Below are 72,089 nucleotides of genomic sequence, written 5' to 3'. Positions count from 1 at the left end.
TTACGCGCTATTTCACACTGAATTTTATTCGGTTGTAGTCTGATTAATTTTTTAAACGCGTTTAATTCTTCATCAAGAGATCTGTGATCATCAGTTATTTCCGAGTAATAATCTACAAAATGCTTTAGCCAATGATGTGGAGATGGGCCAACAAACGGAGGTGGTTGACCTTGATCGCCGCCCATTGTCACAGCTGTGTTTTTCAATAACAGCCAATCGAGAAACATTTTTAATATATCTAGCGACACTGTGCAGATCTTGTCCCAGATGATGATACCAGGAATATATTTCTCTCCCATTTGATCAGGAGTCCATGTACCACCGCTGTATTTGAAAAAGCTGTGATAAGTACAAGAATTGACTCCTCGTTGTTTCATTTCTCGTGCAAGTCTATGTGTTGATGTTAGCACAATCATGTCATCGCAATTCTGTCGAAATAATTCGATCACTCGAGTTGTCTTACCAGAACCTCCGGATCCGCTTAAATAAACCGTGATGTGTCTGGATAATGGATCACACACGGACGGTGCCCTCGACATTTCTGATATCTGATCGCTGCGATAACTATCTTTAATCGTAACATCCGCGAATGGATCATAATCACGTAACGTTTCTTCTTTTATTCTCCACGAACCGAATGACGTATCAGTGTTTGTAAAACGAGCCAGTAATTCTGAATATTTTTTATCGATATAAAATGAAACCGTTGCAACTCTGACCTCTGATCTATTTATCATCGATAATAAATTTATAGAAACATAAGCAAAAATTGAAGATCTTAAATGTGTATATCGCGGTGATTCTCCATCAATGTAATTAACAATTGTGCCCAACTTTTTTCCGTTGGATAAATAAGTGTTTTCTCGACTACAATATATACTTCTCGCAGCAGCATCAGCGATTATAAAATCTAACTCAGCATCATCTATAATTAATAGTGCGTGATGCCGTTTATGATCATATGCTCCACCTTGAGTAAATTTGCCAATTATTTTTCTACCGAGATTCTTTGCAATGCTTTCTTCGGTGGTATTTTTCGCGAAAATGTCTAATCGCGCATCAAAGTCGTCAGCGTCATGATAAGGAATTAGTTGAGGTGTGGGTAACCAAACTTTGGTTTGTTTTCGATATGATATAATTGCTTTATTGACAACCAACGATATCGATATTTTACTGTCAAGCATATATCGTAATAATACTATTGGCGCCCAAACCAAACAACAGCAGGGATGAAGATCTTTAGCGAATTCAAACAACACTACACGAGCAAATCCAGTTAGATCAAAATCGGGTAACGATCCGTTTATGGCAACTCTTGTCATCTAGTTCACGGATGTCCAAACCGCGTCAAATACTTATGACATTCTCCGTAACCAAGAAAACTCCCCGGATAACACGCAACCATGTCAACGGATATCATACCGTTACGATCATACTTGGTATTCCACAAACCGCCATGCCCGTATTCGACACAACTAGCTTGAACAGCCTCGAAAAATTGAACACGTGTTGGTTTCCACGAATTTTTCTCTCTGGCAAAATGAGCCGCGACTGATGGAACTGTAAAACAGTTGCTGAGCAACTCGTTAATCTTTTCTGTTGAATATTTTTCCGCGAGTTTTCTCATTGTTTCATGAAGAGATTCTCGACGATATAAATCGCCGTTAGGTCTTACAAATTGATCATATTCTTCTTCAGAACTTTTAAATAACCATACTGACACGGGATCGTTTTTACTTAACGCGTGAATAAAATTAAACATATTTTCTGAGGGGTAAAATCTTACAGTACGATTCCGTGGAAATATTGTTACTGCGTTGGTCCAGGCGTGCGTATTATGATCAACGATATTTATCGGAGCTCCATTCGATTTATATTTCGATTCGTACAATACTTCCCCTGTTATTGTTGCTACGGTTATTGGGAATTTTAATATTCTTTCTAACTCAGCGACATCGTTTATTGACGCTCCGATATCCTGAACCGATTCAGCCCACTGCGCTATTTTTTCACGTCGTAGATCCGTCAGACCGTTTCCACGCTTCGCATTTTTAAAATGTTCCATTACTCGTTCGGCTACATAATTCAATTTTGAAAATCTCATTGGTGCAAGATCATTAATGTTGAGTTTATCATTTAGCTGATAAAAATCCATAAATAACCGCGGTCACAGGATATGCTCGAGCGTAATATGGTCTGTCAATACCACTCATTGTTCCTGGCTTGGAATTTTTACTTAACAAAACGGTTTTTCCACCAGCAAGGACAGCGTCATGTTTGTCACTGATAATCCATATATCAGAATCCTCTGCTAGCACAATAAACTTTATTCTGAAAAAAATATTTCTGATTATTAAGGTAATCGATAATCGTTTTCGCTCGTGTATCGTTCATTGTAGCATCAATGACATCGTCGTCGATGACTTTGTCCTTGACAGAGTCATCGCGTATAATTTTAAATGTTGACCACACGTGAGATGCTCCATCATCACGAAATGCTTTTTTGGCATCTCTGATAATATTAATCAGATCAGTCAGAACTTGCCTCCGCAAGTCAGGGGTTAGTCTGTCAAGATCGAATCTAGATGCTTTCCAAGGCTTGATTGCAGATAATCTCTTTTTTCATACAAGTATTTAAATAAAAATATTATATATAATGAATCAGTACAAATGGCTCATGATAGGATCTGCAACTCCATGTGGCAAATCATGTGTAAAGGAATTCTGCGGACATCATTCACAATGTTTTCGTAATGATAGTTTAGGTCAAAAGCCTTGCCTACGGTGTGGTGTCGGAGTGCGAGGACAAACACAGCTATGTGTGCAGTGCGGTGGTAAAAGGTATAGAGAACTGAAGCGTTATTATGATAAAAAAAATGATGACAGTGACAGATCTATAAAGTATGTAGAAGATTATCTAACTAAGTTTTCAGTTATCATTAAGAATTATGAAGCGTCTCGTGATGGTGTAGTTAGACACTGTCAGCGGAAAAAACCAGTTGGTGTTGTTAATAATACTGGTTATCGAAGGTTCCGCGCTGGGAATAAAATGTGTTTTTTGTCATCGTTTCGTATTCGAATGTTTCTTTTGGGGTGATCAAAGACAATTTTGTGATCGATCATATTGACGGAAAACCTCGGAACAGTTCCCTAAACAACCTTCAAGCTGTTACACAGAGTGATAATTATGCACGAGGAGGGACTGGTCGGTCTAACAGCATTGGAAAGAGATCGATAAAATCTTTTAATACAAAGACTGACGAAGAGATGATATTTCAGTCAATATGCGCGGCTGGTAAGTATTTCGGTATTCACCCGAATTCAGTACAAAAAGTCGCAGATAAAAAATATAAGTCATCGTTTTCATACTTGCATGATGCCTGGATTTTCTTTTCCTATGTCCAGTTGGTGTTAGATACAGATAACGGAGATAACTGCAGCGATTGTGTAAAAGCCAATGAAAACATTCCCTCCCTTGAGATTGCGCAACACACGTCATAGGTAATATATCATCCAGGAAATAAATAAATTTCAAGTAGACCTAAATTCAGGTTCTATTATTTTTTGCAATCTGTTCTGAAATAAGGTTTTTGCGGCGAACCGTCTATTTTACACACTCTTGTACAGGTACATAATTCTCCGTCCTACCTGTACGGATTAACACGGAAGTAAATACTACGGTTTATCTCCGTTTACCTCCCGTAGATTTTATCAAGGACGGTCAACAAGGGCGGGTGTAATCGTTTATTTATCGTAAATAATATTTTGTTTCTCACAGACAATATACTTCTTTTGCTGAATTCGTTTGGTTTTCTGGTTTATCTATATTTTTTGGCGATTATTTTTAAGAAAAGAAATACAAAAACAGCAAAAAAGCAACGCCCATCGCGTGAGCTATTCTTGAATTTCCAAGTATCAGTCAGTTTATATACTATAGGGTCCGTATTATTAACTGGGGTTTTCGAAACTCAACAGAAAAAACACCTTCCGCCATATCACCACGTGGCGGTGATATTTTTCACCTCACGGGATTGATTTGGGGGAGGGTGTGCAAATCTGTTGAGCGTAGAAAATAACCCCGTATCTGTCTGTGCTGTCCTTAGTATAAGTTATAGTTAAAAAATACATGTTGTATTGTCCTTAGGATAAGTTAGAATTAAGATTATATGTTGTGCTGTCCTTAGGATAAGTTATATGTGCCTGCTGATCCTGCTTGAATGTTATAAGACAACCTAGGAGACCACATAAGGTTGTACTGTGCTTAGGATAAGTTAGAATTAAGATCATATGTTGTGCTGTCCTTAGGATAAGTTATATGTGCCTGCTGATCCTGTTAGAATGTTATAAGACAATCTAGGGGACCACATAAGGTTGTACTGTGCTTAAGATAAGTTAGAATTAAGATTATATGTTGTGCTGTCCTTAGGATAAGTTATATGTGCCTGTTGATCCTGCTAGAATGTTATAAGACAATCTAGGTCATCACATAAGGTTGTACTGTCCTTATATGTATTCCTCTGAACCCGCTAGCACATCATTTGGTAAGCTAGAGGTTCATATGGGGAATGTTTCGTCTTTCGCAAACACGCCTTCCTGGATCTTCTAGACTGTTGTTTGACAGGTTAGGGGTTCACATGGGGGGTTGTGTTTCCGTGCTCCTGAGTCTGGTAGGATGTCATAAGACACCCTAGAGGCTCATATGGAGATGTGTCGTCTTTAGTGTAGAAAAAACACCATTCTGGATTTGCTAGGATGTTATATGGCAACCTAGAAATTCATATAAAGGTGTAAAAATATTTCTTTTAAATATATAAAATTTGGTATATATATATATAATGAATTATTAAAATATCAATGATGTAATTTCTGTTATTAAAAAATTAGAACACGACGGTATAAATATATCCGATGAACTAAATCCTGAAAAAATTATTTCTGATTTTGAAACAATGCAGGAGTCTAAGGACGAGGGAAGATATATTTTACCATCTCAATATAGATTTATAAAGAAGATTCAGACGGCTATGTGTCAATCACTAGCAACAGTAGAAGAAACGCGGATGAAAGAATTTGTCAGTCTCTCTCGTGCAATCGAAAAAAGTTAGGTCAGAATTATCTTGTGAATAGGAAGCAAAGAGGATCATTAATACTCGTGTGAGGCAACTAAGAAAAATTATGTCAGGTCGTCAAACGATCGAAAACGAAAGTTAGACTCGTTGATTTCCATCAAGGATAATGAAATCATGTATGTGGAAATGAAAGTGAAAGTATGTCCATGACTATTAGGAGAATTTTTTTCCTTCACCACTGACAGATTTCTGTAAAATATTACAATTTTTTTCTCACTGAAATGTTAGATTTGCAAGATTTTTGCTAGTAAACACCCTATCAGAATTAGCAAATCGAGTGATTTCTATGATTTTTACTAGTACACACCCCATCAGAATTAGCAAATCGAATGATTTCCATGATTTTTACTAGTAAACACCCTATCAAAATTAGCAAATCAGTCGATGTGCACAAAATATATATAAATAAAATATTTTTACTGTTTCCCGTGCACAAAAATAAAATTATTATACTTTTTTGTGAAATCAGTCGATTTACACGATTTTGATTACCTAAATACCCGTCAGAATTGTGAAATTTGTCGATTTACACGATTTTGACTACCTAAATACCCGTCAGAATTAACAAATCAGTCGATTTACATGATTTTGACTTCCTATTACCCCTTCAGAATTAACAAATCATTCGATTTACACGATTTTGGCTACCTTATTACTTTTCTAATGAACAATTTGACAGATTTTTCAGTAAAAAATAAATTTCTTGTGAAATCTGATTGACAGCTTGGGTCTAGTCAGTTAGTAAAAAAAATATCCACCTTGACTATCAGGAGAATTTTTTTTGTTGGTACTGTTTTCTTGATAACACGCTTAGAATCCCTGAAATCGTTGATTTTTAGGATTTTACAAGTAAATTAATATTTGCCATCTAATTTCATAAATCCAGTAAGTTGCCAGATTGGTCAGTTGGTTTGAAATTTATTCTTGATAACAGACGATTATGACATCGTAGATAGACTAGATTGATCGGTTCTTGTACAATCAAAAATCCGGGTGGTTCTTTTGAGGTGAATGAATAAAGAATAAATCCTTGCTGCGCTTGATTTGACATTGTTGTGTCCGTGCTGTAACTTCCATCAATTACATCACACACAAGACTGACTGCGACCACCGGGGTTATATTCACGATTTTCGGGGATACATATCGTCCTTGCCCTTGTGGATCATTGTTGTGCTGGAGAATGGTTGCCGGTGGTAGTGTTTTTCTCCATTCTGCGTGTATATCAGGAAAGCAATCATCGATTACATCATTGACTTATTTTTTTATTTTGTCGATTACGTCATACCCGGGAAATTTAAATCTCGGTAGATCAGCTTTTGTTATCTTGTACTTGTTAAGAAATTGTTGATTAAGTTTATCTTCTGAATTAATTACCGCTTGTAAGCAACTTTGATTAAAGTATTCGATATCGGCAATAATTTGATTAAACGTCTCAATCAGTTTAATGATATTATCCTTGTTATTCGATATGGTATCGGCGAGGTATTCTGTAAAATACTGACGTAAATCCCTTAGTAAAGTTTTGTAAAATTCAGTAGAAATTGAAATAAAAAAGTTTATTTCTTCAACAGTTATTGGTACATTTCGAGGTTGATAGATCCAAGCCAACTCATTGCTGGAAGGAATAAAGGTAGCAGTTTGATTTTTACCCGCTATGACAAGCATTTGCCCATGACCAAATGATTGATAGGGGCTATCACCACGATCCATATGTTTCGAGTATGATTGTTTGTCCCTTGTATAATCAGACTTTTTTGGTTCATGTGGCGGCGGAGGCGTCAGTGGTGGAATTTCAGGCCATCCTAATAATGTTCTGAGCGATGATTGATATATATCCACGGCGTAGTCCGGAGAGTTTATCTCGATTTCAGAAGACAGCGTTGGTTCATGAGCTGTTGTTGCTATTTTGGATTCTTTTCCTGTGATATTTTTTATTCGATGTTGTAATTCCTCATTGATTTCTTCGATTTGATAGCATCCGGTTGGTATTCCAACAACGTTCCAGTCGGGTGTACTATCGGGTCGGTTTTTATTTGCAAACACAAACGAATTATTCGCTGGTAATGCACCAAATGATATTTGGCCAACTGTCGTATATCGCAAGAGTGCTAGCGCGATCTCGCATACCGGAATCGCAGTTGGAAAATTAATACTAAACTCAGGCTTGGTTGAGCTTACTGTTATCATTGAGTTGTATTTGTGGCTATCTGCTGAAGTAGTTCTGTCATTATTTATTTCTTCTTTTTCAAATTGTGGTTTCTGTACTAGGAAAGAACTCATCAATGGTATCGTCGACGGATTTTCTTAGTTTGTCTGCTTTATACCCGGAAAGTTTAAAATTTGATAGGTCAGCGTCTGTTATCGAATACGCGTCCAAAAATCGTTGTTTGTGGGAGATATTTTTAGTATTAATTATTGCCTGAATTCCTCGCTGGTTGATATATTCCATGTCGGATACGAGTTGATTTAATATTTCAATTTGTTTACTGATTTCGCTGAGATCAGATTTGTGAAAACACTGCCATAGTCGTTGTAGTGCGTTTTTATGTTCGTGGTTAATTTCCATAAAGTAACCAGTAAATTCACCTGGGTAAGTAACAACAAAATAATTTTTATTAGATCGTTTATAAACAAAATACCAAATAATACGGTTACGGCCATGGAATTCAAAATCACTATCCAACTTTGCATTTTTTATATAAGTAAGTCGTTGTCGGTAATATGGGTAAACATCGTGGTATGATTGATTGTTCGTGATGAAATCTTCCCTTTTAGGTTCCGGCGTTTCAGACCCCCTCTCCACGTGGTCGGAGGAGTCTATCTTGATGACCAAAGTTGGAAATTCAGGATTGTTGAGACTTATTGATATTGTTGTTCTTGAGGGTGTTAGTTCTGTCATTGGTTATTTTTTCTTCTTTTAAATGGTGGTTTATTACTTCATCGTATGTCTTTGTCATTAACGCGAATTCGGAATCTATTTTTTCGTCGCTGAGACTTGATGATAACAACGACGATAATTTCGAATATGCATCCGTGGCTGTTTTTCATTTTACAGCTGCGTCGTTGAGTTTTGTGCTCGGGTACGTGGATATTGTTTTCGCGATAATATTAAAAACACCTGCGACTGCAGCCGATGATGAAATGCATACTGTTACTGCTATTGCAGTTGTTACTGGTGTTAACGCTGATAATACTACCCCGGTGGACGCAACTACCGCGTACTGAATAAACTATAGCATCCAGCACGATTACACGTCGCCGGTATTTTTGTTTATTTTTTAACGTATACTCGTCAATGATGGTTTTTAAATCTGACTGCCATTCACGTACTTGATCGTATCTATATTGTTGTGCATTTAATGTTGTTGTAACGCTGTCAGGGCCATTTATTATTTTACGCAGTAACCAATTGAGGCGTTTCAGCTACAAATTCCAAACACCACCAGTAAGATGTTGAGGTTAATTTCTTGTCAGCTGCTTCCGTATAAATGTTTCTTCGGTTTCTTTATTTAATAAGATAGACACAACCCTGGAAAACTTATCGGATTGCGTTGTGAAAATCTCAAAGTTTGCAGCACTGAACACAGACAGCCTGTACACACCAGTGACTGTTGCGGTATGTCTTATAGTATTGTTCAGCGCTGACCATATTGCGAATCCAGATGATACCGTGTATACGATGTTGGTAATATGCCCGGGAATTAATTCGGGTGGGATTTTAATCAGACTAATTTTGTTGACAATCCCAGGAATTCCACTTACGATGTCTTCTTGTGTTTTCTTGATCGTGTTAATGTTAGTTTTGATATCAGAGAGTTTTGCGTCAACGATGAGCGGAGTACCAAAGAATTCCTCTGTGGTTTCATTAATTTTTCTAAAGTTTCTACGGAGATTTGTAAATGCGTTTACATGAACATCATACTCGGCCCGCAACGTGGATAATTTATTATCTACGGTGCTGTAGTTAACGTCCACATATATTTTCGTTGCGGCATCTTCGTCGGATGTTGGATCCGCTAACACCACTATTTTATTTCCGTTCATGTTGAGTTCACCTGTCATTGTGTCACCGGTATTTTTTAAGCGATTAGCGACACCTTTTGCAATTTCATCTCTAATGGTTGTAAACGATATACTTGAGTCTCTGATTTTTCCGCTGTCAGTGAACACAGGGATGTTATCCGTGACCGCACCGAGTACTCGTCGAACTATGTCATTCCATTTGATATTGCTGGTTTTTAGCTTGCCATGTCGGTCCTGAAAAATAACACCCTCATCTGGGTCTATCCCGGACAACGTTAAAATATTGTCGACGTCATCTTTGGTCGCATATTTTGATAAATCTACATCGTCGTGTTTTGTTACTTTTACTCGTGCTGAGAGATCTTCCATAAATATCTACCATTATTATTCTAGGGATTGTTTAAAATGTTAAATTTATCCGCGGTATACTGGTGCATGACTTTGTGAGGTGGTTTGGTTGATTTCGATAACGCGTCAAGTACATTAATTACTTCACGGCCGCATATTGGTGGATCGGTTAATGTTTGTGTTGGTAGCGTTGAGTACCAAACTGGAATTGTCGTGGGGGTACTTTGTACGTATTATAGAAATTCAACTGGCGGTGTTAACCCATACGAATCGAGATAAACAATTCCACGTGGATGTATCGCGTAAGCAACCTAATGAGTTCCTGGACCATCGCTGTTATCGTTTTTTGATTGTAATTGTTTCGCCTGACCAGGAGTCAGAGTGACATTAAGGTGACTGTATGACATATTTATAATTAACGCGGTTGGTCTAATTGTCTACATGCTTTTCACTGGGGCATCAATGACTCTCATTCGTCCACCAACACCTTGAAGTAACATTGATATGTCGCTGAGTTTAACAGCAACCGCTCTATAAGGACCATATTCAATTGGTGGACCAACTGCAGTAACAGTTGGTCCACCAATTGAATATGGTCCTTACAGGTAATACACCCACACGAGCTCAAAAATGTATATCAACGAGAGATTGCTTAACTAAATCAAGATATTCCAGCGAAAAGTAATAAATCGGGTACAACGTTGTAAAATCTAACTGTGATATTTGCAAACCAGTATCAATATTTTGATCACGTCCCATAAATGTCATCAAACGATGATATACACATGCTACATTATTATCGAAATTCAATAATATATCTTCAGATGGTTCTTGATGTCCGTTTATTCTTAAAGATACTTCAGTGACATCAAGTTTGTTAAATACCATTGGATTTCTTTCTGGATTGTTAAATCGTGCAACATCTTGAAGAGCAACAAAGATATGTCTTGGTGCAGAAAACCCTGCTGTGATGCTATATGCCATGTAAATAAACCCGCGATGGAACTTTGAGCACTATCGGTAGTTGTTGATAGCCACGATAATATCGATTTACCGCCTTGATCCATAAAAGAAAGTAACCGCTATTCTTCAGCGAGTGATGGAGTCATTACCGGCATCCACAACGAAAGTTTAAATAATATTACTTTACCAACAGCAGCGTCATCTTTTCGCCAGATAGCATCATTATCTTCTTTTCGATGAAGAACAATTGTATGTTTGGCTCCAAAAATGACCTTTCTGACATTTCTGCAAAATCCAAAGATATGGGACAGTGGAATTGCACATGAAAATCTTCTACGATTAGTTTTCAGCATTAATTGACGTGTTCTAAATCCTAAATTGTAATCTGGGTTGTTACGAACCACCGGCCATACATCAGCGTCAGCGTTGTTGGCAAAGTTTCTTGGTCGTCTTACAATATCAGGTCTCCCATCGGGATGTTCAGAATTATCTTTGGCGAACATCATAGTCGAACCAGCTGATCAAGTATAATCATTTGAATATCTTGCTAGGCCTATAATCATTGTAGCAACGTCAACATTATCTTGGATTGTCTCAACTTCTTTTCCATCGATCATGTATATAGCACTTTTGAATAACGCCATGATGCCATTATTAACATAGCCAACTCTGACATTAGCTCCGTATTCTGTGTTAGCGACAACGTCTGTTACAAGTTCACCTGTGACTTCAATCAATGCTTCAGCGGGCAAGAAATACCTACTTGTATCCTGAACTCGTAATTCAGTTCGTCCACGTTGATTTGGCAATACTGCTTCATAAGAATAATATTGATAATCACGCATGACTCATCCTTGAGTACTGGTGCATCCATGTCAAACGCTGGGTCAGATGTACGTTTAAACATTTTATTATAATTTGTTATCTTCTAAAACGAAGACCACTTCCTGATATCAGACTTGTATTTATTTGTTCAGCTCCTTGATTTATCAGCGCTGCTAGTTTTTGATTTGCGGCTTGATTTATTACTTTACTGACATTTGCAGGCATCACTTCAGTGCTTGGTAATTTCACTGGTTGGACCGCTTTTGGTGTGCGTATTAATCGTGCTAGTCTGTCCTTGATTGCCAAGAACGCTTTACTGGCAACATTACCAATATCACCAGGAGCTTTATCACGAACAACGTCAATAGCTTTCATTGGTAATTGTTTTGCTATCGGTATTGCTTTGGGGGCTATCCTTCTGAATAAACCCTGAACAACATCACCGAATCCATCTCCGTAAGTTGTTTTATAGGTTGGTAATCGCGAGTTTATCACCCTGACCGCTACGGGTCCACGATGAGCATTATGTATAATCATCTTATTTGTTATTCATTTATCTAATCGCGATAACAAATAGTCACTATGATAGTTATCAACGATTTCATCAATGAGTTCCCGATAAACATTAATGTCCATGATACCACCTTGAAATAATCGTCGACAAATATCAACTGCTTCATTGGTCATTTCCGGAGAATTATTTCCAGCTCGTTTACCCCCAATCAGAAATTCTAGTCGTTGCACGCCATTGAGGATATTGTTAGGACAAGCAATAAGACCACTTCCCAAACCACTACCAGTAGCGCCAGGAGCATCGTAAAATTCCTTTTCTGGAGATTGTATTCGAGTAGTTTGTTGTTACTTCGCTTTGGTTACATCTTGTCTAAATATTAGATACCCTGGATCTTTCATATCAAGACTTAAATTTTTAGAAGCAAAATATAATACACAAAGCCATCTTTTAGGTTTTACTTTTTCAGCAAATCCAGGTTTCAGATAATTTTCCCTATTATAATGATGCGCAGCAATATTAATTAATTAATTTCGGTCAGTTAAAGTATTAAGAGCTTCGTCGGTAAATATTACTGAAGGTAGAGCCGTAGATTTTAATTGTTCTGTTTGTTGCGGGGGGGGGGGAGGAAGTTGATAAGACTCTTGTTCAGGTGGCGAATAGGGAGGTGGTGGCTGTTGAGGTTGTGATCTGTATTCTTTATCAAGTCTTTGTATTTCCCTTACAAAACTCGCAAATTTTGGATCATCATTTCTGGCCTGTTTTTTGTTAAAATATACACGATATATCCATCTGATGAAATTATCTTTATTCACGGTAGCATACTCTGGTTTTAAAATTCTGTCTTTTTGAGTTATACTTGCTAATGTTGCAGTGGGTAAATCTTCTTCTTTTTTTTCTTTAAGTTGCTTAATAACACCTTCCTTAAATTTCGCAATTAGTTCAATATTTTCTTTTACTGGTTTGGGTTTAGGCGCAAGTTCCTTTTTCACGTCGGCGACTTCAGTACGAAGTTTGCTGATACCTTCCCCATATATCTCTTTCAGTAACCGCTGTAATGGGTCTAAATAATTGTTCTGTACCGGTTGCGAATTCAACTTGTGCTTCTTCACGTTCTTGAAGTTTTTGTCTTACAGAATCACGAACAGGAAGAAATTTTTTGATTGCTTCTAGTCGCTCTCGTACTAATTTAGTGGTATATGCTTCACCGAGGTTAGCCATTATTGATATAATAATGATTTAATTTATAGCAGCAGAGAGGGCGAGCTCTCAACTTGACACCGACGCGATCGCGTATTTTCCTGAGATTTTCGCGATCAGTGATAGGCTGGGTAAGTCAAATTGGAGTCTATTAAGTTCGGTGAACAGGGTTGTCTCACGCGGATACTGAGAAAAATCGCGAGTTTTGCGTTTTTCGAGGAAGGCTTAATTTGCAAAACGGAGTGTAAACCAATTAGAGTCTGTTCGCCCTCTCTGCTGCTAAGATAAAACATGCAGATGTGCGGTTGATAGATATTTGGCAGGTTGTTTTATCTGTGGTCTTGCATTAATTAGAGTAAAATTTAGGTATAGAATGGACACGTCGGGCTTTCTAATTTAGAACTGAAGTTGTATGGAAGTCTTTGGAAAGTCGGGGTAAACTTATAACTTCTAGCGAGAATAGCGCCAGGGTTTGACAACCGCTCTGTCAAGTAAATATCCGTGTGCGTGTAACAATATATTTCTATATATATATATATATATATATATATATATATATATATATATATATATATATATATATATATATATATATCATATTTGTCGATTGGAACAATTCCGTGTATCAATCAGGAAGTTGCAGACCACGACTTCGTACACATTCGTCGTGCCAGAATTTGAAAGTAAACTCCCGATTAAGTCGTGCGCAATATGCTGTATTAAACCATGCTATATCAATTCATTCTTTCGATGAATGGCTCTGTATTATGAAACGATAAAAAACATTTACAATTCACGGAGCTCATAATATAAATTGCATACGCTGAACTTGACAAAATACCCTGGACGTGACTTTTAAGGTTATACAGACAGCAACACTAGTGGAGTGATGGTTTATGAGTGCACATGTTTTAGAGAAAAAGAAGTCATATAAATATAAAACTGACTTTCACTAAAGTGTTCCGAGGTCTAGGGCCTGGTGACCCATGCATTTCACTAAAGTGGGTAGTGGTTATCGCTGTGTCAAATATTGATGTAAGGTTACGAGTATCAACACTAATGTAGTGGTGCTGGTTTTTTGTGTAAATATATTTGAAAGAAAGGGGTTTCTTAACCGTTAATGAAAATCCAAATAAATTGGTCCCCAGCTTAACTTAAGTATTAAAGCATACATTTTGTATTCATTCACTTCTATTATGCATATTGTTTAAACATGATTGGTATATGACAATGTAATATTGTACACCCTATGATTGAAGATTTTCATTAACACAAAATAATGGAAATAAAGTTTTTGTGCATTCGATAAAAAAATCAAACTTAAATGTTAATATCTGAATTATTATTGAAATTATCAACATGTCAACATTTAAAATATACACATTCACAAGTCAAACAATGACAAGATGGAAACTACAAGAAAAAGATTTTTCCAAGAAAAATGTATCACGTGTAACTATGAAATAGAAGGCAAGGTAAGGTAAATGAAGGTAAATAGTCAAACAAGTTTAGTGTGTGTGTGTGTGTGTGTGATTTCAATTTTTAACGTAGCTCTAACAATTGTTCTGTCATATCGCTACGATGTCTGCAGTGTGACAGTTTATAGTGATGTCTAGCACTGGGGCATCATGCTGCAGACATGTAGCATGATGTCCTACCCAGTCACATTATCCTGACACCAGACCGACCAGTCCTAACACTAACCTCTTAATGCTGAGCGCCAAGCGAGGCAGCTGTGAGTACCATTTTTGTAAGACTTTGGTATGACACGACAGGGGATTGAACCCACGACCTCCCGCATCCGAGGCGGACGCTCTAACCACTAGGCCACCGGAGCGGTCAACACGTTTAGTGATTTACATAATCTTGCTGTCCATCTTCGAATCTTGAGGCAGTAATTACAGTTTAATTACATATATCTATATTGTGTTCTCTTAAGAAATTAGGAAATAAAATGGGGGCTCCGAGTCGCCGATTGGTCTAAAGCGGTCTCCGTTACGGATCACTGCCATCTCACCTCTGTCTGCGTGGGTTCGTCTAGGATTCGGCCAATGTGGGTATGTGAGAAAGCTTGCTAGTAGGTTCCCGTGGGTCGGTGGTTCTTCCCGGGGTTTTCCCGGGTTCTCCCTCCACCATTAATACTGGCCACCATGCATAGCCTATAGTGTGCTGAAAAATGGCGTTAAACCCCACAAAAACAAAAACAACTAGGAAATAAAATGAATTCTGCATGATGTTATTTTTTATAATTTTCATTTCACTCGTAAAATAATGTAACTTCGCCCTATAACAAAGCATCATCTATATTAACTACAATAACACAATATGTCTTGAATTCAAACAAAGTTAAATAATAAGCTATAAATAGAATAACACAATTCTGATTGCAATAAAAGACAAGAATCGCATGTCACAAACACAATATTTAAAGAATCAGACAAGTGAACAATTCATTTTGTGTTACAGCTTACTGTGCAAAATACGTTATACAAAGGTTGTTACATTTTAAAACCATAAAATTAATATTGCATAGCATATTCTAGTTAAAGCTTGACCAACAAAATAAGCAGCAATGAGGGCGTATCATACAAATTTTATAAGGTTCCAAATGTCGAAATAAGCCCTCCACAAGGAGGGGTTTTTCAAATAGAAATAGCGTCGACTACGTTTCAAGAGGAACTCTCAAAAGATGAGCCTCTTTGGGAGGTCCTCCTGAGTTATTCCAAATGTGGTTTCTGGTTGAAAACCTATTAATGGCGCTTTGATTACAAAAAGTGAACCAACTCGTTGTAGGGTTCGCCCTCCCACTGCTGCTATGAATTAAAAATTTTATCAAGACCCACACGATATTTTTTTTTGGGATTATGTAAATTTATTGTTATAAATCTGTATGGAGTAGCTTTCGCTCGTGAAAAGAAATTTCTAAACTTATTTATATCCATATCACCGTCGCACCAATTCTGATGAATATATCGTAGCGTGTGTACACCAGCTCCATTAAACACAGCAAGAATATTACAATTTTCTCTGATTACTGGCGGTATTTGTGTTAATTTTTGAGCAACATAAATCACATCTGCGTGTTTATGTCTACCTCTGGAAAATATCCTAACTGGATTTGATTGTTTATCCAACATTACATCATCGTACACGACTAAATTGTTAACTGACCCGTCAAGATCATCCACAGAGGGTGATTCATCAATACTACTAATAAATTCAACAACATCATCTCCGCTCTCATTTAACGATTTTGCACTTTCATTAAAATCTTTTAACATTTCATAGCATCGTTGATCATCAACTGAAGGTGCTACCAAATACAACTTGTCCCACTTCATCCACTTCATTATTAAATTAGTTAACAACTGCGTCTTACCGCTTCCAGATGGGCCTATAATAATCATACGAACAGAATTTGGTAGCGCTGCGTGATGCTTAACTGGTTCTCGTTTCCTTGTAGCAGAAAAGTCAGTGATTTCCATATAGAAAATATATAAAATAATATGAATTTATATTGTGTGAAATGCAGGAAGCGTACCCCAATAGGTGATCTAACAACCATTACAACAGAAAATAACAGATCAGCGGTTACGGGTAAGTGTGAACGATGCGGTACAAAAAAAATGTAAATTTATTTCCTAGCGCAATAAGCCAGCGTCGAGTAAAAAAAAAGCAACATGGAGGCGATATTGCAGCAAAATTAGGAAAATTACCTGGAACTCCGTGAGCTAAATATCCAGGAGAAAAACATCTTCCAGGATATAATTAATGCGGCCCTGGAACCAGACTTGATATCAGACTTGACAACCCAGACCAACCAAAACCAGGCGAGGAACCAATAAACGCTATTGATAAAGCGTGTCATGCTCATGATGTAGCTTATAAAAGTAAAAATCTACAAGATAGGCATATCGCAGATGTGAAATTAATTCACGCGCTAAATTCTATTACGAATAAATCTTTCAAAGAATCATTAGCTATTTGGTTGGTTAGATCCGCAATGAAAGGTAAATTGGCGTTAGGTGCTGGAAATTAATTATAATGGAATCGATTTATTATTCTCCAAGAGGATACCGGAGGGGAAACGCAGCAATTAGTAAACTCGCTGAAGCAGCAAAAGTTACACGTATTACTGCTAAAAATTGGTTATCCAAACAGGCAATATGGCAAATTTACCAACCACCCCCTAAACAAATTCACTTTGCACATTTAGATGTAAGTGTTCCTAATGAAGTTCATCAAGCTGATATATTATTTCTGCGACATGATACTATTAAAATCCGAACACGTCAAATTACATACAAGTACGCGTTAACTGTAGTTGATGTTGCAAGTAGATACAAAGATGCAGAACCGTTAACGACTAAAACAGTATCTGAGGTTGCTTCTGCTTTTGAACGAATTTATCAACGAGGACCTCTACAATGGCCACAGTTGTTACAAGTTGATCATGGCAAAGAATTTCAGGGTGCAGTATCATCGCTTATGAAGTAACATAACGTCACAATCAGACGAGGGCATACTGAGATTCATCGTGATCAGGCGATTGTTGAACGATTTAATCGAACACTTGCTGAGCGGTTATTTGGATATCAATACGCGAAGATATTCATTCAGGACAAGAGATCTCGTGAATGGGTTGCAAGATTACCAAGCGTGATAACTGCATTAAATAATGAAATTACTCGAAAAATCAACATGAAACCTATTAAAGCAATTACAAAAAGACATATACCACAACGACGTAATTTTTCAGCACAAGCAATACTGGGTAATGTCACTGTGAGATATGTATATGAACCAGGTGAACCTGAAAGTGGTTAAAAAAGAGCGACTGTTCCTATCTGGAGCATCACGACACACAAGATATCTGGTATAACTAGATCTACTGGTAGACCAGCAATCTACAGACTGGATTCAACTGCTCCTCAAGGTGGATTCACACGTGAACAATTACAAGCAATTCCCGAAGACACACAATTACCGCCCAGATCACTTAACTAGCACCAAGGGTGCTAGCACCCCGACGTCGATTACATTCAAGACAGGTCAGCATCACATTTTCTCGTGTATGACCGCGACTATTATCTTTTCTGTCTACGGTAAATTGTCTTGGATTATTACTCGAATGCTGCCACAACATTATACCATTACAGCTCGCACAGTGATTATCCTGTTGTTGTTTGAGTGTCATGATAAATTCAACATCAAGATCAAAATCGCGATTATTTTTTTTGTCACTCTGTTTGTAACCAGTTAAATTTTTTCTTATTATATTATTGTTGTTTTCATTATTAATTTCAGCAGCCATTGACTCATCCAAGACAATTCTCCGCAGTTGAGATATTCTTCTGACTCTGGACACAACCAAGTAAACTAAGTTTGACCACTCGATACGATCATCAATGATCCAAACAACTATATCAGAGATAGTCAGTCCTTGAGATGAATGTATCGTCATTGCGTATCTTAGCGTCCACGGGGATTTATCAGCGCGCAGTGCATCTTCAATAACATTAATATCAACTGCAACAACATCATTTAATACGAGATTTTGTTTTTCGGTCTGTCCTGGTATATCAGTGTCAATATTTTGCCGTCGCGTATCAGCTGGTCGATAACACAACGGCACTGGCAACGTTGGAAACTTTTCTCGTTGTAACTGAAACAACTGCTGTTGAAGTGTGTCTCTGACTATCTTTCTACTTGCCACTATCAAGTCGCATGGTTTCCACGTTTGCAGAAAGTCGCTGACTGAAGTCTCTGAAATTATTTTACTCATTATTTCACATTGAATTTTATTCGGTTGTAGTCTGATTAATTTCTTAATCTCGTTTAATTCTGCATCAAGACGCTTTAAAATCATCAGCCCCTTCTTCGTAGTGGTCAACAAAATCTTTTAACCACAAATGTGGAGATGGACCAACAAAGGGCGGTGACTGGCCATGATCGCCACACATAATCACAGCTGTATTTATTGTTAATAACCAGTCGAGAAATGTTTTTAATGTTTCTAACGGTACCGTACATATTTCATCCCAAATAATGATCTTTGGAATATATTTTTCTCCCATTCGATCAGGAGTCCATGCGTCACCCTTGTATCTCAAAAAGCTGTGATAAGTGCATGAGTTAACCCCTCGTTGTTTCATCTCTCGCGCGAGTCTGTGTGTAGGTGTTAACATGATCATATCTGAATCTGAAATAATTCAATCGCTCGAGTCGTCTTACCAGACCCTACCGGCCCATTGAGATAAACAGTCTTGTGTCTGGATACTGAATCGTACACAGACGGTGCACTTGACATTTCTGATAATTCTGATTTATAATAACTATCTTTGATCTCAACATCTGCGGACTCACAATAATCATATACCATTTCTTCTTTTATTCTCCACGAACTCCATGATGCATCATCAGTTGTAAAACGAGTTACCGAATTCAGGTATTTCTTGTTGATGTAAAACGAACCCGTTACAACTCTAACTGCAGTGTCAGGGAATCTATTTATCATCGATAGCAAATTGATGGAATCATAAGCTAGAATTGAAGATCTTAAATGAGTATATTAAGGTGACTCGCCATCAGTGTAACTTACAATTGTACCCAGCCGAGTTCCGTCAGATAAACAAGCTTTTTCTCGACTTACAAATATATCTCTCGCGGTTGCATCATCGACCACAAATTTATACTCGGCGGGATCCATAATTAGTCGTGCATAATGTCGTCTCTGATCATGTGCACAGCCTTGAGTAACCTTGCCAATTATTCTTCTACCAAGATCCTTCGCGGTTCTTTTCTCTTCGAGGTTGGCGACTAATGTACTGTAATCATCACTTTCGCAATCAACCAGTTCAGGCGTTGGTAACCAAACTTCATTCTGTGCCCGATATGATACAATTGCCTCACTGACCGTCAACGATATCAGTATTTTACAGTCAAGCATATATCGTAACAACACTATTGGTGTCCAGCGCTTTTCACTAAAATGCCGACCAAACCAAACATAACAAATAACATGAAGACCCTTAGCGAATTCAAATGACACTACACGAACGAATCCTGTCAGGTCAAAATCGGGTAATGGTCCATTAATAGCCAATCGCGTCATCGAGTTTGTGGGGTGTCCAGATCTTTTAAAGTATCCAGAGCATTCTCCCATCCCGAGAAAGCTTCCTGTATAACACGCAACCATATCAACTGATATCATTTCCTTGTAATTATACTTGGTATTCCACAATTCGCCGTGTCCGTATTCGCAACTACTTAATTGTACATCTTCGAGAAACTCACTTGGGGTTGGCTTCCACGAATTTTTTTCTCTGGCAGCGTGGGCTGCAACTGATGAGACAGTAAAACAATTAGTAATAGGTCAGTATCTTTTGAATATCTCTGAGCAAGTTTTCTCATTGTTTCATGAAGACATTCTTTACGGTATATTTCACCGTTAACGCGTACAAATTCATCATACTTGCCATCTTCGGAACTTTTAAATAACCACACTGACACAGGATCGTTTTCACCTATCTGTTTAATAAAATCAAACATGCTTCTCTCAGAGTTTCCCCCCTCGAAATTCTCCGAAGATGGGTAAAATTTTACAGTTCGATCTCGTGGAAATATTGTGACTGCCCTGGTCCAAGCGTGCGCATTATGATCAATGATATTTATTGGAGCTCCTTGCGATTTATATTTCGATTCGTATAATACTTCCCCTGTTATCGTTGCTACCGTTATGGGAAATCTTAATGTTTTTTCTAACTCGGCAACATCGTTTATTGTAGCTCCTGTATCCTTGACCCGTTCAGCCCATTTGTTTATTTTTTCACGTAGTAACGCCGTTAGACCGTTTCCGCGCATCGCATTTGTAAAATGTTCTGTTACTCGTTCAGCTACACAACTCACCTTGACAAAGTCAAGGATGAAAATTTCATTGGGGTAAGATCAGTAATGTTGGGTTTTTTATCGGATAGATTCCATAAATGACCGCTGTTACAGGATATGATCGAGCGTAATATAGTTTATCAATCCCAGTTAACATTCCTGGTTTGGAATCTTTACTTAACAGAGCGGTTTTTCCATTAGCAAGGACAGGGTCATTTTTGTCACGGATAATCCACCTGCCATCATCCGAACGCACAATAAACTTTATTCTGAAATGATATTTCTGATTGAGGTAATTGATGATCGTTTGCGCTCGTGCATCGCTCATTGTAGCGTCCTTGACATCGTCGTCGTGTATAAGTTTGAATGTAGACCACACGTGATATGCTCCATCATTACGATATTCTTTTTTGACATCTCTGCTAATATCAATCAGATCAGTCAGGGCTTGCCTCCGCAAGTCAAGGGTTAGTCTGTCAAGATCAAATCTAGAAGCTTTCCAGGGCTTGATTGCAGATAATCTCTCAAACTCATCCATATTATATTTAAGACAAACATTTAAATAAGAAATATTATAGATATATAATGCCTCAAACCAATCAGTGCAAGTGGTTTAAAGTGGGATCTGTAACTTTTTGTAATAAATCCTGCAGAATAGAATTCTGCGGGGAACATTCACAAAATGTTCGAAAAGGGAGTTTAGAACCAATACCGTGTATTGGAGTCAGGGGTAAAACACAGTTATGTGCAAGTCGCGGCGAAAAAAGATATCGTGAACTTAAGCCATATTATGATAAAAAAAATAATAATGATGCGCTGAAATGTGAGCGCGATTATATAACTAAGTTCTCAGACAAATTATAAATTAGACAAATACATTATTATATAAAATGAATCAAGAATTTGTCAGACATCCCATCATCAAGGATTACGAAGCGTCACGTGATGAAATAGTTAGACATTGCAGGTTGAAAAAGCCATTTGGTGTTGTTAATAATGCTGGTTATCTTAGATTTGCCGCTGGAAGGGAACATTATTATAATCATCGTTTTGTGTACGAGGTTTATCACGGAGAGATCAAAGACGGTCTTGTGATCGATCACATCAACAACGACAACCTTAATAATAAATTATCTAATCTACAAGCTATCACACAACGCGAGTATTCTGCACGAGGAGATACCGGTAAATTTAAGAGCGTTACAAGGTGAGCTGTCAGATCTCTCAACATAAATACCGGTGAAGAGAGAATTTTTCAGTCAATGGGCGCGGCTTGCAAGTATTTCGATATTCACCCGCGTTCGGTCAAACGTGTTGCAGATGAAATAATGAAATCATCGTTTTCATACAAGTTTAATAGCTGGATTTTATTTCGTTAAGTAGATGCAGATAACGGAGATAACTCCGCAACGATTGTGTAAAAGTCAATTATGGATTTCTCTCCCTGCGCAACACATCATTACCTTTACAAGTAAACAATTCTCCGTATTACCTGGACGATCACAACACGGAAGTAAAACATCTCCAATTACTTCCGCTTGACAAAGTCAAGGATTTTATCAAGGATTTTATCAAAGACTGTCAACATGGGCGGGCGTAATCGTTTATTTACAATGAATAATATTTTTTCACCGACAATATACTTGTTTTATTAAATTCGTTTGGTTTCTTGGTTCATCTGCATTTTTTCTGCGATTATATTTAAGAAAAGAAATACAAAAAACAGCAAAACAAACCACGCCCATCGTATGAGCTATTTTTGAATTTCCAAGTATCAGTCAGTTTATATACTATAGCGTCCGTATCATATACTTTTTTTCGAAACTCAACAAAGTTGCACACCTTCCGCGTTATCACCACGACGCGGTGACATTTTGCACCTCGCGGGATTGATTCGGGGAGGGTGTGCAAATCTGTTGAGCGTAGAATATAACCCCGTATCTGTCTGTGCTGTCCTTAGTATAAGTTATAGTTAAAAAATACATGTTGTACTGTCCTTAGTATAAGTTATAGTTAAAAAAACATGTTGTACTGTCCTTAGTATAAGATTATATGTTGTACTGTCATTATATGTATTCCTCTGAACCTCTAGCATATCATTTGGTAAGCTAGAGGTTCACATGGGGAATGTTTCGTCTTTCGCAAACACGCCTTCTGGGCCTTCTAGACTGTTGTTTGACAGGTTAGGGGCTCACATGAGGGTTGTGTTTCCGTGCTCCTGAGTCTGGTAGGATGTCATAAGACACCCTAGAGACTCATATGGAGATGTGACGTCGCTAGTGTAAAAAAACCACACCATTCTGGACTTGCTAGACAACCTAGAAGTTCACATATTGGTCTAAAATATTTTTCTTTTAAATATATAATATTCGGAATAATGAATTACGAAAATATCAATGATGTAATTGTTGCTATTAAAAAATTAGAACATGACGGCATAAATATATCTGATGAACTAAATCCTAAAAAAATTATTTCTGACTTTGAAACACTGCAAGAGGCTATACATGAAGGGCGGTATATTCTGCCATCACAATATAGATTGATAAAGAAAATTCAGACGGCTATGTATCAATCAATACCCACAGTAAAAGAAACACAAATAAAGGATTTTGTTTCGTTGTCTCGTGCAATTGAAATAATTAGGTCGGAATTATCTCTTGAATATGAATCAAAAAAGATAATTCTCTTGTGAGACAATGAAGAAAAATTATATCAGATTGTGAAAAAATTGAGAGTTAGGTGATAAAATCAAGGATTTCATCAAGGTGATTTCATCAAAGATACTTGGAAATTAAGTGAAGTACGTGGAAATCAAATCGAAAGTAAAATAAAAATATGTTTTACCTGCATCAATCCGATGAGTTAATTTCACTTATATCAATCTGATACAGATAATATTGCCCTTAGTCGATCAGATTTAATGCAAGAGTGCGCGTAATTTAGAATCTGATCTTTATCACACGTGACCATAGAAATATGTTCTCGCTGTAGTTTATCCAGCTGCGATTGTGTTAATAAAAAAATCCTCGTTGCCGTACGCATCAATAACCAAATCAACTGGGCCGACTAGAAACTGTGTAAATATTTTTTTGATGTAGTTTTCAAGTATTTGTTTGTCGTGTATAAAAACCCTTACATGTTGGTACATTATATAATACTCGCTTGATTAATTAGAAATCAGGGTCTCTCAGTAAAAAAAATTCTTATAATTCAAGAAAACAGTAAAAAAAAATATCCACCTTGACTGTCGGGAAAATTTTTTTTATACTGTTTTCTTGAATGAGATTCTTGAAAATCGTAGATTTTTAGCATGGCAGATCCTATGGATCGCACAAGTAAATTAATATTAACTGTTTTATTCCTCAAATCCAGAAGGTGACCTGATTGGTCTGTTAGTTTGAAATTTATTCTTGATAACAGCAGATTATGACACCGCAGATAAACCGGATTGATCGGCTCTCGCACAATCAGATATCCAGGTGGTTCTTTTGTACTGAATGAATAAAGAACAAATCCTTGCTGGGCTTGATTCGATACTGTCGTGTCTGTGCTGTAGCTGCCATCGATTACATCACACACAAGATTGACCGCGGCCACTGAGGTTATATTTACGATTTCCGGGGATACATGTCGGCCTGTCCCTTCGGGGTGATTGTTGTGCCGGAGAATAGTTGCCGGTGGTGTTATCTTTCTCCGTACAGCGAGTATTTTAGGGAAGTTTTCATTGATTAGATCATTGACGGATTTTTTTAGTTTGTCCATTCCAAGGATGGGTATCTTAAATGTTGGTAAATCCGCCTCGGTTATTTTATATTGATTGAGAAATAATTGTTTAAGCGTCATTGCTGTTCTGGGTCGTGTATAATGGTCATCGTGATCATCACCGCGTTCATCCTTGTTCGAAATAATAGCATAATTGATGAATTGAAGATCCGATATAAGACGATTGAAATGGTGTATCGTTTCAATGATTTGTTGTTTTATATCATTGCTGTAGTATTATGCCGCGCTGGAAAATAAATTTTGTAGGTTGCTGATTGATTGTTTGGCTTCAGCGGCAGCAGGATCGGAAAATAATTGAATAAATTTTTCATCGATGATGGGATCTAATTTATCGTCATGGGTATACAATTGTCCCACTATTGTGGGATAACGTCTGTAGAAAGGAAAATGCCGTTCTCCCCCTGGTGTTAAATACTGAGCAAAATTATCCCACCCTCCCCCCTGCCACGGATATTTATTTCGATATTCTGGAGTTGTTATAAAATTCTGCTCAGTAGTCTTAAATTTATCCAGGGTTGGTTCTGGTGGTATCGGTGGTACCTCGTGTGGAATTTCAGGCCATCCTAACACTGTTCTGATCGAAGATTGATATGTATCCACGGCGTAGTCTGGGGTGCTTATCTCGATTGCAGAAGACAGCGTTGGTTCATGAGCAGTTATTTCTATCTTGGATTCTTTTCCTGTGATATTTTTTATTCGACGTTGTAATTCCTCATTGATTTCTTCGATTTGATAAGACCCGGTTGGTATCCCAATGACGTTCCAGTCGGGTGTAAAATCTTGTTTATTTTTATTTGCAAACACAAACTAATTATTTGCTGGTAATCCACCAAATGATTTTGATCTGATATTGGGCCAGCTGTGATATACTCGTAATTGTGCTATTGCGATTTCATTCACGGGAATCGCAGTTGGAAAATTAATACTAAATTCTGGTTTAGTCGAGCTTACTGTTATCATCGATGCTTTTTGGGGGTTTGTATTTTCTACTATGTCGAGCAGAGCTCGATGTTGAAGTAATTCTGTCGTTATTTGTCTTTGTTGTTTTTAAATGGCGGGCGCAGTCTTCGTATATCTTAACCATTAGCGCCAATTCGGAATCTGATATTGTTTTCGTCGTTGAGGCTTGATGATATCAGCGACGATAATTTTGAGTATGCTGCTGTTGTTGTGTTTAGTTGCATGACATAATCATGCAATTTTGTGCTAGTGCATAAAGATATTTTTTTGCGATTATATTAAAAACACCTGCAATTGCCGCTGATGATGAAACGCATATTGTTACTGCGATTGCAGTTGTTACTGGCGTTAGCGCTGATAATACTACTCCAGTGGATGCAACTAACGCGGATACTGAGTATACTATAGCATCCAGGACGATTACACGCCGCTTGTATATTTTTACTTTCAGCGTATACTCGTTGATGGTATTTTTAACTCTGATTGCCATTCGCGTACTTGATCGTATTTATATTGCTGGCATCTAATGTTCTTGTTGATGCTGTCATCATTAACTCTGTGAACGACACCATTTATTATTTTACACAGTAACCAATTGAGGTGTTTCAGCTACAAATTCCAAACACCACTAGTAAGATGTTGTGATTAATTTCTTATCAGCTGCTTCCAGTATAAATGTTTCTTCGGTCCCGCTATTTAATATGATAGTCACAACCCTGGAAATCTTGTCGGTGGAATGTCGCCAGGGATACGTTGTAAATATCTCAAATTTTGCAGCACTGAAGACAGACGGTCTATACACTCCAGTGACTGTTGCAGTATATTTGATAGTATTATTTTGTTTTGACCGTGTTGCGAATCCAGATGATACCGTGTATACTATGTTGGTAATATGCCCGGGAGTAACTCCAGGTGGGATTTTAATCAGATTAATTTTGTTAACGATCTCAGGAATTCCACTTACGACATCTTTGAGTGTTTTCTTGATTGTGTCAATGTTAGTTTTGATATCTGAAAGTTTCATATCAGCGGTGGGCGGAGTACCAAATAATTCCTCTGCGGTTTCATTAATTTTTCTAAAGTTTCTACGGAGATTTGCAAACGCGTTTACGTGAACGTCATACTCGGCCCGCAACGTGGATAATTTACCGTCAACGGGGCTGTGGTTAACGTCAACATATTTTTTCGTCGCGGCATCTTTGTCGGATGTTGGATCTCTTAAAACCACTATTTTGTTTCCGTTCATGTTGAGTTCACCTGTCATTGTATCGCCGGTATTTTTTAAACGAGTAGCGAATATGGTACCGACGGTTGTAAATAGCGCGTCAACATACTTTTTTGTCGCGGCATCTTCCGGGAATGTTGGATCTCTTAAAACAACTATTTTGTTCCCGTTCATGCTGCGCTCACCTGTCACCGGTATTTTTTAGGCGATTAGCAACTCTCTGTATGATTTCATCCGTGATGCCGGCAAGTGACATACTTGAGTCTCTGATTTTTCAGTTGTCAGTGAACACAGGGATGTTACCCGGAGTAGCTCCAATAACCCTACGAATTATTTCATGCCATTTGATATCACTGGTTTTTAATTTGCCGCATTTTTTTGTCTTTGCGCTGAGAGATCTTCCGTAAATATCAACCATTATTCTTTAGAGATTGTTTAAATCGACCCGCGGTATACTCGTGCACGACTTTGTGAGGTGGTTTGGTTGATTTTGATATCACGTCAAGAATATTTAATACTTCACGGCCACATATTGGTGGATCGATTAGTGTTTGTGTTGGTAGCGTTGAGTACCAAACTGGAATAGGAGCTGGAGTGAGAGTACTTCGTACTCTACGTGCGTATTTTACAAATTCAACTGACGGTGCTAACCCATACGAATCAAAATAGATAATTCCACGTGGATGTATCGCGTAAGCAACCCAGTGAGTTCCTGGACCATCGCTGTTATCGAGATTAATAATTCCAGTTTCTGGATTATTCGGTTGTTGTGGTAATTGATCTCTCATAAAAACACCTCTGAAATTTTTTATATTTAATTGTTTAGCGGCATCGAGTAAATCAAAATTTGACATCGGTGTCAACGGCGTTTGGGGTACCATGAGGGCGGAGTTCCTGGAAGTCTTAGGCCCGCTCCTTTTTTTGTATCCTCGCCCAGTTGCTTTCTTTAATGCCATTCCAGCAGCTGTTCCAACAGCTCCTAACGCGGCTGCTGTTGCAACAGCTGGGGCAGCAGCAGCTATTATTGCTGGTAACGCTGCGAGGAGTGGAAATATACCACCGGTTTTAACCATATCCTTGATGGCTTTTGGAGCGAAATCAAGTTGAGTTCCAGTTTTCTCTTGCTTCGCTTTATTGACATGTTTTAGTTGGGTTTTAGTCAGCGATAACTTGTTTGGGCCACCATTAGCAATTTGATCTTGTTTTAGTGTTATCGTTGCCCCACATACACCCGCGTTTTTCGATTGTAATTTTTTCGCCTGGCCAGGAGTCAGAGTGACATTAACCTGACTATATGACATTTTTATAATAACGGCGATTGATCTAATTGTCTACATGTTTTCTACTGGTGCAACAACGACTCTCATTCGGCCACCAACACCCTCAAGTAACATTGCCTTATCGCTGAGTATAACAGCAATTACTCTGTACTCAGCTATAACCCCTCTATTCACATTAGCTCGAAAGTGCACATCAACGACAGACTGTCTAGTTAAATCAAGATGCTCTAGTGAAAAGTAATAGATTGGATAATGTGCCATAAAATCCAATTGTGATATTTGCAAACCAGTATCGATATTTATATCACGCGCTAGATATTTCGTCAAACGATGATATACACGTGCAACAAAATGATTATCAAAATTTAATTGTATATTTTCAGATGGTTCTTGATGGCCGTTTATTTTTAAAGAAACGTCAGTAACACCGAGTTTGTCAAATATCATATGACTCTGTAACTGTGAGTTTCTTCGTGTAACATCTTGAAAAGCAATGAAAATATGTCGCGGTGCAGAAACTCCCTGCTGTGATGCTATATGCCATGTAAATTAGCCATTATTATCACTTTGAATACTATCTGTGTTTACTGTAAGCCATGATAACAACAATTTACCACCTTGATCCATAAAAGAAAGCAGTCGCTGTTCTTCAGCAATTGCCGGATTCATTACCGGTATCCACAACGCAAGTTTTTTCAGCACTACTTTGCCAGCGTCACCCATAGGTCGCCATAAAGCATCATTGTCATCAGATTTTCTAAAAAGCACAACCGTATGTTTTGCTCCGAAAATTACCTTTCGGACATCTCTACAAAATCCAAATATATGCGACAGTGGAATTGCACACGAAATATTTCTACGACCAGCGCTTAACATTTGTCTACGTGTATGAAAACCTAAATTAAATTCTGTATTAGCACTAATAATCATGTCTTCCACGTCAATCTCAGCAGGATTAGGAGCAGCACGGATTTTTGGTCGTCTAATATTGTACTGATCGCTGTTAGGAAAATTAGAAGTATCCTTGGCAAACATCATTGATGGACCAGCTGATCTTGTATAATCATCAGAGTATCTTGCTAAACCTATTATTGTTGTAGCCACATCAACATTGTTCTCAACTGACTCAGTTTTTTTCATTCAATGAGATACGAAGCGCTTTCAAACAAGGCCATAATTCCGTTATTGACAAAACCGATTTTAACCGCATCCAAGAATACTGTATCATCTGTTTTTATAATTTCACCTGCTACTTCAATAAATGCTTCAGCGGGTAAGAAATATCTACTTGTATCTTGAACCTGTATTTCAATTCGTCCTCGTTGATTTGGTTCTCGTGCGTCATAGGAATAATACTGAAAATCACGCACTGATTCATTTTTAAGAACCGGTTCGTCTATGTCGAACGCCGTGTCAGATTCACGTTTAAACATTTTGTTATAATTTATTATCGTCTAAAACGAAGACCACTTCCCGACACCAGACTTGTATTCATTTGTTCAGCCCCTTGATTTATCAACGCTGCTAGTTTTTGATTTGCAGCTTGATTTATTACTTTACTGACATTTGCCGGCATCACTTCGGTGCTTGGTAATTTTACTGGTGGTGGTGGTTTGCGTATTAATCGTGCTAGTCTGTCTTTGATTGCCAAAAATGCTTTACTGGCAACGTTACCAACAGCACCAGGAGCATTATCACGAATAACGTCAATAGCTTTTATTGATAATTGTTTTGCGATCGGTATTGCTTTAGGGGTCTTCCTCGCGAATAAACCCCGAACAACATCACCTAATCCATTTCCGTAAGTCATCCTGTATACGGGTAATCATGAATTTACCACCCTGACCATAACTGGTCTACCATGAGAATTGTGTAAGATCATTTCATTTAATTATTTATTTATCTAACAACTAGTCACTGTGATAGTCATCAACGAGTTCATTAATAAACTCTCGGTAGATACTAGTATCTATGATACCACCTTGAAATAATCGCCGGCAAATATCAGCTGCTTCATTAATTATTTCCGGTGAGTTATTCCCAGCTCATTTTCCCCGTATGAGAACTTCTAGCCGTGGCGCATCACTGAAGATACTGTTAGGACAGGGGATAAGACCACTTCCCAAACCACTGCCAGTTGCTCCTTCTTCTGTTGTCTCCGTGTTTTTCTTAAATAGTCTTAAGGGCGATCTTTTTTCTTTTGCTTTTTAAGTAGCTCTTCAGACCTTTTAAGTTCCGACATCAACTTTTGCTGCGGTGAAGAAGACTGTTGTTGTTCTATCTGTTGCAGAGGTGGAGGAAGTTAATATGAAGGTTTCTGCTGGGAGAGTTGTTGTTCTAGCTGTTTCAGTGTTTCTTTATAAAGTCTCTTTACTTCTTCATCAAGACTTCTGTATTCTAAATCATCTCTGGCTTGTTGTTTGTTTCTATATATGCGATATATCCATTTAATAAGATTATCATCAGTTACTATTTCAAAACCGGGTTTTAAGATACTAGATTTATTAAATATACTAATTAATATTTTTTTCAGGCAATTTTTCTCTTTTAGTATTTCTAATATCTTCGACAAAACCCTCCCTAAATTTTACAATTAGTCCAATATTTTCTTTTACTGGTTTAGACACAAGTTCTTTTTTCACGTCGGCAACTTCAGTACGAATTTGTCCAATACCTTCAAGTATTTCTTCGCCGACGGGTGGAGGTTGAGCTGCAGCTATATCAGTTGGAACATCTCGTAAAATCTTTTCTGTTTTTTAGTTCTCGCTTCTATTTTTTCAGTCTGCTCAGCGGTTTGTTTTAATACTGGAATAATACCCAGCGTTTTCCTCTCCTCCTCATCCTTAATGTCTCCCCCATATGGCTCTTTCAGTAGTCGCTGTAACTTTTTCAGTAGCTGTTGTTCCGGGTTTAAATAACTGTTCTGTACCCGTAGCAAATTCAACTTGTGCTTCCTGCCGCGCTTGTAATTTTTGTCTTACAGAATCTCTCACAGGAAGAAATTTTTTATTGCTTCTAGTCGCTCTTGAGGTAATCTAGTGGTATATGCTTCTCCAGTGTTGGCCATTATTGTTAACATAAATTTTTAATTCATAGCAGCAGGGAGGGTGAACCCTACAACGAGTTGGTTCATTTTTTTGTAATCGAAGCGCCATTAATAGGTTTTCAACCAGAAACCACATTTGGAATAACTCACGAAGACCTCCCAAAGAGGCTCATCTTTTGAGAGTTCCTCTTGAAACGTAGTCGACGTTATTTCTAGTTTAAAAACATCTCCTTGTGGAGGGCTTATTTCGACATTTGGAACCTTATAAAATTTGTATGGTTCGCCCTCCCTGCTGCTAAACAATCAAGTCACCAAATGTTAGCCAACATTTTTTTTTATATACAAAGAAAACACAACGTAGGAACCGTTAGTTATTACATTAAACACTGTAGTTCTGATCATTTTAATATATTAATAACAATGACAGTCAATTTGAGATTTACTTATCGTGTTTCCATACAAATCATATATCTCAAGGAAATGAAAAGAAGAAAAAAATATCACCAATAATTTGAATTTCTTTGGAACTTTTTTCCTTGTTGCTATAGCAAAAGTTGTTTCTTCCACTTTCATGCTTTGTAAAATCCTTACACCATTTTCTTTTGTTTCTTCTTGAAATCGTCGTATTTTAAGTCAATAACATCTGAAAGTCATGTCATGACGATACGAAAAATCTGTTTGATCATGATAACCATCGATGCAGTTGTACTAGTAGTATCTTTACTGTCATGACTAGTATAGAGGAGTGCAGGACCACCTCAACATATATGAATACAGGTCATCACAGTATCCTGAACTGTAGCCAGCTGAAGCATGTCGTGGTGCCACACAAATAAACGATTTACACGCGAACTGAATCATGCTTCGCTTTATTCAGCGTTCTGATTGGTAGCTACAAAGCAGTTATTTGATGGGATCGCGTTTGACGTGCTCCTATTGGATGTGCCTGAAGACGCGCTATGTATAATGACATAATAGGTAGGAAGTATTAATATGAGCTTCCGATGTTCAACTTCCATAGGGCTCATAATGACAACTTAAAAGTTCCGTAAGTAAGTCTCTCTCTCTCTCTCTCTCTCTGTATATATATATATATATATATATATATATATATATATATATATATATATATATATATAGCATTACAGTACCGTTGAAGGCTATATGTTCAGTTCCTATAAGTTCCTAAGTGACATAAAAATGCTAAAATTCCTTTATGTCCAAACATGACATTTAATGTTAAATTCCGTTACTGACGCATAGAGACACCCTAGTATTAACTTTCGTTAGTGTCAAAGGCGCCATTTTTGTAATGTAATTTCAGTTGGAAAGGAATTATTTTCATTTTTTATTATTCTTATTTTGAATTAAGGTTCCCCCTAATGATAATACTAAAAGAACCCAAACTGTTTGCCTTCGTTCTGATATATACTTGTGTAATTTAATGATAGTGAGTGCCAAACATAATGCCGGTCCTTTTGTAATTTAATAATAGTGAGTGCAAAACATAATGTCGGTCCTTTTGTAATTTAATAATAGTGAGTGCCAAACATAATGCCGGTCCTTTTGTAATTTAATAACAGTGAGTGCCAAACATAATGCCGGTCCTTTTGTAATTTAATAATAGTGAGTGCCAAACATAGTGTCGGTCCTTTTGTAATTTAATAATAGTGAGTGCCAAATGTCGGTCCTTTTGTAATTTAATAATAGTGAGTGCCAAATGTCGGTCCTTTTGTAATTTAATAATAGTCAGTGCCAGCGATAATGTCGGTCCTTTTTCACCTCTTAAGTAAACTTTTATTTTTCCATTTTAAAGAATCATAGTGTGAAATAAAAAAGAAGAATAATTAATTTAAAATTAGTAACATTCCATTTTTCAATGTAGCTAGAGAATCCTACTCGTGGGAGGGGGTCCAATTTCCCGTTTGCTAATATCCTCGTGGCAGGGGATTCCAATTTTCCGTATGCTAATATCCTCGTATGTTATATAAACAAAGATGTTAGAAGTTAAAATACAGCGAGTAACCGCACTCACCGTCTTTATGCATCAGTGTTCACTTCCATTCGGTCACATGGTCATCGCCCTGAAAACAGTGTTGTTGTTCTAGGGTTTAACGCAATTTTTCAGCACAAGATAATACATACATATGTGCATATAGTACATCCATCTCCAGGTATACAGTACATACATACGTGCATACACGGCTATACATGGCGGCCAGTATAACTGGTGGATGAAAACAGTGTAACGAGGTCAAAAGAAATGCCTTCAGGGCACGGAAACGAACTCCGTAGACAAGTAGGAAAGCATACTTAGTTAACTGCACAAGTTCATATAACTTTGTCATGAAATGCGAGGTATTAACTTGATTGAGAGCCATATATCTCGAGGTATACATTACATACATACGTGCATACAGTACATCCATCTCCAGGTGTACATTACATACATACGTTCATACAGTACATCCATCTCCAGGTATACAGTACATACATACGTGCTTACAGTACATCCATATCCAGGTATACAGTACATACATACAGTACATCCATCTCCAGGTACATACATACGTGCTTACAGTACATCCATATCCAGGTATACAGTACATACATACAGTACATCCATCTCCAGGTACATACATACGTACTTACAGTACATCCATATCCAGGTATACATTACATACATACATGCATCCATCTCCCGATATATGGTACATTTATACGTGCATACAGTACATCCATCTCCAGGTATACAGTACATACATATGTGCATACAGTACATCCATATCCAGTTATACAGTACATACATACGTGCATATAGTACATCCATCTCCAGGTATAGAGTACATACGTGCATATAGTACATCCATCTCCAGGTATACAGTACATACATACGTGCATACAGTACATCCATATCCAGTTATACAGTACATACATACGTGCATATAGTACATCCATCTCCAGGTATAGAGTACATACGTGCATACAGTACATCCATCTCCAGGTATACAGTACATACATACGTGCATACAGTACATCCATATCCAGTTATACAGTACATACATACGTGCATATAGTACATCCATCTCCAGGTATAGAGTACATACGTGCATATAGTACATCCATCTCCAGGTATACAGTACATACATACGTGCATACAGTACATCCATCCATGTATTTTCTTTAGCGCTGGGAAGATTGGGGTAAAGTGCCTTGCCCTAGAACACACCAACCGTGACTGATCTGACAAATGGATTCGAACCCACACCCTTTCGGTCGCTAGTCTGTCACGCTAACCCCTCAACCACCACGGTTCAGGCCACCATTATTCGTCTCTTAGGACATGCAGAAGAGGGGCATCAGCTATATTCTACATCCCCGAGCATACACGGGGAATTTGGTAAACTGTAAGACGAAATTATAATGAATAAATAATTATACGATGTAGAAACTGTATTCCCAATATGATGCTAAGAGCATATTCCAGTGATTTGCAAATGACTTTCTGTCTTTTCTTAATTAAGTCAGTTCTGGTTTTCGGGAGAAATGGGTCAGTCGACATATAATTCTTATTCCAGCTCATAATGTACTAACATAATTTCATGAACTCGTACATTTAGACGCATTACTGGCTTAATGATTGGCCTCGTCCATCTGAAAGTAAGAAATCATCCTATACAAATTCGCAAGTATGCCCCCACAACATAGAATGTGAAAATTTTAGTCACCAGTTTAACCAGTTCTTAATTATTGAGTAGACGTAAGGGGTTGGGGTGGGGTGGGGTTATTGATGCAGATGTAGCTGAATGTTGCAGTTACATTACAATTCTACACGAAATGATTTGGCAGAAATCGGGAGGACGCCATTACATATCATACTTTACATATTGAATCAGGAACAATGGAAAAGACCACAATTTACTAGATCAATGGACATGTAGTATTTGCAATGTGCTTGAAAATGAGTACCCTGGTGAATTCCAAGTTATTTGTCACTATAAACTGTTATTTCTGTTAAGGTCTGAGTATGTTTTACTTTATTAGATTACTGAATTCCACAAAATCAGTCGCGGTTGGAAATTTGAGAAAGTATGTCAATAGATCATTAATTGAACATAATATGATAAATGATACTTAAAATTACATAAATCCACTTTTAGATATTATTATTATTATGTTGCTCTCTGATTTGCCGTTACTTTCTGGCCAGTCTCATTCCCATTTCGTTGTTTGATACGTGCATTACTGCACCGTATGCGTGTATAATGTACTTTTGATGTTACTAAGGTAAACATTTTTAAAACTGCTTGTATATTGATAACACTTTTGCGTATTGTTACGAAAGGGCTTGTATTTAAGTGTACTCGTTTGCTTGAAAAATCATATTTTGGCGTATTGTATGGGTCATATATTGAAAAGAAAGTTATATTTATGTTGTAACACACACACACACACACACACACACACACACACACGTGTGTAGCCATGTATGTATATGTTTATACATATATACATATGTAATGTCTGTATACACAAATGCTGAGTATGTATTTGGATGTGTGAATGTAAGTATATATCTCTTGCATTGATTTAGTCTTTGTGCATGTCATAGATTGTATTTTATTTGTGTCAAGTATGTCACCATTAATTTATGCAAGAAACGTAAAAGTACATATATAGACTTGCTTGTGGACAGTCATCCGAATGCCAGTAAAGATCATTATTTTAAACAAATTGAAAGCGGAAATCGAGTCAATCCGTGCAGAGGCTAGCAATAAATCATTGAGTAAGACTCCACAGGGAATGTCGTATATTGCTCGAAGGTACTAATGTAAGAAAAGAATCTTTACTACAGCGATCAATCGCTATATCTTTCTTGCTAGATGTTGGTTATAATGAAATATTTCATCGACATTCGTGTATATTTTAGGATGTCGGATCGGTGTAGATGTGAATATCAGTTATCTGTCTATTTGACTATCTCACCATATTTTAAAAAGAAAAGTATGGATGCATTTCAGTTATTATCTCTTTCGTCTTTGTTTAAATGTTCAAGAGGGAGAGTTTGATTTATTTAGAAAGTAATCTTATAGTGTGTAGCTCAACCTAGTTATCATTTACAATGAAACGGTTTATATTAACTAATTCATTAATTTATTCACATTTGATTGATCACATGACCTGTTCCCACCTACAAAAACTATTTAATAATCTGTACATACATTATATCCAATGACGAGTAAACATTTAAGTGATATACTTCTTAGCTTGACGTGTATAAAAGCGTAACGCTGCATGAAACCGCAGGAACAAAGAAGTTTTTAAATACCAGTATTGGAAATCACTTGTATCACTTTTACAGCTTTTCCCTAGATCTAATATGTTTCTATTTATTGACAGAAAATGCAAAGAAGTCACCTCCTTCCCCCACAAAAATAATGAAACAATAAAAATAAAAATATAAACTGAGCAAATTCTGCAAAAGTCAACCTTGGATATTTGACGATATCTCTAATTTAAAATATATAATGAACTTGCAATATTTCCAAAGTCTTTATGAATTTGTTTCAAATTTCGTGTTGGTATGGTAGTGATGAAGCTTTATTTTGATGAGTGAAATTTCTCAATATCAATTAAAAAATAAATAAATAGACAAGTACATCTATAAATAATTAATCTTGGTTTTTCACAGTCCTATCCAAAAAGGAACTTTTTATCGGCATGGAAGATCGGATGTAAGAAGAAAGTATTATCATAACGGGGCAGTAATGGAAATCTCCCGAGTATATAGAAAAATGTTGAATTTTATGAATTTTTATTTCTAGATCCCGTAGTTGACTATGAGGACGCTAGGAATCTGTTTGTTGGCACTTAGTTCTTTCCATTGTCTGCTGATCTCGCAAGGTGAGTTTAACATTGTAGTCCATCGATATTCCGAACCTCGATTATCGATTTGTACTAATTTAGATAAAATTATTCGCTTTTTCGAGAAAATCGACAAACAATCTGTAAACAGTATAAAGTTTTGTATAATTATTAATGTCAATTAATGACTCATAATACTCAATTATCAAAACTATTTTTAAAGAAAAATTAAACTTTATATTATTTTTTTTTTTAATTTGTAATGTGGCAATGCCTTTTCAGTCATAAAAGAAATCTAATATATCGATATGGTAAAGGGTGAATATTGAATACATAGGTATGTTAATGATTACAAAACTATGGAGCCAATAATCGAAGGAGTATTAATTGGTTATTAATACTCGTAATAATATATTTGTAATACTTTATTTTTAGTACTCGTAATAATATATTTGTAATACTTTATTATTAGTACTCGTAATAATATATTTGTAATACTTTATTATTAGTACGCGTAATAATACATTTGTAATACTTTATTATTAGTACTCGTAATTATATATTTGTAATACTCTATTATTAGTACTCGTAATAATACATTTGTAATACTATAATATATTTGTAATACTTTATTATTAATACTCGTAATAATACATTTCTAATACTTTATTATTAGTACTCGTAATTATATATTTGTAATACTCTATTATTAGTACTCGTAATAATACATTTGTAATACTATAATATATTTGTAATACTTTATTATTAATACTCGTAATAATACATTTGTAATACTATAATATATTTGTAATACTTTATTATTAATACTCGTAATAATACATTTGTAATACTTTATTATTAGTACTCGTAATAATATATTTGTAATACTTTATTATTAATACTCGTAATAATACATTTGTAATACTTTATTATCAGTACTCGTAATAATATATTTGTAATACTTTATTATTAATACTCGTAATAATACATTTGTAATACTTTACTATTAATACTAGTAATAATATATTTGTAATACTTTATTATTAGTACATGTAATAATATATTTGTAATACTCTATTATTAGTACATGTATCATTTTTAATGAACCCACCTACATAAAAATCATTTTTACATCTTAAAGTGTCTCATGTGATGAAAGTTTCATGTTAAAGATGAACGTGGTTTTCGGAAGAAAAAACCCCAGACCATTGGCCATTTTCTTGCTTTCATTCTTGAGCTCGTGTCTCTGTTTCAGAGCTATAAAAGTGCATTTATTTCCAGGTTTCATCCATTCACTGGCCCCATTTATCTTAACACGCATAGCGAAAAAAGTCGCTGGTCCTGATTTCCTGGCTGGGACACCATTATACACAATATGGCAAGGAAAGGGACCATGGGGAATTGTGGGCAAGTCGTATGCAGCTTACAAAATTATGACACTGATGGGTTTAGGGAAGAAAAGGCGCTAATTATAACGTCATCACGACAGCACTATTGCATCAGCAGTTTTATCAGCAAAAACACTAACGCTGACACTAGCAAGAGCGACTGCGACTCCTACGAGGACTTAAGTGACAACCCGAGTGCTGTTATCAAGGAAGTTCTATGATTTTGCTAATTATGTTAATCTCATCCATACGGGCAACAACTGATTCTTGGTTGAACACTTTTATGAATCACATTCTGAAAATCTATCAAGGATGCAACATTGCGAAGTTATTATGAGTAAAAGAAACAGAGATACCTAACCGGTGAAATAATTATCGGATGTTAAACGTTGAATCAGATCCAAAGAATTTCTTGTTGCAAAAATATGCCATAAAGTCTAGTATTATCCAGTGTTTACATTATTTTGCCTTGTTTAATTGTTTTTATAATGTTTATTTTTTATTGCAACGAATTCATTTGGGTGGTATCTTCTCGACAATTCATGCCGTTTATGTGTATAATTCAATTCCGATACTGTGGCAACCATTTACATGTCTGATATAAAAGTAATAGTCTTTATTTGGCAGACCCTGCTGCAGGCGTCGTCTCTACTTTTTCACTGAAGTGTGTCAGTGGAAATTTAGAAAAGACAACTGCGACTCTCTGTGAAATTTTGGATTATAACTGGGAACAAATAATACTTTATCCAAAGAATTCAACTCTTTTTCTTGTGGGCGGTGGTGGTAGTTCCAGGAGTTGGAGTGCTTGCTACATCTTCCGGAAAGTTATTATCACTTGTATCCTCCAACATAGTATATGTTACATAGACATTGATCACTCTGATCTGTGCTTTACACTTTGTATGTTACGAAGATATTGATCACTCTGATCTGTGCTTTACACTTTGTACTTTGTTGTAACACAGAAAATAATATTCCGATGTTTGAATTCCGAATAAAATTTCAATAAATGTCTTTGCCCAAGAATTCTGTATGAGCACTTAAATATTCATAGGGAAAATAATTAATAATTCCATAAAATGGAATTTCAAATCAAACTGGCCACAACAAAACACTTTTCATTGTCAAAGGTAAAAGGCCAAAACTGACTGGTTCATTTCAAGAAAACGATTATATAGTCTAAGTAAGACGAAAACTAGATACCCGAATGAGGGTCACGTGATCACCCTCTAGAACCAGAGAGAAGCTTTAAATGCTTGACATCACCTTTTTGAGTACTCACCAGCACACACTTTTTGATTCACGGGCGCCCACAAAAACGGGCAAAGGTGGGGGGGGGGGCTTGCGTCCCCCTCCCTCATTTCACCTCTAAACCTGATTTGGCCTGTACCTGTCAAACTTGATAGCAGATCGCTACATGTTTGCCGCATCCCATCCCCCGGAAGAATTCTTCCAATGCAGGAATTTGTTGCAGTTGAACTTTGGGTATCTTCTGACCGGGTTTTCCTATCATTTTACAAATAGGACAAGACTGTTGACACATTACCACTTTATAAGCTACCATAGACACATCATCGCCTTCATCAGCAGGGAAGGGTGAACAGACCATTTTGTAGAAGCGTCCAAATACCGAAATAAGCCTTCCTAAAAAAGGGATTAACAACTTTAAAAATCAAAATAACTAACTACACTGAGGGTTCTTTCCGAGAGATCCTCAAAGAGTTTCCCTCTTGGAGGTTAGTCCACGTTATTTCTAACTGAAAAACTCTTCGCGAGCAATTACATTACAAAAAACGAATGAACTTGAGGTCGCACCACCCTGCTGCTGTAATTAAATCATTATGTTATATCAAAATAATGGTACATCCGGAATGTCATACTGCCCGGTTAGCCCGAGAACGATTAGAAGCAATCAAAAAATTTCTTCCTATTAGAGATTCATTCAGAAAAAACCTACAAGCGCAGCAGCAAGCACAAAATGAAATTGAAAAAGACACTAAAAAACTATTTAAACCCGTCACAACAACTACTGAAAAAGTTACAACTGTCATCAAGGAAGATCTTCTTCCAGCATCAAAACAAACCGCAGAACAAACTGAAAAAAGAGCAAGAAGAACCAAACAAACAAAAAGGATTTTACGAGATCTTCCAACTAATATAGCTGCCGCACAGCCCCAACCTCAATCACAAGTTACTGTCACTGACCCTGTTGAGGATAAACAAGAACAAAAAAAAGATGTTCCTATTACGGAAAAATTTACTGATTATGGTATACAGACAATAAAAAGTTTTAATGGAAAAACTTATGACGGTATTAAGGATTTTGGTGTGTTTGCTGCTTCAAATTTTTCAGAGAGAGATACATTTTTAAAACCTGAATATGTTAAAAATATTAATCGTAAAACATGGGTTGATTAGGTGTATAAAATAAACTGGAATATTGACCGGATAACCTCCAAAGAAAATGGTTATTATGATTTTAAGGACGGAGTAGAAACATATAGACAATATGAACAAGAACAAAAACAAGAAGAGAAAAGAAAAAGTTGGAAAAAATTAAACAAAAAAGGGGGAAAATGGCACAAGAAGAGGAGGAAATGACACAAGGAATAATTAAATTAATACAAAAAAGTGAGGAGGAACTGAAAAGTGATCAAAAACAACTAGAAAAGCAAGATCCTTCCTATCAGCTTCCTCCACTTTTGCAAACACAACAACTTCCTCCATCTAAGGATGATGATGATCCTCCAAGCGCTGTAGGAAGTGGTTTCCTGACTACATCAGGAGGAAATAATTTTGCTTGTCCTGATAATATCCTCAATGACGTGTCACGGTTAGAAGTTCTCATAGGGGGAAAACGTGCAGGAAATAACTCACCAGAAATAATTAATGAAGCAGCTGATATTTGTCAACGATTATTCCAAGGTGGTATTATGGATATCGGCGTTTACCGAGAATTTATCGATGAACTCGTTGATGATTACAGTGACTAGTTGTTACCATGATTAGATAAATGGCAATTAAAATAAGATGATTGTACACAATAATCATCGTAAATCTGTAATGGTTAGAGTAGTAAACTCACGATTACCAGTCTAGGAGGTATTTTACGGAGATGGACTTGGTGGTTTTGTACAGGGATTATTTACAAGGATGGCCCCAAAAGCAGCGCCTATTGCAAAACAATTATCGATGAAGGTTATTGATATTGTTCGTGATAAAGATCCTGGTGCAATTATCAATGTTGCTGGTAAGGCGTTCTCGGCAATCAAAGATAGACTAGCACGATTAATAAGACGAAAATCACAACCAGCAAAACTAAAAAGTACTGAAATTATGCCCGCAGATGTCAGTAAAATAATAAATCAAGCTGCTAATCAGAGATTAGCAGCACTAGCAGATCAAGGACTCGGTGAACCAGGAAATGGAATTTCAAGTTTGATATCAGGGAGCGGAATTTTTCGAACACGATGATTCTCGTGTTAGATAAAAATAATTATAATAAGATGTTCAAGCGTGTATTCGACGAAGCATTTGACATGGAATCACCTGTCCGTAAGGATGAATCAGTAAGTGATTATCAGTTTTATTCTTATGACGCACGATTACCAGATCAACGTGGAAGAATTGAACTACAAGTTCATGATACAAGTAGATATTTTCTACCCTCTGAGGCATTAATTGAGGCAGAAGGTGAAATTATAAAAACGGATGATACTGAATACGCAGATGCAGTACAAGTTGGTTTTGTCAACAACGGCATTATGGCACTGTTTGATAGCGCCACCTATATGATCGATGGAAAAAATATCGAGACGATTCAGAAAGATGTCGACGTTGCCACAACAATAATAGGGTTGGCAAGATACTCTGATGATTATACAAGAACAGCAGGTCTCACGATGATGTTTGTAAAAGATAATTCTGATTACCCCGATGATAATCCGTATAATATAAGACGACCAAGAAACAATGCCAACAACGCTGATGCTGATGTGTGGCCAGTGGTTCATGGTGCTAACTCAAATTTCAACTTGGGATTTGCAACACGCCGATCAATGTTGAATACAAGGAGGAGACATTTTTGTGTGCTATTCCACTATCACACATCTTCGGATTTCGCAGAAATGTTAGAAAAGTTATCTTTGGAGCTAGACACACGGTTGCTCTTGTGAGAAAGGTTACCGACGACGACGCTCTCTGGAGACCTCTTGGTGATGCTGGTAAAGTAGTACTAAAAAAACTATCGTTGTGGATGCCGGTAATGACTCCAACGATCGCAGAAGAACAAAAATTGCTTTCTTTCATGGATACGGGTGGTAAGTCTCTGTTGTCGTGGTTAACAACAACCACGGATAGTATACAAACTGATACTAACGGTCAGTTTTCATGGCATATAGCATCACAGCAAAGTGTTTCTGCACCGCGACATGTTTTTACTGCGCTGCAAAATTATAATCGATTAAACTCACAAGTTCGCTCTCATATGATATTTGACCAACTAGATGTCACCGAGGTTTCTTTACGGATAAACGGACAACAAGAACCAACGGAAAATATACTACTAAATTATGAGCAAAATCGTATATCACGTGTATATCATCGTTTGATGTCATTTATGGGGCGTGATCAAAGTGTAGATAATGGGTTGCAAATATCACAACATGATTTTAGAACTCGGTATCCCATTTGTTATTTTTCGCTGGAGCATCTTGATTTATCGAAGCAATCTGTCGTTGATATACACTTTAAAGCCAGCGTGAATACAGGCGGTGGTGTTAATTACAGAGTAATCGCGGTAATACTCAGCGACAAAGCGATGTTACTTGAAGGTGGTAGCGGTCGAATGAGAGTCGTTGATGCACCAGTGGAGAATCTATAATCATTATTTGGAGCGTGGCAAGTATTTATCATAAAATGTCATACAGTCATGTTAACGTAACTCTGACTCCCGGTCAGGTCAAGAAACTTCAATCAAATTCAACAAAAAACTGCGGAACAAAAATAACGTTAAAACAAGATCAGATTTCTAGTGGTGGTCCAAATAAGCTGTCACTAACTAAAGCATTGAAATCAAAAACTGGAGTTCAACTTGTTCTTTCTCCGGGTGCTATTAAAGATGTGGCTAAAACAGGTGGTATTTTCCCACTTCTTGCAGCAATACCAGCGTTAATAGCTGCTGCTGCTCCACCCGTAGCAAAAGCAGCTGCGTTAGGTGCTGTTGGAACCGCTGCTGGAATGGCACTGAAGAAAGCAACAGGAAAAGGATATAAAAAAGGGAAAGGGTCTAAGATTACCGGGATCTCGTTGGGGAAGAGGTCTGAGGCTTCCAGGATCACTTCGTTAGACGCTCCAGCATCAAATTTTCATTTACTTGATGCAGCTAAACAACTAAAAATAAAAAACTTCAGAGGTGTCTTTATGCGAGATCAATTACCACAATGACCAAACGGTGTTGAAACAGGTATTATTAATCTCGACTCAAATTCAGGACCGGCTACTCATTGGGTATCATATGCAATTGATCCCCGAGGAATAGTTTATTTCGATTCGTACGGGTTAGCTCCACCGCGTGAGTTTATCAAGTATGTCGTGCCACTTCACGCGCGAGTTTGGTATTCAACGCTACCCACACAAACAATGACAGATCCGCCAATATGCTGCCGTGAAGTAATTAAGGTACTTAACGCTATATCAAATTCATCCAAACCACCACATAAAGGCGTGCATGATTATACAAGTAACCGCTTCGTTGCGCGCAAAGCGTTTTAAACAGATCTTAGATCTTATATAATGGTTGATGTTTAAGGAAGAAGATCTTCTTCTACCGGCGTTAAAAAAATAAGAAAGATGACATTGATCTGTCGAGGTACGCGACTAAAGATGAACTCGCTGATATTATGAACCTGGCTAGAGTTGACCCAGATGAGGTTGTTATTTTTCAGGATCGATATGGTAAGCTAAAAACTAACAATATCAGGTGGAATGATATAGTTCTACGAGTACTCGGTGCGGTCACGGATAACATCCCTGTGTTTACTTACGGTGGTAGAATCAGGGATTCAAGTATGTCGTTTGCAACTATCAGAGATGAAATTGCAAGAAGCGTTGCTAATCGTTTAAGAAACACCGGCGACACAATGACGGGAGAACTCAGCATGAACGGGAATAAGATAGTGGTTTTGAGGCATCCAACATCCGACGAAGATGCCGCAACGAAACAATATGTTGACACCAACTATAACACCGTAGATGGTAAACTATCCACGTTGCGGGCCGAGTATGACGTTCACGTAAACGCGTTTTCAAATCTCCATAAATACTTTGGAAAAACCGATGAAGCCATAGATAAATTATTCAGCACTCCGCTCACCGTTGACACAAAACTTTCTGATATTAAGACGAACATCGACACGATTAAAAAAAACACTCGAATACATCGTAAGAGGAATTCCTGAAATAGTTAATAAAATTGATCTGATTAAAATTCCGCCCGGAGTAACTCCCGGGCATATTACCAACATCGTATGCACGGTATCATCTGGATTCGCAACATGGTCACAGAAAAATAAAACTATCAAATATACCGCAACATTCACTGGTGTGTACAGGCTGTCTGTGTTCAGTGCTGAAAAATTTGAGATATTTACAAAGTATCCATGGTGACATTCCACCGATAGGTTTTCCGGGGTTGTGTCTGTTGTATTAAATAAAGGAACCGAAGAATAATTTATATTGGAAGCAGATGATAAGACATTAAACGCAGCATCTTACTGGTGGTGTTTGGAATTTGTAGCTGAAACACCTCAATTATTTACTGCATAAAATAATCGACGTTAAAAAATTCAGGTACAATCAAGCACGAGAATGGCAAACATCGCTGAAAAATATCATCGAACAATACACGATAAAAATAAAGAAATATCGATGACGACTAGTTATCGTTGACGCAATTGTTTATTCAACATCCGCTGTTGTTGCTGGAACCGGCGTGTTATTATCAGCAATGACATTGATTGCACCAGTAGCCGTGACAATTTGTATTTCAGTCACAACAACGATTGCAGGTGTTCTTAATATTATTGCAAAAAAAAAATCTGTACTTGCACGAATGAAAAATTATCCGATTACATGGTAAAATTACATACGGCAACAACAGCATATTCCACGTTATCTTCGTTGTTATCAGCGAGTCTCAGTGATGGAATTATATCTGATTTCGAGTTTTCAGAGATGATTAAAATAGACAACTACGCTGGTATTTAAGGTACGAGTATTAATAATGACATCAGTAGAGCTACTCCAGCAGATCGTTACAAACAACTCCACCAAAAACAACGATGATCTCAGTAAGTTTGACTAATCCTGAATTTAACATCAATTTTCCAACTGCAATTCCAGTAAAAGAAATCGCACTAGCACAATTACGAATATATAATAGTTGGCCAAATATCAGATCGAAATCATTTAATGTTGCAACAGCAAAAAATTCCCTTGTAGTTGCTAATAAGAATAAACCCGATGGAACTCCCGATTGGCAGGTTGTTGGAATACCCACTGGTAATGAGATTGAAGAGATTAATGAAGAATTTCAGCGTAGAATAAAATCAATAACGGGAAGAGAGTCAAAAATATCAATTAACGTTCATGAACCGACGCTATCCGCGGCGGTTGAAATACACTCTCCTGATTATGTCGTTGATATTTATCAATCATCGATAAGAACCGTACTAGGATGGCCTGAAATTCAACCACCGGCACCACCACCGTTACCAGAACCAAAAAAGTCCAATTATGTCACGGATAAGAAATCATATCACGAAATTAATCCACGTTACAAACAACATTTACTTGAAACAATAAGTTCAACTGTGGGTAGTAGTTTTTTCTTTGTCAGTAAGGACGATATTCGGTAGATTTTTGTTGTTGATATTATTCCCGAAGGAAGAGAAGGAAAAGTGAGGAGAAAAGTTACAACTATTTATTTAAGTCAAATTATTGAATATTGTAAAGAAATTAATCAAGAACATAAAATATATATACAGCGACTACGGCAGTACTTCCAGGAACATCTTTTTGATGTATCAAGTTCACGTAGAAATATTATATCAACTCGTATACGACATGGAATATCTTCACCAGCGAATAATTCAGACAATAATTAATAATAAGTCAGACCACAAACAACAGTTTTTAACTGAATACAAAATAACAGAAGAGTCGTTGCCAAATTATAAATTTCCTGGGTATAACGCACCTGAATTAAGAAAAGCAATCAACAACATCATTGATGAGTTTTTTTACTGAAATACTTACGCAGTGGAGAAAAACACTACCACCAGCAACTATTCTCCGGTACAACAATGATCCAGTGGGGCAAGGACGCCATGTATCTCTGGGAATAGTCAATATAGCATCAACGATCTCGGTTAATCTCGTTTGTGAAGTAGTCGATGGTATGTGTCAAATAGATCTTGGAAAGTCGAATCAGGCTCAACAAGGATATATTTTATATACGTTCACACCACAAATTCCCCTTGGAAGTTTAATCGTGCAAGAACCAACTAATCCTGTTTATCTGCGGTGTCATAATAATATGTTAACACGAATAAATTTTAAGTTCACAGACCACCTTGGACGCTTAATTGACCTACGGGGAGAGAAAATGATTATAAATCTATATGTAAAGTATTAAGACTTTTATCGTAATGATCTTTGTTCAGAAATATTTTATTTTATCAGAAAATCTTTATTTTATCAGAAATATTTTATTTCATCAGAACTATTTATTTATTCTGAAATATTTATTTATTCTGAGATATTTTATTTTATCAGAAATATTTATTTGTTCTGAAGTATTTATTTGAAATATTGTATTTTATCAGAAATATTTTATTTATTCTGAAATTAATGGGGTGATTAATACTTAAAATCATGCAAATCGATCAGTTTGTTAATTCTGATGGGTAGTTAGGTACTCAAAATTATACAAATTGATTAGTTTGTTAATTCTGATGGGTAGTTAGGTAGTCAAAATTATACAAATCGATCAGTTTTGCAAAAAATACTACAACAAATATCTTATTATTATTCTGAAATATCTTATTATTATTCTGAAATATTTTTTTTTAATTCTGAAATTGATGGGTAGTTAGGTAGTTAAAATTATACAAATCGATCAGATTGTTAATTCTGGTGGGTAGTTAGGTAGTTAAAATATACAAATCGATCAGATTTTATGATAATAAAATATTTCAGAATAATAAAATATTTCAGAATTTAAAAATATATTTCAGAATAATGAATAATAAAAATATTTCAGAATAAATAAAATATTTCAGAATAATAAAAATATGTTTCAGAATAATAATAATAAAATATTACACGTGCTCATGCTCGGTCGTTTCACGATCTGACATAATTTTTCTTAATTGTCTTACACGAGCATTAATTGTTTTCTTTGCCTCGTATTCACGAGATAACTCCAAGCTAATTTTTTCTACTGCGGAAGAGAGAGGGACGAATTTCTTGACCTGATCATTTTTACTGCAGATTGTGACTGGAACATCTCCGCCTGAATTCGTTTTAAAAACTTGTATTCAGACGGTAGTGTGTATCCATTATCATTTTCACGTTATTCTAAAATTTCATAATCAGAAATAATTTTGTCAGGATTCAGTTCATCCTATATTAACAATGTCTTTTTCTAATTTTTTAATAGCATCAATTACATCATTGATATTTTCGTGATTCACTATATAGTATATATGCATATTTAAAATAAATTTAAAAAAAAAATAAACAATAGCATGATGAGCGGTTATCTTTCATAGGGGCCCCTTTAGGGACTGTGTCTCCATGGGGTCCTTTCTTTGAGATCTTTCTTATGGTCTTCTCGGCACCCTATGATCGTTTCTTTATGGCCACATTCTTTCTGAATGTTTTTGTGGGGTACCCTCAATGAGATTTAGAGCTTACACATCCACGCTACTGTTTATTTTGGGGGAGTCACAATTTCTTTCATAAACATATCTCCAGCGAATTTTCTAAGCGAAACGAAATGTTAGAATATTCAGAAGATTTTCTATGCTTTTAATTCATGCACACCTTCCCCCAGGACAAGCCTGGAGGCGAGTGCAAAACGCACTCGTCACGCGGCTTGCGTGGCGAGAGATGTCCATGAATGCTTTCGGGCTGCTGGCGCCGCCACTTTTATATATGAAAAACACTATAAATCGGTACCGTCGACAATATGCCTGTTATGAGATTCGAACCGATGATCCAGAACAAGAATCAGCTGCACTATCACTGCGCCATGGCTCTAATCTACTTATACAGGTTTCAGAAATTATTATATAGTTTAGCCATCACTGAAGAAATCAGTATTTAGTATTTTTTCCTAAAATACAACTGAATTTTAGTTCTGATCACATGAATTCAGAAGAAATACGCCATATAAAGGTATTTCTGCTTAACAAGTCAGATTTAAAAAATTATTTTTTTTCGGGATAATATATGTACCTGAAAATAATTCGAGAAACGTTCTAGCTACTTGTTTGCTTTATTAAATACTATCGCAGAAAATATACTGATGAACCAGGAAACCGAACGAATTTAATAAAATAAAAATATTGTTTCTTAAAAATATATTGTTTGTGCTTAATAAAAAGATCACTTGTACCGTAATAACAGTCATTGATGCAAAATAACGGAAAATATAAGGGAGATAACTCATACTCTCCCTGTAAGCCAACGGAAAATATATGGGAGATAAATGACACTCCGTAAGCCACTCTCGACAAATCGAAATTAAGTAAGTACGGTTTGTCGAATTAACGGTTTCTCAACTGACTTTAGAAATACATAACAAACCACAGAAAAATGTTATTTACAAGTTTATATTTATGTATAACAATTTTCCGCTTACATAGAACGCTTGTATTAATATTTATCTGCGAGTGTCTTGGTCAAGGGGAAGTAAATTTATTACACGCGTATCGTCAACAGAATTATCTCCCTTTGCTCAATTCGAAAAAATAAGTAGTATGTGATCTCAAAAAAATAAAAAATTAAATAAATAGTTAATAAATATAATTCGTGGTAAATATTAAGTTTTACATTGGTGTTAGGATATCATGGAAACAGTCATTTTATGGGATAGATAGTTTATCTCCCTAACAATAATAGAAAACAATTTTTTGTTTATATTTTTTAGACTTTTTGTGCTGAATACGGATGAATAACAAAATATTTACCAGCTGCATATATCGATTGAAAAATCATTTCTTCACCAGTCTCTGTATTGAAGGCTTTAATCGCTCCAGGAATCTTTGTGTACTCACCGGTCCCTCCTCTTGTATAATTCTCCCTTTGTGTAATATCCTGAAGATTGGATAAATTATTATCGGTTTTGACACTGTTGATGTGATCAATCAAAAGACCGTCTTTGATCATCCCAAAGAAACACTCGTATGCGAATCGGTGACAGTAATATCTTTTCTTCCCAACACTAAACACGAGGTAACCAGTATTATTAATAGTACCAACTGGTTTTTTCAATCGACAGTGTCTAATTATAACATCACGATTTACTTCGTAGGTTGTTATTAGAGGATGCTTTACAAACTCCTGGTTCATTTATATAATGATATCATTTGTTTAAATCATAATTTTCCTGAAAACTTAGATAATCCTCCACGGATTTTATAGCATTGTTGCTGTTATTATTTTTTTATCATAGTATCTTGTAAGCTTGCGATATTTTTTCCACCACAACGCGCACACAGCTGTGTTTTATTTGTTTGAACTATAATATGAACGAATTCGATAGATTATCTAGAATCAAGCCCTGGAAAGCAGATAAATTTAATCTCGACAGAATATCTCCTGACCTACCGATGCGAGATCTGGTTGATCAAAAAAATAAAAGTTTGATCAATAAAAGTCTCTACGCCAGGAAAGAATTGCACATAGATGGTGCATCTCATGTCTGGTCAACGTTCAAGATTATACGTAACAAAGATATCATCGACGCTACGATGAATGACAAACGAGCGGCAACTATCATTAACTATCTTGATAATCGCAAATATCTTTTCAGAATAAAATTTGTCGTGCTAACAAAAACAGATGATTGGATTATCCGTGACAAATATGATCATGTTCAAGCTGATAAAAAAACTGTCATAGTAAGTAAAGATTGCAAACCAGGAATGTTGACTGGTATTGACAAACCTTATTATGAGCGAGCGTATCCTGTGCCCGAGGCTATTTATGGAATCTATCCGATAAAAGAAAAACCCAGCGTTGATAATCTGAAGCCGATGAAATTTTCAAAAATAAACTGTGTAGCTGAACGAGTAACAGAACATTTTACCGTTTCGACTCATGGAAACGGATAAACGGATAAAAGACGTAAAATAATAAACGAGTGGGGAGAAATTGTTAAAGATACCGGGGCGTCTATCAAGGATGTCGCTGAGTTGGAAAAAAATTAAAATTCCCAATAACCGTAGCGACGATAACAAGAGAGATTTTGTATTAATCAAAATATAAATCAAAAGGAGCTTCGAGTGAAATTATTGATCATAACGCGCACGCGTGGACTAGCGCAGTAACAGTGTTTCCACGAAATCGAACTGTTAAATACTATCGCGGAGACATGTTTGATTTTATTAACGAAATAAGTATATTATTGTTGGGTTTAACGCCATTTTTTAGCCACGATAGGCTATACATGGCGGCCAGTATTAAAGGTGGAGGAAGAACCCGGGAAAACCCCAGAAAGAACCACCGAACCTCGAGAAGCTACTGGCAAGCTTTCTCACATATCCACATTGGCCGAATCCGAGACTCGAACCTACGCAGACAGAGGTGAGATGGCAGTGATCCGTAACGTAGAGCGCATTAGACCACTCGGCCACTCGGGGCCCCACGAAATAAGTAAAAACGATCCTGTGTCAGTATAGTTATTTCAGAGTTCTGAAAACGACGAATCAGATATGGAAGAAAAAGTAAATTTGATCAGTTTCTAAGACCGAATGGTGTTATTTATCGAACAGATCTTCTCCACGAGAAAATGAAAAATCTTGCGCTGCAATATACTGATGATACTGACGAACTATTGATCAACTGTTTTACTGTTCCGTCAGTTGCGGCTCATTTTGCTAGAAACACAAATTCGTGGAAACCAACTAGATTTGATTTTCTCAATGATATAATGTCGAGATGTGTCGAATACGGGCACGGTGGACTATGGAATAATAAATGCGATTATAAAGATGTTATTTCGGTTGATATGGTTGCATGTTATCCGGGAAGTTTTCTCGGATACGGAGATTGTTCTGTATACTTCAAGAGATTCGGTCATCCCACACACGAAATGACGCGAGTATCGATAAATGGACCATTACCGGATTTTGATTTAACTGGATTCGCTTGTATCGAGTCATTCGAGTTTGCTAAAGATCTCCCGATGTGTTCTGTTTGGTTTGGTAGGCATTTTTCAGAAAAACGCTGGGTACCAATAGTACTATTACGATATATGCTTGATTGTAAAATAATAATATCGTTGATTGTAAGTGAAACAATTATATCATATCGGAAACAAACCGAAGTTTGGTTACCACAACAAAAGGAATATTCCAATGTTGAAAACCCCGATGAAACTGATTATTAGAATAAAATTACGAAGGATCTTGGTAGAAAAATAATCGGTAAATTCACCCAAGGAGGATCATATGATCATAAACGACATTGTACAAGATTGATCATGGACGATGCTGAGTTAGATTTTATAATCGCTGGTACAACGAATAGAAACACGTTTATAAATCAAGAAATAGCCTTCTTGCCAAATAAACTGGGTACCATTGTGAATTATATGGACGGTGAGTCACCTCAATTTACTCATTTAAGATTTTCAATGTTAGCGTACGTTTCGATAAATCTATTATCGATGATAAATAAGGTTTCTAAGTTTGCTGTCAGAGTCGCTACGGATTCGTTTTATATCGATAAAAGATATTCAGGACTGTTAGAAAAATTAAATATAGACACTTGTGCATCGTGGGGTTCGTGGAGAATAAAAAAAGAAAGTATACTTAATTATTCCGAATCCGCTGATGTTGCGGTTAAAAATATTTATTGTTAAAAAACATCAAACATTTAGCTATCATCTGCACCATCGGTATACGATCCAATAACCAGAAATAAAACGGTTTATCTAAACGGATCTGGAAGTTCTGGTAAAACCACTCAAGCGATCGAACTATTTCAGAACTCAGATATGATCGTGCTAGCAGCTACACACAGACTTGCGCGTGAGATAAAACAACGAGGAGTACAATCATGTACTTATCACAGCTTTTTTAGGTACAAAGGTGACGCATGGACTTCTTCGAGGATGGGAGAAAAATATATTCCGAGGATTATAATCTGGGATGAAATATGTACAGTATCATCAGAAACATTAAAAACATTTCTTGATTGGTTATTAACAAGAAATACTGCTGTAATAATGTGCGGTGATCACGGTCAACTACCACCCGTAGTTGGACCATCTCCGCATGATTAGCTGAAAAATTTCGTTGATTACTATGAATAAATAACTGATGATCATAGAGCACTTGATACAGAATTAAATGAGTTAAAACAAATTAATCAGCCTTCAACCGAATAAAGTTTAATGTGAAATTATGCGTAAAATAATTTCAGAAACCTCTATGAACGACTTTCTGCAAACATGTAGACCAAATGATTTGATAGTTGCAAGTAGAAAGATAGTTCGTGATACACTTCAACGGGAGTTGTTTTAGTTACAACGAGAGAAGTTTCCAACGTTGCCAGTTCCGTTATGTTATCGACCAGCAGATAGGTATCGGCAAAATATTGACGTTAATATACCAGGACAGACCGAGAAAAAGAATCTTGTGTTGAATGATATTGTTGCAGTTGATGTCAATGTTGTTGAAGATGCTCAACGCGCTGATAAATCCCCGTGGACGCTTGGATAGGCGATGACGATTCACTCATCTCAGGGATTAACTATTACTGATACAGTTGTTTGGATCGTTGATGATCGTATCGAATGGTCGAACTTAGTTTATCTTGCAGTGTCGAGAGTCAGAAGAATATCTCAACCGCGGAGAATCGTCATGGACTCGTCAGTGATCAGTGATGATATTGACTACGATATAATAAGAAAAAAATTGGCTGGTTATAAACAAAGTGACAAAAAAAACCCCAAAACAAACGCGACTTTGATCTCGACGTAGAATTTATTATTGCGCTGAAACAGTAGCAGAATAATCATGGTGCAAGTTGTAACTGTACAATGTTATGGCGGTAACTGAAAAAATGATCCAAGACAATTTACCGTAGATGGAAAAAAATAACCGTCTTGGTCATACACGTGAAAACACGATGTTGACCTGTCTTGAGCGTAATCTTAGTAGGGGTGCTAGTTAAGTGATTGCGGTGGTAATTGTGTGTCCTCGGGAATTATTTGTAACTGTTCACGTACAAGTCCACGTTGAGGAACAGTTGAATCCAGTCTGTAGATTGCGGGTCTACCAGTAGATCTTACTACGCTAGATATCTTGTGCGTCGTAATACTCCAAGTAGGATCAGTCGCTCTTTTTTTTACCACCTTCAAGTTCACCGGGTTCGTATAAATATCTTACAGTGGTATTACCTAATACTGGCTGTGTTGAAAAATCACGTCGTTGTGTAGGTATATGTTTTTTGTAATTGCATGAATGGGTTTCATGTTGGTTGTTCGAGTTCTTTCATTATTTAACGCGGCTATCACATTTGGTAATCTTGCAACCCATTCACGAGATCTCTTGTCTTGAATAAATTCCTTCGCGTATTGATATTCAAATAACCGCTCAGCAAGTGTTCGATTAAATCGTTCAACAATTGCCTGATGACGATGAATTGCAGTATGTCCTCGTCTGATGGTGACGTTAAGTCGCTTCATCAACGATGATACTGGACCAAGAAATTCCTTGCCAGGTTCAACTTGTAATGGTTGTGGCCATCGTAGACCACCTCGTTGATAAATTCGTTCAAACGCATCGGCTACTTCAGATGATGTTTCAGTTGATAATGGTTCTGCATCTTTGTATCTACTTGCAAAATCAAGTACAGTTAGCGCATATTTGTTATTTGACGTCTTTGGATTTTAATGGTATCATGTGGTAGAAATAGTATATCAGCTTGATGAACTTCATTAGGAACACTAACATCAAAATGTGCAGATCTTATTTGCTTAGGTGGCGGTAGCTAAATTTGCCATATTGCCTGTCGGGATAACCATTTTTTTAGCAGTAACACGTGTAACTTTTGCTGCTTCGGCGAGTTTACTAATCGCTGCTTTACCCCTCCAGTATCCTCTTGGAGAATAATAAATCGATTCCATTATAATTAATTATGAGCACCTAACGCTAATTTACCTTTCATCGCGGATCTTGTTAACCAATTAGCCAATGATTCCTTGAAGGATTTATTGGTAATGGAATTTAGCGCGTGAATTAATTTCACATCTGCTATGTGTCTATTCTGCAGATTATTACTTTTATAAGCTACATCATGAACATGACACGCTTTATCAATAGCGTTTATCGGATACTCACCTGGTTTTGGTTGATCTTAGTTCTCAAGTCTGATATCAAGTCGGGTTCCAGGGACACAGTAATTATATCCCGGAAGAGGTTTAACTCCTGGGTATTTAGCCCAGGGAGTCCCTGGTAATTTTGTTAATTTTGCTGCAATATCACCTCATCGTATTTATTTTATAATGTTATTTGACTGTGAGGGAATAAATTTAAATTTCTTTGTACCACACCGCGTACACTTACCCGTAACCGCTGATCTGTTATTTTTTGTTGTTGTAATGGTTGTTAAATCACCTGTTGGGGTACGTGTCCTGCATTTGACACAATATAAATCCATAATTATTTTATATATAACATGGATATAATTGATTTCTCAGCGACTCGAAAACGAGAACCTGTCAAACACCATCCTGCGTTACCGAATTCCATCAGAATGATAATAATAGGGCCATCTGGAAGTGGAAAGACACAGTTGTTACTTAATCTTATAATGAGATGGCTAAAATGGGATATGTTGTATTTGGTAGCCCCGTTTGTAGATGATCAACGACGTTATGGTGTACTCAAGGATTTTAATGAAAACGCAAGATTATTGGACAAAGATAACGATATTATCTAGTTTATAACCGATATTGATGAAGCACCGTCAATTGATTCCATAGGCGGATTAATAATTTGGTTGTATATGATGATGTGATACTGGACAAACAATCAAATCCAGCTAGAATTTTTTTTTCGAGGCAGACATAAAAACACTGATGTGATCTATGTTACTCAGCGATACACACAAATACCAAAAATGATCAGAGACAACTGTAATATTTTAGTTGTGTTTAATGGAGTTGGTACTCACACACTGAGCAATATTCATAAACTTGGTGTGGTGGTGACATGGATATAAATAAATTTAGAAACTTTTTTTCACGTGCACAAGATACTCCACACGGATTTATAACAATAAATTTACATGATCCCAGTACGAGATCGTGTAGGTCTTGATAACATTTTTGGATAAATTAATAGCAGTAGGGAGGGTGCGACCTCAAGTTGGTTCTTTTTTTGTAATGTAATTGCTCGCGAAGAGTTTTTCAGTTAGAAATAACGTGTACTAACCCCCAAGAGGGAAACTCTTTGAGGATCTCTCGGAGAGAACCCTCACTGTAGTTAGTTATTTTTATTTTCAAAGTTATTAATCCCTTTTCTAGGAAGGCTTATTTCGGTATTTGGACGCTTCTACAAACTGGTCTGTTCACCCTCCCTGCTGCTCCTTCAGCTTTTGGATTTATTCTGGACTTGTACTGAATTTTATTCTGGATTTTAAATTAACAAACCTGTGTCTGTAATTCTTGGTTTATTTTGGGATTTAATACATAATACAACAATTACTTTTTTCGAATTTGCGTTTTGTATTACAGGGAAATAGATTATATGTTGTATTTTACAAACTTGTTGCCTTACACTCTTTTCTGTTACTTTTTTAAGAGCAGCACTGTCTCGTAACGTCATCTGTGATATTATGTAAATTTATGTGTGCGCAGATTATATCCCGGATATTTCATTGTTATAGTTGTAATTAAAGGTTTTTGGGTGACTAATAGGCAAATTTAGAGAATTATTGAAAAGAGAACATACCGGCTGCAAAAAGTTAATTTTATTTGTGAATGGTTGTCTTTTTCTAGTCTTCTTGGTTTAAACCGCTTGGCTTCAATGTTCTAAGGCGGCGTATTCAGTAAGATTCCTTTTCTTTCCTGGTATCGGAACTCCATTTGGGGCTGTGAGCAATTGCTATAAGTGTTATATCACTGAAAGTGTGGCCATGGGAGGAGAAGTGTTCTACGACTCGGCTCCTGTACAATTTTTTTGTCATCGAATTAGGTCTATGAAGGTTGACCCTTTTGTGTAGCTTTTCAGTTTCTCCGACAAACTGGATGCTACAGATCTTACATGTGATGAGATAAATTAATTCTCTGTTTTGCACGTTTTCTTCGATCCATGTATGTTCAGGTTTTCTCTAGTCACTGTGCTAGAAAATGTCCTGGTTTCTATCATATGTTGGCAAGTTTTGCACCTTTTATCGCCACATCGGCCAGATTGACTAGGGTGGTCTTGGTTAGGGACTGGCGTTAGCTTCGCCCTGACAAGGATATATGTGAGGTTTTTCGTCTCCGGTAGGCTACTACAGGTTTGTTCGAGAGTATTAACTTTAGTATGTCACACGATTCCACGATGGACCAGTGTTTCCCGATGATTTTACCTACTTTGGGGTTGTCTGAATGGTAGGTCAGGATAAATGGTATCCTATCATTCTTTTCCTCCTCTCTATACTTTTGTAGCTTGTTGCGGTTTGTTTGTTTCGCCCTTTGGGTTGCCTCCGCAATCAAGTCTTTGTCATAGCCTCGGTAAGTCAAATATTTAGATAACTCTTCAGACCTTTATTGTAATGTTTCGTCGTCGGAGCTAATTCTGCATATTCTCAGTGCCTGGCTATACGGGATGTTCCTAATGCAGTGTTTTGGATGGCAGCTGGTTGAGAGGAGATACTGGTGTTTGTCGGTTGGTTTAGAGTATATGTCTATATGGAGTTTATTTTCTACCAGTCTAATGTTATTTGTTATTTAAGAATAACTGCAGAAGGCGTTCTATACTATTTATTAAATACAAGACATCAATAGAGCTAGAAATTGGAGTAAAAACTGCTTGAGAGTATATTTCCCATGGAACTTAAACCCTAGTAAATGTATAACATAAACCAGCTGTTGGTGTGTATCAGTTCTAGTCCAGTGTGGAACATCTCATTACTTTTACTGTCAAGTGATATTTCAAAGCTAATTAGATTAAGGCTTACAATACATCTCCCTTCCTGAGAAGTTTACATTAAAACGAAAGGTGATCTGATGACCACATTTCTGAACAAACTGTATCAGCTTCATTGTTACAAGTTTAGTCTCTCAGGTGGTTTTGACAATCTTCCCGAACGTATGAATTATCCGGTTTGACTGGCTGGCACTGCTTTGCTTTCATACGAGTCAGTCAAAGTATCAGTGTTTGAAATAGTCACTATTAGAGGCTCCGATAATGTAGTAGGCATGAGAATTAAATTTCTCCTATTACGCCGTATCTCTCCCTCGTTAGTTACTACCATGTATGATCAAGGCGTAGATGCCTCAGATTTAACAATGCCTGAAGAAAAATGATCTTTAATCCAAACTTTATTCCCTACTTGAAGTATTTTCATATTTCGGGCGCGATGTCGACGATCATAATTTCTCTTTTGAGTTTGCTTTTGATAGTTTTCCGATTTCATCCGTTTTATTAAATCTGGCCATTTCGGCTCTACGTTGTGTGGTGCCATTGGCAAAGTAGTTTGTAATTTTCTTCCCATCAGTAATTCGGCAGGGCTGTATCCATTTGGTAATGGTGTTGCGCGACATGTCAAAAGAGCTATGTAAGGATTGTTTGCTTTTTAAGCATTCTTTTATTGTTTGAACAGCTCTTTCAGCGTGACCGTTGCTCTGTGGATATTTTGGACTACTTGTAATATGCCTGAACCCATAATTTGTCGCAAATTCTTTGAGTATTGCGGATGTGTATTGCGGACCATTATCTTAAACTAATACTTCTGGTATACCATGTCGCGCAAAGATTAATTTGAGATGATTGACAATTGCTTTTGAATCTGTGCCTTGCAATTTTGCTATTTCGATATATCGTGAGAAATAACCAATCACCAAGAGATATGTTTGACCATTCAGTTCAAACAAGTCTGAAGCGACAGTTTGCCAAGGTCGACTTGGAAATTCATTTGGTAACATTGGTTCAGCTTGATCTCTTGAGTTTTCGATGCAGTTTTGGCAAGACTTTACCAAGTGTTTTAGCTGAATACTTAGTCCTTTCCACGAAAATGACGTTTTGGCGCGTTCTCTGCATTTAACTATGCTTTGGTGACCATCGTGAATTCTCTCTATGATTTCTCTTTGAAGTGATTCTGGAAAGACCAGGCCTGTACCTTTCATTAAAAGACCATTTTGATTTGTAAATTCACCTCTATCTGCCCCGTACGATTGAAGTTTTCCGTCAATAGCGGATTTCTCTAGCCACCCCTTTTCATATAATTGTACAAGTTGTTTACAAATCGAATCATTTTGATATTCAGACTTTATTTGTTCATGTCGAGTATTTGATGCAGGCAAATTACTAACTAAGAAATCAACATAGGCGTTAGTTTCAGCCTGAAATTCTCTGTAATCCTCAGAATGATAAGATAATAAAAGTGCTCTGGATGGAGCATCAGCAGTTAATAGATTTTTGACACCAACATGAACTATGCAAAAAGTTGAATCTCATCAAACGCATTCTAAAGCGTTGAATTCTAGGGGGTAAATCTCCAAAGATTTTTGTGCTCATTAGTGGTACTAATGGCTTATGGTTAGCTTCAAGTTTGAACTGTGATCCAACGTTCAAAAGCCTAAGTGATTGCAATGGCCTATTTTTTCTACTTGAGCATAGCGATGCTCAGATTCTGACATTCCTCGCGATGTCAACGCCACCGGTCTCAGAGTGCTACCGTGCTTCTGCCGTAGCACAGCACCTAGTCCAAATGAAGATGCATCTGCAGATACAACTATTTCTCAGTTTGGATCATAATGTGCTAAACTTGGTGAAGATATCTTTTCTTGCTTATATCTCTAAAAGCTTGTTCTTGATCTGGATCCCAAGTCCACGAGTTTTTACCTTTCAAAACTCACGTAATGGTTTTGAATTTTCTGCCAAATTTGGACTAAATTTGCCAAGCTAATTTGCCATACCGAGAAGTCGTCGTATATCTGTTACACATTTCAGTGTGTCACAAGATGAAGTCAGGTTGGGACTGGATTAGTGAAGACACCCAAGGCAACTGCGTTAATAAGATGTTTATTTATAAACGCAAATGAAATATTAACAAATCCGACACCATTATAAACAAAAAGATAAGGATAATTATAAAGTTCATAACATGGAACATTCAACAACAAGTAACTCAACGAGAAAACTCAAACATGAATTTAACGGATGGAATTTTAAACAAACGTGAATTTCGTCCTATCACCGCTCAACAAATAAAAGTATATGATCTACACCCAAATATAAACAAGGTCTTATTAAGCACTATGAGATATATGGATATGTATGAATTTATGAACCTATCGCATATATAGCAATATTGAAATGTGAATGCATGTAATTTTGCTCAGATAGCAATAGTGAAAATAACAATAACATGGAACACATAATATATATATAACTATCGTGGCGCCCATTTGACGTCCAAGATGTATCTCCGGTTCCACCCGCTCTAGTCAATGGTCAAAGAGGCCCCACGCATGGTCCACCCCTCTATGTCTGTTGAAGGATGCCTCGAGAGCCCTCACATTCAACACAGACTCGATGGTCGCGAAGCCTTGGTCTCTCGCATTGAGAACACCAGTACACTCTTCCAAGCCAACGTCACCAGACACAGCGTATACGTTACAAGAAATCACACAGAGTTCTGTGACTCCACATCACCAAACCATATATAAGGCAGCTCTACAGCTGAAGATTTGCTCCCGTAAAGAGGTAAGCCTTCTGACAAGACTCGTCGTAGTGTAATTTGTTTATAGAGAATTTGCTTTATATGTATACTAGCTGTGACAGATATGCGCAGCTAGGTACTTAGGTTTTCGCTGCAGGCAATTTGCACATGCAGCATGGCTTGAGTTGCGCTCATTATTTCGAAATAACTAGAGCCGAAAGAAAAACACCACCCTCGGGTGACGCTGTACGCGGCAACGAAACCACATTTTTGATCACATATACATATTGAAATAAATCATACACAATACCGTGACACGGTGTTTCCATTTCAGTTATAGCTTTGACTTTTTCCGAATCAGGTCGGCAACCATTTTCGTCAACAACATGCCCAAGAAACCTAATAGATCGTCTAGCAAATTCACACTTTTCAGCGTTCAAAGTGACGCCGGCCTTTTGAACTGATTTCAAGACCATTTCTAGTCTTTCGTCATGCTGTTTCTGCGTTTCCCCCAAAACAAGAACATCGTCCATGTGACAAAGTGTTTCGTCATGTCGCTCCAGAGTTTCTGACATCCTTTTCTGAAAAAATTCAGGCGTGGAACTGTTTCCGAATGTAAGACCATTAAAAAAAACATACCAAAATGAGTAATGAAAGTTGTAAGGCGGCGTGAATCTTCTGACAGGTTTACTTGCCAAAAGCCTGAGGTTGCATCAAGTTTGGTGAAAAACTTTGCACCTGCTAGTTTTGCAAGGGATTCTTCAACTGATGGTAGTGGGTGGTTCTCTCTTTAAACCGATTCATTCAGTTTAGTTAGATCTACGCAAATTCTTACCGTACCGTTTGGTTTCGGAACAACAACCATTGCCGCGCACCACTCAGTGGGATCATCTACTTTTGAAATAACACCCATTATTTCCATTCTATCCAACTCCTCTTGAACTTTATTCAATAAAGGGATAGGAACCTTTCTTGGGGTAGATAACGCATAAGGTTTGGCAATTTTGTCCAGAGTTATTATATAAAATAATTTTTATTTTCCCTAGACCTTTAAACAAATTTGGATATTTCTCTCGATAATCCCTACATAAATGTATGGATTTATCGTGAATTTTGCTTGCATTTTGTGTTTTTATCTGAGGCATTTGCTGAGGATATATTTACCTGTTCAATAATCTTGAAAGCCTGAATCGCGGGCCTGCCCAAGAGTACCCGATTCAGTCCCTTTACAACAAATATGTCTTGTACACTGAACGCATTGCTTGATTCCAGTCCACATGTAAATTTTACCAGCACTTTAAGTTCAGAGTTTCCAGGTCCATACAGTTTTCGATCAGACTTTTATAGTTTTTGGTCTCCGATTTTTCGTAAATCCCTCTCAGAAATTACTATCACATCAGCTCCAGTATCAATCTTGAATAAAAGTTCAGTGTTGTTCAATCTCACATGCATTATCCACGGCTGATCCTTCTTTGTGCTAATAGTCCCTAGAAATCCAGGTTCCGCTCTATGCTATTGTGTGAACTGCTGATTTTGACAGCATTTTGCATAGTGTCCTCTTTTCTTACATTTGTGGCATTCTGCTTCCTTTACTGGACATTGGTCTCGAGAATGATTAACTTTATTTCCACATCTCTTGCATCCTTTTTCTGCTGACATTATTCTGTCGAACATTTTGGATTTTATGTTTCTGTCTCCCATATTTCAGTGAAGACGATTTTACTGTATCCGTTTCAGTCATTCGTTCTCCACTTGCTAGTATAGGTGTTTCTTGCTTTTTCACAGCATCATATTGTCGAGCTTGACTAACGGCAGACTCTAGAGTTTGATTCGCATCTAACTGCAATTTTTCCGACAGTTTTGAATCTCGCAGTCCAACTACAAGTCGATCTCTGATCATTTCATCATGTAGTGGCCCGAACTTACAATTATCTGCTAACACATAGATAGCTGTAACAAAACTGCCCACTGATTCTCCCTCTTCCTGTCTTCTTTGATTAAATTTAGCCCTTTCAAAATTTACATTCCTCTTTAGAATGAAATATCGCACGAATCTGTCACGGGTTTCCACTTCTTTTGATCTTTATCTGTCAGGTTGAACGAAGACAAAATGCCATCAGTCTCACTTATCATGGAATAAATCAAGGTATTTACTTGAATTTCTTCCTCTTTTTTTTACTAAGTGCAGACGCTTGACGAAAGCGTTCAAAGCGCTGAAACCACTTTTCCCAAGTTTCGGGTCTCGAGAAGTCAAATTTGTCCGGATCTGTAAATTGAAATGAAGCCATTTTCAACTCTGATAATTTCAATCCTGTGTTTTTACCGCTGCCACCATGTAATGTTATTTGTTATTGAAGAATAACTGCAGAAGGTGTTATATACTATTTATTAAATACAAGACATCAATACAGTTAGGAAGGGGAGTAAAAACTGCCTGAGAGTATATTTCCCGTGGAACTTAAACCCTAGTGAATGTATAACATAAACCAGATGTTGGTATGTTCCAGTTCTAGTCAGTGTGGAATATCTGATTACTTTTACTGTCAAGTGATATTTCAAAGCTAATTAGATTAAGGCTTATACTACAGATTTCCTGGACAGTAACAGATTTTTAGAGCTGGCTGTCGTGCAAGATTGTTACGTGCGAGGGCTCTTACAGAAAGTAACAAGAAAAAGTGAAGAAAACAAGCTTTGAAAAGTTTAACAAATAATTTATTTCCATAGAAAAACAAGGTAAACTTAAAAAAAGTACTTAACGTTTTACGAATCAAATCCAATATTAATCCAAAAATTAAAAAATAGAAATCCTATTATTAAAATGTTCTAAATGAATCTGAGTTCGAGTCCCGATAAAGTTCAAAATGAAGACCATGATGTCAGATGTAACCTGTGAAGTGCTGCTGTGTCAACAGTCTTATATTGAATCACAGAAAATAATATTCCAGTTTTTGGATCCTGTATAAATTTCGATAAATGTCCTTGTCCTAGAATTAATTTAGAGCACTAGTATTTCCAGGGAGGGTCCCGTGTGCTGAAAAATGGCGTTAAACCCTACAACAACAACAACAACAAATTCCAGGGAAAACGACTACTTTAAATCAAAAAATTTTATAAAAAATATAGTTAGCCCAAAACTGGTCACAACATAAAACACCTGGACGTCTCAAGTGTTAAGGCATTAATGACAATTACTTCTCAAAACATTAATAATAAGTCTAACAACAAATCAAAATAGATACCCGGATGGAGGGCAAGAGTTCATCCTTCTGGGAAAACCAAACGTCTGTAACAATAAACACATGTAGCATCTAAGTATGGCCTCGATGCTACCTTATGAATCTTACTCTGACAAAGAATATAAAAAAGTTGTTTACCAGAACCCTTACTGGTTCTGAATCAAGGTCATGAACTGGTCAGCATTGGTACAATGTCTCTATAAAGCTGTTTGCGTGAAGAAAACAAAGTCATAAATTAACTCTATTCTGGACAATATCAAATCCAGTAAATCAAGTTAAATTACAATAGCATGTATAGAATTTTTAAAAAAATTGAAAACTAACAAACACACAATTAAATTAAATCAAACACAAATTAAATCAAATATACATAATAAAGACTTTCGTCCATTTGGCATCAGCCGGTCGAGAGAGTGCTGCCGCTGAACAAATTAAGTCAAACCAACGTACCGTCAAGCGTGAATCTGTTCAATGTTTCTAAAGCTTTATATATATATATATATATATATATATATATATATATATATATATATATATATATATATATATATATATATATATATATATATATATAAATGAAGTTGCTTACAAGTGTTGAGATTGTTTCTAATTGGATGGTTGAGCATTGCAACATATTTCAAGTTGGTTATAGTTCGACATAAATCAGATTTTGTGACGTACGTCACGAAGAGCGGCGCCGAGTCGTAACAGAGTTTTGGAAATGCATGTAAAGAGAGAAATGAACAATTATTCTTAGTTATATTTCCTAGTAACGGTGTTGGTTTAAAAACAAGTCTGCATATATATTTAATGATGTGTTTAGATTTAATCTGAAGGGAATCGTTTATTTAAATTATTTATTGAATTTACAAAGTTCTAATATGACTGTTTGGACTAAAGCAGCGTTTTGGAATTATGATGAATTTATTCAACGACATTCTGGAAAATGCCAATGTCATACATTCAAGACTGATTGTAGTTCAGCACATTCAAAGATATCGGTACATCAACACATTCAAGGTCGCTCTGGATTTCATTTCAAGCACTCTATTCGTCTGCACCTGTGACATAACATTTAGGATTATTACGGTTTTAATTGATGAATCTGTAAGGTTTTTTTGTTTCATTTTATAACTTAGACCATTGAATTATTTGTTTTACAAAAGTTAGTTTGGCTTCATTTTGTTACTTGATTAAAGAACATAGAATAGTAACGGAAATTATGAGTTCGTCCGGGATACGAATTTGTTCAAACATTTTGAACGAAATTTAATTTGTTTTTGAAATTTAAATTAATTTTATTTTGGTTAAAGTGGATAATTTTGTTTCAAATCTTACCCAGATAGTGTCAGAGTCTTTATAACAGGACGCGTTGATGGAGCCTGCCAGACATTATTCTATTTCGGACGTAAACGTGTTTTTGCTACAAGAAATTAACAAGATGCTGATATAATATTTCGTGAAAAATAGTTTTTGATAAAAGTGCCTTGGATTTGATTAGTAAGTCTCTATCTGGTTATGAAATGAACTTAATGGAGCTGGAATCAAAAACAGACATAAATAGAGTTAAGAAAACTTCAGCTTGAAAAAGAAATCATGGAAATCCAAATTCAATCTTATTGAAAAAGAGAAAGAAGAAAGAGAAGTGTAATTTCGTATAAAGGAAGAATAAATAGAAGAGATGCAAATTAGCAAGGAAGAGAGTAATATAAACTCAGCGACCGAAAGGGAGGAGCAGAGGGATAACGAAGAGACGGAAATACAGACGCATATAAAAATAGAAAAGGAAGAAAGGGAAATGCACTTTCGATTAAAAGAATTAGAACTGGCAAGCGGAGAGTATTTCACCACTCATTTACGCACATGTTCAGGTTCTGATGTTACCAAAATATTAAGTTTGAACCCCCTTTAATCAAAAATTAAAAAAATCAATATTTTCCGCATTTTGAGAAAATTGCTGAACATTTGCAATGTCCATGAGCGCATTGGCCTTTATTATTAGAGTGGAGATTTGTTCTAGCAACTTAACAAATAGTTTACAACTTTTATTTGAAATCAGAGATATAAACAAGAAGATTAATCTCTGAATGTACAGTTCCTTCTAATAACTTCAATGGTTCCAGAACAATATACCCAAGACCTAGATCAAAAGGATGCTTGAAATAATTCCATTTTCTGCAATCAACAGCAAAGGAACACTATCATCGTTAACATTCTCCAGTATGAAAGCAATAAAACCAAATGATATTCTTCAGAGTGTGATGATATCTTTCTAAATCCTAGTGACAGACAGAAGGCTAAAACTGTTGAATGCCTAATTTATGCATAACTTGCTGGAAAAAATAGACATAACAGTTGACCATTGACCAGACTGGACAGATTTGGAAAGACCAAAAAGTGTAAAAAAAATAATAATATAAATGAAAGTATCAAAACTTTTATCATGGTTTTAGTTTTAATATTCCTTAATGGAATTGCCTCTGGAAATCTCGTGGACGCACATTGTATGTTCAGCAAGTATTGGTTATCTGACTTGGTCTTAGGTCAAATGCAGAATTGCATTGCAGCTGAACCTTAGATATCTTCTGACTGGGTTTTCCTACCATTTCACATATATGACAGGATATACAGTATTTGCAAAAATCGGTTTTAATTTTCGGTCAATAAAAATTATTTTACATCTATTGATAAGTCTCATTGACCCCTAAATAACTAACCTATTGAGCTTCATCAGCTAGACTAAGAATTTTCTGTCTATACAACTTAGAAAAAAACAATTTTACAGCTCACTGACCAGGCGTCACTAGCGGGTACCTCAGGTGGTCTTCATGTTCTCAAAATGACCACAGTTTCTCATAATAACAAGTTGGTACATGTGTGGCTTCAGTTTCGCCCTCGGAAACAAACAGGAGATCTCCAGATCTTACTTCTGTTCTACAACAAGTGATTGGCGTTTGTCACTCTGATCAGAATAAAGGGTACCTCAGGTGGTCTCAATGTTTTCAAAGTGACCCCAATTTCACACAATAACAAGCTGATCAAAATAAAGAGAATGAGTAGGAATAAAAATAATAACATCTCTGGATAACTGTGACGCTTTTTTCCATAACGTCATCATCTACAAGACTCCTGGAGTAATCACTTGGAAACAATTCGTAATTTTTTTATCGACTCAGTGATGCAAAGATGACAATTTATTTTTAATTTAAAGTGTGTTTATCTGTGGTTGTGTTACATTTGTAGGACATATGTGGAACGTGGTCAAGTTAAACCTCTAGATAGTAATGTAAGGTCATCCCTAAATTCCGAGTGCCTATCAGTATAAAGGAATTGATACCATTTTTTTTGTTGGTATGGCTGGATATTATCGGAAATTTTGCTCAAACGCTTACAATATTGCTGAATCCAGTAGTAAGTATAAAGGGTGTTTCTTAGCCAAGCCCCTATTTTGTATTAGGACGACCAGACAATTTTACCCGTACACCCAGAGCTAGCAAAACAAATACGAAAACAATTCTGTTGAGGAAGCAAAATCAATTTCATTATCGATTACCTAACTCGAGCACCTATCAAGGATATCATCATCGTCGTCAGACGAACTACGGTTGGATAAGATACCATTCCATTTACACAAGATGTTATTATTCCCTATTTTTGTCATTCACACAAAATTTACTAATAATAACCAATCTCAAAAATCCACACTAGCAGTTTATTCACAGATCAATTTTTAAAATATATTTTAGATCTTCCCTTGTCAAACAACAGTGAGCCCATTTCATAACAGTATCCCTGTCATAATGAACAAATATTTATTTGTATTTCTCAAGTTCTGATACCTTAGAATCTGTTAGCAGCACATTAAACGCCCAGCAAAAATCATATTTAAAGATAAAATTCACATATTTTTGTTTTATCATTGCTCACAATTGGCTTGACAACGGTAAATAACAGGTTCATATTTAAGATTTTAGCTCTGACGATGCTTATTATTTCATCTGATATTTTGCTACAACAATTAGATAAAGTCTTTTGTATAAGATGTCTCAAACAACTTTGTTGTTCAAAAAACGATTGCCAGATCGTTAATCTGATATCAATCGTGATACTGAAGAGTGCAAGCTCTCCAAGTGTGAATTATATCAGGATGCGAAGAATCAAGATGCAAAACATCTCAATACTGCTAGCAGCCAAGATGCAAAGCATCAGGATTCGAATAATCCTAAGTTCGATCTAGAAACGTATCTATTTCCTGTCGCCGATGATAAATTTGCTGATGAACCAAAGATAATACCTCAAGAAGAACAAGTTTATGTCGCATCAAAATCACGGTACAGTGTAAACTATCCTCTTGCTAAAAAGATTACAAAGTTTAATTTTATTATCTCTGAACATCAGATATTCTGAGAGATGTTAAAGCCGTTTATGAATCGTGGACAGCTAGAAGTTTATGGTGGTCAACAAATTTAAAATTTGATTTTCTGTTTGTTAAGATTTTTAACCTGATGGGAGAGTGCAAGCACTCCCAACTAACAACAATCTGAATGCAATATTTTGATGTCATTGTGCAGGCCAGTGAAATGTAAGTATGTCCTTTTGAAAAAGAAAATACTTATAGTGATTAGATAGCTAGCGATCTGATCAAAGATTTTTTATTTCACTAGTTGTTATCCAACTATTTAAACTGCCACTATAACCTCTCCATTTAACCAAACTTCGCTTTCCTTTTTTTGCTATTACACGCTCGATGAAGAATATGTCCTGATCCTTCTCTTGTATTTCCTGTTCTTAGAAATTTACAGTAATGCCTTCTACTGCTAGATCCTTCAGCTTATCGTAACAGGTATTGATGTCAAAATTTTATCCACAACAAATAATTCCTTGCACCAGTTTGGAGTGAATCCTTTTTAGAATGTTTTCTTCACTAAAGATATTCCAACACGATCACCGACTTTAAACTTGTGTCTTCGGTACATATTCTCATTCGCGAGCAATGGGTTATTAACTGCTTCGTTGGGCAACATTCCATGTGTTTTATGTTTAGTGTTATTGTAATAAGATACCATCATTGGCAGCTGATCAACATACCTGAGAGTGGTTTTAGATGTGAATTGCATATATAACTTTTCTTTTAACATACGTTTTAATCTCTTGACAATAACACTTTTATTTTCATTTCTAGTGACGTATTTGCGAATGTATTTTTTGTTTTAGAAACTGCTCGAATTACTTATTGAAAACCTCCGCTCCGTTATCAGTCCAAATTTTTTTTTGTTATTTTTCTGTGTTGATAACACTATCAATTAAAGAATAAGTGATTGTTTTACCTGTTTTATCTGCAACAGGTACACAAAACGCATATTTTCTATAAATATCAGCTACGCTCACCAGGTACATTTTGCTATCTTTATTCTGTGTAATGTTTGACATATCAGCAAGATCTATTGCCCAAACGTCATCAAATGTGTTGGAGACGACCTTTCGTCGAGGAGACTTTTGTTTCGTTTGTGAAGTTCATGTGCAAGAGTGCTTTGTACTACGCCGTTTCCGAGAGGGGGATGAGGTACATTCACCTTACCGAGTCCAGGCTTACCCAGTCCAAGTTTATATTTTGTTCCAGTGAAACCTTGTACATTCTTACGATCAATTCGTACTCGCAGCCTGTAAAACAGGCCGCCGTTTAGTTTCATATCTCGACGATCATCAAGCATAACACGATCACAATCAGGTTTATCGTTTTCTTTGTTAACATATGTCAAGACGCATTGCGATTTCATGGACCGGATTATACGGTTCTTGCCCCTGAACTGGGTCGTACTTTTCATCAAGTTGTTTATCGAGCGGATTCCAAGGACGAGTATTCTTATGACGTGGCAATGTCCATCCTTTGCTAGATTTCGGTAATTTGCCAATTAGTCTGTGAATGTCTAAGTCGGATCCGGTTACAGCGCGATGATTACAAGTTATTCTTTTCATCCTGCTATATACACAGATCGTAGTTAGCTTTACACTTGCAATAAACGCTTTGCATTTGTATTATAATTTAATCATGGACTAAAATAACACCAGGAATTCTTTGCTTTTCTCCATGTAGTGAGTCACGTTTAAGAAACATGATCTTTTTTCTGCCACAGATAGCACAAACACTTTACAGCATCAGTCTGTTATTTTTAGTTGTTTCCGTAGTTTCGTTACTGTTTAACGTTTCACTTCTGCACTCGAGGCAATATGTAGTCATTTTTTATATTTTCTAGTTAGGTAAAGTTGCACTAACTTTTAGTCGTTTTCCAAGCTTGGTTTACTTGTAAACTGTAATATAAATTTCAGAAAATCACCCAGTCCAAAGGACTGGGACATTTTATTGAAAAACATAGCACAGTAATATCCACAAACTACAGTTCCATCTGGCTGAAGTAGCTTAGAAGAGTAATAGATTTTTTGGGGTATGTTTTCAACGATAACACGTACTGTTAGATAACATCACTCGGCGGTAAACCAAAAGATTCAAGGTATATATTGTTCTAAAGCGCTGACCAACATGAACCAGATCCGTCGTTGAAATATTGGATGTCAACAAAACAACTGGTTTCAGATGTCCGTAGAGAGCGAAGTGATAACTCCTCTTTCGAAAATACTCCGATAAGTACGTTGATATCTTTCAGTTTATTTAAAATCTCAAAGTGTTTAACGGAACTACTTTCTGGTTCGAGGTAGCATTAGTCCTCTCCCACGTCCTATCCTCAGTAGATTATGAATGGGAAGTAAACGTCCCGCTATTCCTGCTAGCAATGGCCCCGTGAATCCACCTCGGACTGCTTTGCGGTTCGTCTTTGAGGTTCTCTTTTTCTGAGTTGTTTTGTTTCGTTGCTGTTTTACGGTTTCCAGGCATTTTAATAATAATCGTTAGACAGGAGTGAAATGCTTTGCATTTTACACAATTTGTTTGATACTGTCTCCAGACTTAGCCTTTTTAGTTGCACCTGATAAGGCCCCTGGTGCCGCAACTATTCCTAATGTTCCTTGTACTGGCAATAATGTCGGCAGCACCTGTTTTACAATAGTTGCTAGTGCAGGTTCCAGAAATCCTCCATATTTTTCTTTACTTCGAGCCATTGAACTTGTGCTGCTGATACACTTAAGATAAAAGTATTTTGTAATCATATTTTGTTGATTTGTCTTTGTGTTAGCATCATTGTTGCTGCTAGTTGATCCCTCTGCCTTCCGCCGCTTTGCTTTCCGATGTCTATCTTCAGTGAAACAGATTGTCGTTTAACAATAGCTTCTGATAGGTTTTTTATAACTTGTCAATGCGATAAATTTGTCGCATGTATAATATATTTCATCATATTTTCTTTTTCTTTTTTTCCATAAAATTGTACCGTTCACACTTGGACAGTCACACTGCCGTTTGTAGAATCGATTGTAATGAAAACAATTAGCACATATGCATAATACGTATCAGCCCCTGGAATCCCTCCCAGTGTTATATAACCTCAATATCACAGAGCTGATCTAATAGCTCGTTCGGAGTGTTTCGATACATCAAAGTGGAATATCTGATAAAATTTTCTAAACTCTTCGACTGAAATTTGAGATCCACTTTTCAGCATCCTGATGTAAGCTAGATATAATTTCTGTCAGCTAATGCTGCAATATTAGCTGGAGAAATCCATTCAATCGCTCGTTCTGTATACTGTTTAGAATTAATTCTTACATTTATTCATCTGGCATCTGGACTATGAAAGACGGAATTGTTTTGAAGTTGACTTCCACGTCTATCCTGTCGCTGAAACACAATACATATATGTCTTGGTAACTGTTCGCATGGTGCTGTTGTTATTCACCATGTGTTATTAGTCCAATTTTATACTGCTATTTGATAAATTTTGTTTTGCATAAAATACAATGTCTTGGTATATGCGGTCAACATTGACTCAAGTTCTATTAATGTATTGATAGGTGGAACGATTCGAGGATCTCAATGCGCCAAATGTGAACTTATAACTTCTGAATCATCAACACCTGCAGCTTTCGTCAGACAATCGTTTTGCTCATCTTGGTCAAGCATGAGTGCATGTTTTATCCCAATAAAAACCTTAATCTAGTCTCTGCAAAATCCAATTATTGTGCTCAGCTATAGCATCATTGTTTTTTGAGTTATTTGTAACTTTTAGTCGTTTAACATAACCATCGTTGTACTCTCCATTTCTAATATTTATAAATATGTTTACTATGGCTAGCATTGC

At 36.6% G+C, this 72,089-nt stretch overlaps 1 long non-coding RNA gene across 1 annotated transcript; it reads left to right on the top strand.

Moving 5' to 3' along the window:
* Window positions 1-32,214: 32,214 nt before the first annotated feature.
* Window positions 32,215-38,886, top strand: LOC149806511 (uncharacterized). The gene is made up of 3 exons (XR_016424246.1): window positions 32,215-32,232; window positions 37,010-37,088; window positions 38,331-38,886. It is a non-coding gene; the product is annotated as an uncharacterized LOC149806511 (long non-coding RNA).
* Window positions 38,887-72,089: the final 33,203 nt, after the last annotated feature.

The sequence above is a fragment of the Sinohyriopsis cumingii genome, chromosome 1 (genome assembly GCF_028554795.1).
Source record: "Sinohyriopsis cumingii isolate HCF-2022 chromosome 1, ASM2855479v2, whole genome shotgun sequence".
Classification (NCBI taxonomy): Eukaryota; Metazoa; Mollusca; class Bivalvia; order Unionida; family Unionidae; genus Sinohyriopsis; species Sinohyriopsis cumingii.
The sequence above is the reverse complement of the archived record's forward strand: the minus strand, read 5'-3'. Positions and strand labels throughout refer to the sequence as shown.